Source organism: Mauremys mutica, chromosome 8, assembly GCF_020497125.1.
Source record: "Mauremys mutica isolate MM-2020 ecotype Southern chromosome 8, ASM2049712v1, whole genome shotgun sequence".
Taxonomy (NCBI): domain Eukaryota; kingdom Metazoa; phylum Chordata; order Testudines; family Geoemydidae; genus Mauremys; species Mauremys mutica.
In genome coordinates, this window is record NC_059079.1 from 35,218,094 (window position 1) to 35,290,182 (window position 72,089).

Sequence of the window (72,089 nt, forward strand, 5' to 3'; positions counted from 1 at the left end):
TGCTACCCTACAGATGCTTCATCCATGCCCCAGGTAGCTCATGGGATTGGAGAGAGTCTTCTCTTTTGTATGCTGCTCCCTGTTGAGATCTGCAGGGGATCCCCTCCCTTTCTAGGGCTTGGATGTTGAAAAGAACATTTCATACTGTGGCCTGACACAGGTACACTAGAATTTTTTTCAGAACCATTCTCTCATTTCCTGAGCTGTGGGGGTTCTAGATTACCTTGACACTGCCGAGAATAAGATTTGGGAATAAATTCTGTGGTAACTAATGTTCAAAGCATGGTAATGTAATAAATGAATGAGACATCAAAGTCATATACCTTCAAGAAAAAAATATTTATAAAAATACAATGGGATCAGTTTATGATAAGAAATGTGGCAATAAATACAGTTCAAGGAAGAAAAAGCATTTCTACATGGATATATTATGGCACAAACAAAAATAAATGCACCAGCAAAACCATGGGACTTCTGTGGGCTCAAGGACTTTGTACAAGCTCCCTTTTTAGTAAGACAACTATTTCTAGGAGTTTGGTCAGTTTAGATAATGGAATGACTACACAATCACAAATGCACATTTATCCTGTCTGACTTTAAACATAAGCAAACCACACTGCAGAAATAATTTACTAATATACTGCAGCTTAACATTAGCATTTAACGTAAGCATGGAAGTCTTCAGTATTCCATGCAGAAATTAGGTAAGTACTAAATAAGTAAAATGAGGGGTGGATGTTGTGTGTAAATACCTATTTAAGTAGAGGATTGCGAAGATGCATAGATCTTTATTAGAATTGGCTGTACATGAGTACTCCCCTTTCACCGTATTCCTTTTTACTTCATATGCAGTTATTGGTTGTGCTGTAGACTACAACTGTTACAGCACTAAAGGCAGCTAGAAGAGGGAAAGGGCAGAGAAAGGAAAAAGGAATGTATGTAAGGCAATCTTTCTTTAGGAACATTAAGCATAGTGTGTAGGAAGGCGGGTAACAATTCCACAAGGCTAGTTTTGTTTTTACTGAATAAAATAATGGACTAATATACTGAGCTTTTGATACAGATCTAGTAATCAATGCCCTGGTCACTGTACTGACCATGGTAATCTCTTTGATAGTCATCTTGGTACTCGCCATGATAGTCATCTGGATATTCTGCCTGATAATCACTATCGCTGATTTCTGACCCATTAGTTCCTGTTCCTTGGCTTCCATTATGAATTACAGGTTCTGTTGGAGCAGCACAATATTTGGGGTCATACACTTGTCGTCCAAGCCCATACACGCTCATTCCCTTCTGGGAAGCCACTTTGTTGGTACCCATTTGTAGTGAAATAGTAGAGTTGTCCACTGGTTGTAATGTGAGCTTCTGGTCATAAATATCTCTTCTGGTGCCTGGTGCCAGCATCCCAGCCTAGTGAAACAGGATAATAATAAAGTAAATTTATGTTAAGGTTACCCTAAAATTCAGTTAAGAATCTTGACAATGAATTTCAGAGTTCTGTATGTACAGCATCCACTTGTACAAGCTGAACAGTAAAAGTGACTTAAAATACAATATTACAGGACCAACAGTTAACTTTTTCACTGGTGTGTTTAGTAGGTGTTATGCTATAGCTCTACAACCCCTGGGGGAAGGCCCTAGTGAGAAGCCCAGTATGCCCCCCTTCTGAATGTTGCAAAGGGGATGGTGGACATTCAACCAGGATATTGCCCAGGGAGCTCTCTTTCATTTTGGTGTGTCAAATGGTACTTCCCCTTACTTTTCTGACAATACAGCCAGAGAAAGGGGCTTGCTGTAGGCACTGTTTTTTGTTCCTTCTAGTTCTTCTCAGCAGGAAGCAGATCATGTGCCCACAAGAGACTCAACTCTTGAATCATTGCAAGGAAGTACTACTGGTACTGTGCTCTCCCAAGGTCTCAACTGAAGACTCCCTTAGCAAGATGCAGATCCACCCCTTCAGCCTGTTACCTATCTGCTTGCTCACTGGAGTGTTGCAGTGTCATGACAATAGCTAATTTTGAAATACTGTATCACATGTAACCTTGCTTACCTGACTGGCCCCTTTGTTAGTACCCATCTGTAGGCTAATTGTTGTCTGGTCAAATGGCTTATCAGTTTGCATTTTTGGATCATAGAGATGCCTTCTGGTCCCATAAGCAGTCATACCTGCCTGGCTGGCACACTTGTTGGTTCCCATCTTTATAAAAAAAAGACAAAAAAGGGTGAGAGGGGAGTGACATAGCAACTCAAGGAGACCTAGTGCAGGACAGAGATACAAACAACAATTGCATTGGTTGGACCTTAATATAGAGAAAGCAGTTACAGCTTAGCCACTGACCTTAATGTTCACTTCTAAACAGATACTGGAGTTTCTCTTGAGCAAAGAATGACTAAACCAATGCCCTACTTGAATGGCTATGCAAGGGGGTATGCGTGTCCAATAGTGTGTTGATTAGAGAGAGAAACCGAATTTCATTTTGTGCACCAATGCATATTTTAGCCATATGGTCTACGATGGAAAGGCTAATTCATATCACATTACAGTAGAACCTCAGAGTTATGAACACCGGAGTTATGAACTGACCAGCCAGCTACACACTTCATTTGGAACCGGAAGTATGCAATCAGGCAGTGTCAGAGAAAAAAGCAAATACAGTACTGTGTTAAATGTAAACTATTAAAAATTGAAAGTTTAAAAAAACTGGACAAGGCAAGGAAACTGCTTGTTTCATTTAAATTAAGATAGTTAAAAGCAGCATTTTTCTTCTGCATAGTAAAGTTTCAAAGCAGTATTAAGTGAGTTGTAAACTTTTGACAGAACAACCATAATGTTTTTTTCAGAGTTATGAACAACCTCCAATCCCAAGGTGTTCGTAACTGAGGTTCTATTATACTTGCAGTTGTGTGGTACAACACATTAACATTTGATGCTATTGTCTTATTCTGATTGATTAGCACAGAAAACAGAGAGAACAGACCCCTCAAAATTCAAAGTAGCACTGCATCCAGCAAGCTTCCAACTTGCTTCTAAACCACTATTTCTTGGGATAGAGAAATGTTGTTTTACAAGAAACATTAAGCCCACTTCTCCATCCCTACCTCTATTATATTTAGGCCTGGCAGAATTCTATTTTTTATAGTTTTGACAGGTCAATGTTTATTTTTAAGCATTGATATCAGTTTTAAATATTCAGTTGTTTAAAATTATAGGTTGCACATTTTTCCCTCAATTTTTACTTTATTTAAATGTTCACAGTTGCAACATATGGGGAGATGAAAGGGGTCAGTGAATAATTATTTAATGATAGCAGATGCTGAGATTCAAAAAGTTTAAAGCTACCTAAACAACACCCCTGTTCCAGCTCTTCTAATGCTGGCAATACAACATGTTTTATAAACAGGAAGTTGGGACTCAGTCTGAAGCAGCATTTTTCTTTCTTTGCTCACTAGTACATTTTCATGAGTAGGAATGGAAATATCTTTCATCTACTTGTGTGTGTACAGTGAAATTAAGATTTATCAATAAATACCTAATTCTGCCAAGCCTAATTTAGAAATTACAGTAGAGGAAGAAACTCCTTTCACTGACTGTCACTCAATTTTAGAAATCCTATCAATTGTTTACAAGGACAGAAAACAAACTGCACACTAACAGCAGAAAGAGAACTTGTTCTAGGTGAGAAACCAGCAGCCCATTTTAGGGCTTGTCTACATAAACAGCATGCAGCAAGCTGCAGTATAAATCTACCTCAAAGGAGCCTGTTGCTGGGTACTACAAAGTGCACTAGAGAATTTTGTAGTTTGCAATGGCAATGTCCACATGGACAGTTTGTACATAGCAGGCTAGTGTTTGTTAGATTTACATTTGCCATGCACTAAATGTTCATATAGACAAGCCCTTAAGCACGTCAATCAATTGCTTTTCCAAACAGAAAATTATCGGTTACATTTGAGGATGGTTTCTCAATTTGGTTTACCATACACAAAACTTTAATCTCATGCTTACCTGCAGGCCAATTACACTTTGGCCAGCTTTTAGTTTTCCTGCATCAAAACTCCTTGCTTGCTTTTCTGCATATTTGACACCAAGATCAATTGTGGTATGGAATCCTTTGGTTTTTGCCTAAGTAAAAACAAGTCATTTAAAAAGTGACCACACACTTTTCAAATCATACTTCTTGTCCCCATCCACGGACAGCAGGCTAAGCTTTTCAAAAGTGACTAATAATTGAGTGCCTCAACTTTTGGGTCCCAAACTTAAGATGCCTTATGTGGGCCTGATTTTCAGAAAGTGCTGCATATCTGTACTCTGAAAATCAGTCCCTTTAAGGTGTCACTATGGGAACTAAAAAACCACCACCCAAAATCATTAGTCACTTCTTAAAAATATTGGTCAGCAAGTTTTATATTTGCTTGAAAAGAGAAAGTATTACTTGACTAAAGTCTTACATTTAGTATGTACATCTTTTACTGCTAGAAACATTTTCTAATATTAAACTACAGTCATCCTGTACAATTAGGAAAGTGTTCTTTGGCAGGATTTTTTCTATGGTTATGTAGCCAACCACACTAGTAATTATTCATATAGCCTTCTGAAATTTAAAAGGAGTAATACTTGTGATTCATTGGTTGTCTTCACCCTGAAAAATCCATGGGTTGGGGGGGGGGGGGGATTCTGAGGTTAACCTCCACATTTCTCAGACTTCATCTCCTCTAGTGAATGGGGTTTGGGTTGCTGTGTGTGTTCTGAGTACAAGGCCTTCCTACTTCACATACCTAGGACATCCCCAGTCGACAGAGAAAACGTAATCCTACTTACAGCTAACCCTCTTGGCTTCTGCTCCCTGCAAGCATAGCTTTAGTATATTTCAGGCTACCATTAGCAAAGTCACTCTGTGGCTGCTCAACAGCTGTTGTGGAGAAGATTTAGCATGAGTTACTACTGTGTCAAACTCATTCCCGGGTTGTCACATGTAAGCAGGGTACTATGCTGTTAAAGACAGCACTTTCATAACCCCAACTGCTCGTACCCCCTACCTTGACAAGGGAGACACCAAGGCACCCAAAGTGTGGCTTCTGAAGGACCCCTGGGGGAAGAGAGGAGCATACCAGAAGCACCTGCCTGCCAAGTTTTCCACACTTATGAGTGGAAGAGATGATTCTGGCCAGTGCATGGATTTCTACCAGTTCAGTGTGGTACAGTATATTCTGTGTAGATAAATACTTACCAGACCTGCTAGTGCCACGAGTGAAGTCTGAACTTGGGTCATGTTCCCATTCTCATAAAGATCATTTGCTTCAAAAATATCATGTGGCTTCATACCATAGACTTGGATGGCTTTGATAAAATTCCCAATGTTCTCCAACTGAAAAATAAAACATGTCAAGGCAAATGTTTCATTGTAGAAAATATTTATAGCTTCAAAATTACAGTAGGAACTTTGACAAGCTCCCTGCCTTGAAGAGTTTAGCCAAGATGCAATACAGATGGGACACAACATAAAGCAAAGTAAATGAGTGGAAAAGCTTATCAGAACACTCATTCGTTCTGCATTTGGACTTTTTGTTTTGCACATAGAACTGCTATACCCGATCAGACTGATGGTCTATCTAGTCTGGCCGCTGTCTCCAACAGTGGCTAGTGGCTGACATCCCTAGCAGATGTCTTTAACAAGGCACTACACAGCATCTGTCCGCTTTCTCCAGAGATGTTCTAGTTTAAGTCAGTGGTTCTCAACCAGGGATATGCATACCTCTGGGAGTACGCGGAGGTCTTCCAGCAGCTACATCAACTCATCTAGATATTTGCCTAGTTTTACAACAGGCTACGTACAAAGTACTAGCAAAGTCAGTACAAACTAAAATTTCATACTATGATTTATTAATACTGTTCTATATACACTATACACTGAATTGTAAGTAGAATATTTATATTCCAGTTGATTTATTTTATAATTATATGGTAAAAGTGAGAAAGCAAGCAATTTTTTTCAGCAACAGGTGTGCTGTGACACTTGTATTTCTAGGTCTGATTTTTTATGCAAGGTGAAGCTTCGGGGTATGCAAGACAATTCAGACTCGTGAAAGGGGTATAGTAGTCTGGAAAGGTTGAGAGCCTCCGGTTTAAATATGTCCCTGCCCCCTTCAAAAAAAGGTCAAATTTCTGTGCTAGTCTAGTTTCATTGAGTTATGTTATAAAAAATACTTTTTTGAAGGAAGAACTACAATGTGTAGAAATTATGGAATAAGGGATTTGTTTCAGAAGGTACTTAGTGTCCAGCCTAACTTAAACTGGTCCATTAATAACCTGTCAAATGTGAAATACCTGTTTTTACTGTGCACCTTACTGTTGACTCACTGGGACATGTTCAACCCAACTTCAAGTATTATTTATTAGTAGTTTTTGCGTAGTGCCTATAGGTCCCAGTCAGGATGGGGGGGGGGGGGTTGCATAGAGCATAAGTAAGGACTAAATTGGCCTTTTCTTTCAGAGGCACGACAGAAGAACTGTTCTTAAGGCTGTTTAGTTTAGACTAGTCCTAGACCATTTACAAGGGACTACCAAGCCTAACATGTCTTGTGTACTAGACAGACTAATCCTTATGTACAAAAACAAATTTGTAGCCTAATTTAAATTTTAATCTTGATATCAGAGATACAATTACTGCTTGTGCATTTTGCCATTTTAATCTTTTTCTGAGTTATATACCAACATTTCATCCAACACTGCTAAAAAACAAAGCATAATGAAAGGATTTCAGTAGTATTTATTCCTATTTTGCAGAACGACATTTCATGCAGTAATCTTGAACAGTATGGCACACAGGGCTGTTAACTTCATATGGCATAGACTGTGGCATCTAGCAGCTTTGGCTGGTGGAAAGTTCCTGTTAAAGTTTAACTAAGACAGACATTTTAAAAGCCTTTCCTCCTAAGGAAGTATCTTGCAATATGTCCCATTTGTCTACTACCTGAAATTTCTGCTAGTAATTAAAGCTGCTATTAAACATTTGTACTGAAATAGCATTTAGAGGACAATCCAGTCTACCCATTTGCTTAAGACTTCATACACATAGTTAATCAACCATTGGAAAGTTTTAAGTAAAGAGGCAGTAATATCCCATTCACATCAGTTCTGGAAACAAAAGTAGTAGGATTTTTTTTTTTTTTTTTACCTGATGCCAATTTAGTTCTGATTGATTGATTTTCTTCACTGATCCTGGCTGCAGTTTGTTTATAAGTCTGGAGAAAAATTAATGAAATGTGTAAATAGTGAATTTCATTTTCACACTATTTGTACAGGCATTATGTAGAAGTCTTTATTGTCATGCTACTGTAGATGTAGTGACTTGATGCAAAACAGGTCTGGTCATGGTTAAATGATTTAGATTTATGTAAAGGGCCTATCTTACGCTCAAGGACATCTGACAAGTGTCTCAATTCATACACAAATCCATTAAAATGTGCCAGTTTCATACTGTAGTATCATATCTTTGATACATTTTGTTGAAATGCTGGTGATCTGGGTTCAATTCTTAAGTCTTTCTTGAGCCCAGGGAAGAGAGAGCAGACATGGAAGCAGTCTCTTCCTTGGTAGCAACTGTATTCTGATTATTGAGAACTGTGATATATTCAAAAGGAAGTCCTCAGCTAGTGCTCTCTAGAACCTGGAAAGAGCAAAACTACCTAAGATAAAAAAATTTGTTTCTTACTCGCATAGGATTATGCCATCCTTTAAGCCCAACTGAAAATTTACACCAACGCTCATCCCCGTAACCTCTTCTATCCAGTTGCGTAGATCTTCTTCTGCCTGTGGATCATATTTCAGGGCAATCTGTAATACAAATTAGTTACTTAAAGAGATATGTCATTGTGCTCTCTCCTGAAATATTTTAGTCCAAAGGTAAAGCTAATTTGTATCTCAGGATATTCTCTAACATTTCACAGACATACCAGTGTTCTGATAATTTCCCAATGCAGTAGAAATTGGTTAGTCAAGCTCTACAATAGCAGCAAGTGAAATAGCAACATATAAATAAACACTCATCTTATGAGAACAAGGGTTTTTGGATCCTGCACCATGACTGTGATATTAATAAGAGCTGGAACTAAGGGCACGGACGGGTGCTGTAGCACTCCTTGACTTGAAGTGGTTTCCATTATATATAGGATTTACAGTTTAGTTCAATGGCTCATAGCACCCCCCCACTATAAAAGTTGTTCCAGCACCCTTGGAGATATTGCTCAGATAATGAATTAGACACCTCTGGCCATTATACAGAGTGTCTTATAGGTAACCAAGAAAGGATTAAGTTGGGTTTATGCCCTTTCCTGATTCTCTATGATTTGTGAAGACTGTAGAATTGCTGCCTCCTCCCCCACCACATCTAAAAAGTTCTCTTGCTTGTCTTTTACCTTAAATATCAGGAATAACAAGCCTGGCTTGCTTGAGGATTCTCTAGATGCCTAAGAAGGTATGAATTGTAAGACCTCATAATTCAAGTATGCTGACCCATACTTCAAAGAATAACACAGACTTCCTCTTTCTGAAGGTAAGGAGGTCTTAACAAAAACAAAGTTTTAAATGGTCCAACTAAATATCCTCCTGACCCTTTCAAATACTCAGATTTTATTCTGACATGTGAGGTCGTCATTTTATTTGTTCTCTAGTAACCAGGGGCCTTCAGTACAGGCAGAACCCAAATTTCTATTACTAAAAACAATGTTAAAACTAACACATAAAAAGGCAAAAATCCAATTGTTTTCCTTTGCAGGTCACACTGAAGATCAGTTAAACATTCCTTCTATCTACACCAACAATTCCTTCAGTACTACTAAGGCTAGGTCTACACTGGGGAGGGGGGAAGTCAACCAAACATATGCAACTTCAGCTACGCGAATAGCGTAGCGTAGCTGAAGTCGGCGTATCTTAGGTTGAGTCAACCGCTGCCGCTCCCCCATGCCGCGGTGGAGTTCTGGAGTCAGCGGCAGCGCGATCGGGGAATCAATTGTAGACACAATAAATTGATCCCCAATAAATCCATCACTACCCGCCGATCCGGTGGGTAGTGTAGACGTACCCTAAGGTTCTGCTTAACCCTCCTACTGGGGATACTGCTTATACAGGCAAAAGAGTTCTTTTGTCAGTATAGTTTATACCAATTCCCCAAACAAAGCAAAGCAATCTATACTGTCAAGAGAACTTTCCCCCCCCCCCACAATAAATACTTTTACACTACAGCATCACAGTTATATCATTTAGGGGATTTTTATATATATATTTCTAACCAACATAGCTATGCCAACTAAACTGTAAGTATAGATCAGGCTTAAGTGTGACAGCTTCCATGAACAAACATAATAAATTACCATGACAAACCCAACAGTCAAGTGTAGAAAATAAACCCATAATATTTCTGTTTAATGGAAAGACAATTCAGCTAAAGAATACAACCAAAACACTACTTAACAAGGAAGACATGCCTAGCAGGTAACATATGTTTATAGTTAAGACTTGTCACATTCACTCCTAGACTGCAGCCCCCAAAAAACCTGTGGTCAGAGATCAGAGTAGCAGCCGTGTTAGTCTGTATCCGCAAAAAGAACAGGAGTACTTGTGGCACCTTAAAGACTAACACATTTATTTTAGCATGAGCTTTCGTGAGCTGCATCCGAAGAAGTGAGCTGCAGCTCATGAAAGCTCATGCTAAAATAAATGTGTTAGTCTTTAAGGTGCCACAAGTACTCCTGTTCTTTTTGTGATCAGAGAGACCAGTGACCATTTTGAGAAGGCATGGCACTGATCAGATTGATAGACTACCAGGACTAGAAATGAATGACTATTTGTTTCTAGCCTTAGTAATCCACAAACATGAACTGGCTAAAACCAAACCAAGTAATCACATCATTTTGATTAGGTCTTGCTGTCTAAGGGGAATGGAAAATGACTATAACCTTAGCTTTGCTTCAGGAATTTGTCTGAGTTTTGTTTATATTTCTGAAAGTATTTTTAAAATTTTATTGCAATAGTGCCTGGGAGCCTCAGTGCATGCAGAATTCATGTCCTGCACCAATTTCTTTGCTTCCCCACAGAAACATAACTTCTGACAGGGAAGCAAGGGAAGTCACAAAGCAGTCACATGCCCCTCCTCAGCAGCACAGACATGTTTCTGGCACCCAGAGCAGCTGGTGGAGAAATAAATCACGGAGGGGAGGCTAGGGATGCCCCAGCTGGTGACTCCTGACCTGCACCAGGCTCAGCTGCTAGTCCCAGCTTGGAGGAGGAAAATAGGACTTCCTCTTCCCCTGCAAGGTGCAGCCAGGGCCAGGTTTGGGTCAGACCCACCCTAGAAACCTCTGTACCTGCCCCCCCCACTTCTTGCCCCCACTGCTCCTTAGCTATGGGGCAGTGGTCACTGTATGCTGGGAGCTGCTCCCCTGTCTGCCCAACTACCATGCATCTAGACCCCTCCCCCATGCCCAAATCCCTCATTGACTTTCACCCCCTCCAGAACTCCCAGATCCCTCGCTGCACCCAGACCACCCCCACCAAGCTGCCTGCACCCAGATTGCCCCACACAGAACTCTCTCACTCTACACCTGGATCCCCTCACAGTAAGCCCCTTTACACTTGGATCCTGCATGCGCCTCACCTGAATCAAGGCATGCATGCAAGTTTCTGTCCCTCTTGCTTGCTATCTTGGTGCACCTGGCACGGAGGGGCAAGGCCCTGGGGTGTTTCTGGGGCAGGCCCAGCCCTTGCACTGGGTTGGGTGCAGCCCCATCACTGAGTCCATATCCTGAGGAAGGGGATACAGGGTGATCTCCTACCTCCATGCAGCCAGTGACCTGTGCTCCCCACTGCCATGCTGGAGCCTCCACATTTTTTTGACATAAAATATGCAGAATTTTAAAATATTGTGTGCACAATTTCAATTTTTTGGCACAGAATTTCCTCGCAAGTCCTCTTCACTTTTCTCTCATCTCTATTTAGTATAAAAACTGTCAGATTTTACTCATCTTGTTTTCAGCACAAAATGAAAAGTATATCAGTACAATGAGCAACCCTGCAGAATAACTGCTGCTCTTGCAAAAATCTTTGTGTTCCACCTTCTCTCTCTTTTTAGAGAAACCAAGAGGAGAGAAATTGACTGGAGCTTTTTTTTTTTTTTTTTTTAAACTGGGCAGCATCAAGTCTGGCTACTTTGTTAGTTTACCGTACTCACTGGATATTAGACAGAGATAGAGATAAGTCATAAGATGGTTAAGGATTTAAGAGTGTAAGGTTATCCCAAGCAAAACGGTCAGAGCCCAACACAAACCATTGGTGGTAATGGTTGCAACTGGCAAATGGACCCACGTTGAGTTATTCTCCAGTGAGTCATGCATTAGATGTGGTGACTGCACAGAAAAGTTTAGGAGACCACTGCAAAATTTGAGCCAACAGGTACACAAATTAGACAGATGAGGAGTGGAGTTTTTTCAAAAATTTATTGATCTGAGATCAGGGCCTGCTCTAACTTTTTTGCCGCCCCAAGCAAAAAAGAAGAGCACTGCCCCGCCGTACCCCCTCCCCACGAGTGCTGCGCCGCCGAACCCCACACCCCCTCCAAGCACCACATTGCCCCAAGCCCTCGCCCCTCCTCTGAGTGCCGCGCCAGCCCCTGTCCCCCCGAGCGCCACGCTGCCGGAAAAACAACAACCCTCCAGCGCTGCCTCAACGAACCAAAAAAAATTAAATAAATAAAACCCGAGCGCCGTCCTGCCCCAAGGTGCCGCCCCAAGCACGTGCTTGGTCAGCTGGTGCCTGGAGCCGGCCCTGGCTGAGATCCTAGGTGGATGCACTGGGTAACTTCTGGGTGGTTAACAACAAATGGAGAAATCAGAGAAATGCAAGTGTCTGCTAAATGCAGGGGAAGTCTGTTGCAACATGAGCAGAGTGATTTATGACCAGATTACTTAGGGGATAACTCCACAAAATCAGAGTGAGGCCACATCTGTCTGGATCAGACACAGAAGAACAAAGAGAGGCACTTAAGACTAGATGACATTGAAATGAGCTGTTTGATGGCACAGAGGGGTGGCACTGCTGGACCACATACAGAACGATGTCATCAAGAGTGAGAGAGACCAAGGTCTGCAATACCAGAGAAGCTATAAGAGAGGAGGCTGAGATGGTATGGGTACGTAAAAAGCATTTGAGACGAGTCTGCAGGTGGAGAAGCTGACAGCCAGGAAAACAGTAGGTAGACCGTTTAAGGGAGGATGGAGTAGCTGTGGAGTGAGTACTGGACTGGCAAGCCTGGAAAAAACTGATCCAGCAACCCAGATTCAGCTAAACTTATCTGTTTACAGGTAACATAGCCCCCACCATTCTTTCCTGTTCACCATGATCATATAGCTCTGCAGAAGATCAGCCTGGCTTTTGGGGGTGGGTGGGGAGGGGTACATGCTGTTTTCACCCCCCCACACCCCAGTTGGGAAGGGGACAAGTTTGCCCAGGCCAGGGAAAGAAGCTGCCTAGCTGTCTCTGGAACCTGGCCCAGATTGTGAACTGCTGGAGCTGGAGCTGCATTTTGTTCAGAGTTACAAACATTTCAGAGTTATAGACAACCTCCATTCCCGAGGTATCCATAACTCTCAAGGTTGGATCTATAGTAGAACTTCAATGTATTATGTATTGTCAGATTGTAGACAGGTATTTTGGAAAAGTGCAAACAAATGTTAAAAATAAATATTGGTCTGGGGACTTAGCCTCCAGAACACACTGCAGTCTAAAATATTCATCCCAATAGAGGATGCAGGATGATCAGAAAGGCCAGCATACATTCTGGATTCCCCTTCAATCCACTGTAGCAAGGGGGTGTGGCCTCCCTCTGAGATTGATGGGGAGGAAACCCCACCCACCCTGGGTGGGCAGAGCCAGGACAGCCATGCTCACCCCACCAGAAGCAGAGAGGTGGGACAGGAAGTATAAAAGGTGGGCCTTGCAGCAAAATGGGGCTGGAGCCTCTGGAGGAGACAGATGCCTCCCACCAGCTGCTGGGCCTGGAGTCCAAAGAGGATCCCTTGCCAAAGCTGCCAGCCAAACCAGGCGGTGAGGAGCTGCGAGGACTGTTGCTGGCTATCTACCCCGGGGAGAGGGAGGACACCAATGTACCAAATGAAGGTAGGAAGTAGCCCACGGACACTAGACTATAGTCTGGTTGGATTGTTGCCTCAATCCAGACCGTGTTTCAGGCAGATCCTCACTGACCCTGTGGCAGAACACTCTGCCACTGTTACAGCCCTTGGCTGGGACCTGGTGGAGTAGGGTGGGCCTGGGTCCCCCTACCCCCTACTGCCACCCTGGGGTGGCAGCCTCCCGACCTTAGGTCAAAAGGCCTGTGTTTGTCTTGCAGAGCTAGGGAATCAAACTGTTTGGGGCTCTGCCCTGCCTACAGTCAGGGCCCCAGACTACCTGCCGCTTGGCCACACTTAGAGGGCCAGGGCCTTAGACACTGCTAATCCTGCACCAACCTTTGTCTAAAGAGGGACCCGAGAGCGAGGGGGCATGGCCTCCCTCTGAGATTGACAGGGAGGGACGGCCATGCACTCCTATACCTACTTAGATTTGGACTGACTCATGGCACTTTGGTAAATACCTGCTTTTTTTTTTTTAATACTCCAAAAACTTCTAAAAAAAAAATTAAGTCTAGCTGATTTTTCAACCACTTATTGGCAAACACATTCCTCACTGTATATTAAGTACATTCCAAGTTTGATGTTTTAAAATGAAGTGGTGAGTTGAGCACAAAAGATCATGAAATATCTCTCCCTTTACCCCCATGTTCGCATAACTCAGAAATATCCAGATGGAATTTTACTAAACCCTACTGAAAAAATATTTACTTTGGGTTGAATGCATAGATGAAAAGTACAGGCCCAATCTGCAAATTTTTTTTTTTTAAAACAGGTCTTAAAATATTTTAAGAGGATAAAATGATCCAGCCTTCTCAACTGTAACTGCTGTGCTTAAAGATGCAAATGAATAATGGATCGTACACGTTGTGGAAAGTCTTATTTTATCAGCACTAAAATCTGTTTCATTGTCAGCTTCAGTGATTACACAATAATGCAAGGTTATCGTGATTTTTTTTACTGGTCTGGGATTAGATGACTCACTCATGGCACATAACAGAAACTTCTTTGGACTAGTGAAATATTTGATTGTCAAGAGTCCAAGAAAAGAACTGGTGGCAGTTTCTTCAAGAATTTGTAACTTATAGAATCCAACAATACGTTGGCACAGCAAGGAACTGACTCCCTATCCTGGAGAGTTTACAATCTAACTTCAAACATGTGACAAGCGTTAAGCAAAAGAGAAATTAGGGTGAGGAGATATAGGGGTCAAAGATATAAAAGTGTATAATACTGGATAATATTTCTTGGTCTTAATGACAGACTCAAAAAAGTTACATAACATACTAAACTAGAGAATATTTCAAATTTTCCATAAGTAATCTGCCAGACGTGTTCAAATTTTCTTTTGATGGCTATCAGAGGGAAAATTGGAAGCTTTAATATACTGAAGTACTAAAACAGATTCCTTTTTCCATTATTACTACCTTATGTGCCAAGTGACAATTTGAATAGCAAGATCTGATTCTTTAAGTGCTGTAGTTGCATCAGAAGGTTTTTTGTTTTTTTTTTTAAACCTTTACAATTACATCTGTGGCAAAAGAAAAGACGGTTACTCACCGTTGTAACTGTTGTTCTTCGAGATGTGTTGCTCCTATGCATTCCAGTTAGGTGTGCGCGCCGCGCGTGCACGGCTATTCGGAACATTTTTACCCTAGCAACTCCGGCGGGCCGGCTGGGCGCCCCCTGGAGTGGCGCCGCTATAGCGCTGGATATATACCCCAGCCGGCCCGTCCGCTCCTCAGTTCCTTCTTGCCGGCTACTCCAACAGTGGGGAAGGAGGGCGGGTCTGGAACGGATAGGAGCAACACATCTCGAAGAACAACAGTTACTACGGTGAGTAACCGTCTTTTCTTCTTCGAGTGATTGCTCCTATGCATTCCAGTTAGGTGATTCCCAAGCCTTACCTAGGCAGTGGGGTCGGAGTGAGACGTGGCAGAGTGTAAGACTGCTGAGCCGAAGGCTGCATCGTCTCTAGATTGTTGCACCAATGCGTAGTGGGAAGCGAAGGTGTGGACAGAAGACCAGGTGGCCGCTCTACAGATGTCCTGGATAGGGACATGGGCCAGGAAGGCGGCAGACGAGGCTTGCGCTCTTGTAGAGTGAGCGGTGAGGCGGCGTTCTGGCACGCGAGCAAGCTCGTAGCATGTCCGGATACATGCAGTCACCCAGGAGGAAATCCTTTGGGAGGAGATCGGCTCGCCCTTCATGCGATCAGCAACCGCTACGAACAGCTGGGGCAAACGCCGGAAGGGCTTCGTCCGCTCAATATAAAAAGCGAGGGCCCTGCGGACGTCCAGGGTGTGAAGCTGTTGCTCACGAGGTGAGGCGTGCAGCTTTGGGAAGAAGACCGGAAGGAAAATGTCCTGGTTGAGGTGGAAGGCCGACACCACCTTAGGGAGGAAGGCCGGGTGTGGTCGAAGCTGCACCTTGTCTCCATGGAAGACAGTATACGGTGGACCAACCGTTAGGGCACGGAGCTCGGAAACTCGTCTTGCTGACGTTATAGCGACAAGAAAGGCCGTTTTCCACGAGAGATAGAGCAGGGAGCACATGGCCAGGGGCTCGAAGGGTGCTCCCATAAGCTTGGCCAGAACTAGGTTCAAATCCCAGGACGGGGTAGGACATCGTATCGGTGGGTACAAGCGGTCCAGGCCCTTAAGGAAGCGGGAAACCATCTGGTTGGAAAAGATGGACCGACCTCCTATGGATGGACGAAAGGCGGACACGGCTGCCAGGTGTACCTTCAAGGAGGAGACCGTGAGTCCTTGTTCCTTAAGGGACCAGAGGTAGTCCAGGATCATAGGGATAGGGACCAGGAAGGGATCAAGGCCTCTGTGATCGCACCAGAGCGCGAAACGCTTCCATTTCGCGAGGTAGGTTGAGCGAGTGGAAGGCTTCCTGCTTTCCATCAGGACTTGCTGCACCGCCGCCGAACAGTCCCGCTCCGCGTGGGTCAACCACGCAGGTACCAAGCTGTAAGATGGAGGGACTGTAGGTCCGGGTGGCGGAGTCTGCCGAAGTCCTGCGTGATGAGGTCCGGCCATAACGGAAGGGGAATGGGATCCCGAACGGAGAGCTCGAGCAGCAGAGTGTACCAGTGCTGTCATGGCCAGGCCGGAGCAACGAGAATGAGGCGGGCCCTGTCCCTCCGAAGCTTGAGTAGCACCCGGTGTATGAGTGGGAACGGAGGGAAGGCGTAGAGGAGGTGATCCGTCCAGGAGCAGAGGAATGCGTCCGACAGGGAGCCTCGGGAGCGACCCTGGTACGAACAAAACCGGTGGCACTTACTGTTCTCCTTGGAGGCAAACAGGTCTATCCACCTTCGGAAAATTGTGAGCGCCACATCCGGACGAAGGGACCACTCGTGGGCAAGGAACGACCTGCTGAGATGGTCGGCCAGTGTGTTCTGCACTCCTGGAAGAAAGGACGCTGCCAGGTGAATCGAGTGGGTTACACAGAAGTCCCACAGGAGCATCGCTTCCGTGCAAAACAGGGAGGAGCGGGCTCCGCCTTGCTTGTTGACATAGAACATTGCCGTCGTGTTGTCTGTGAACACCGCCACACAGCGCCCTTGCAGATGGGCGCGGAAGGTGTGACACGCCAAGCGGATCACTCGCAGCTCCCTGACGTTGATATGGAGGGAGAGCTCTCGGGGCGACCAGAGACCTTGGGTGTGTAGGTCGCCAAGGTGAGCCCCCCATCCCAACGCCGAGGCATCCGTGGTCAGGGTGATGGATGGGCGAGGCGGGCGGAACGGGACTCCTGCACACACGACCTCTGGGTCCAGCCACCAGCTGAGCGAACCGAGGATTGGCTTCGTGACCGTGACTACCATGTCCAGAGAGTCTCGGTGCGGACGGTACACCGACGCCAGCCAAGTTTGAAATGGGCGAAGGCGCAGCCTCGCGTACGTGGTCACGAACGTGCAGGACGCCATGTGGCCCAGGAGGCGTAGGCGGGACAGAACCGTTGTCGTGGGAAAGGCCTGCAGGTCCCGGATGATGGAGACCATCGTCTGGTGCCGAGGTCGAGGGAGGCAGGCCCTGGCCAAACTGGAATCCAGGACCGCTCCGATGAACTCCACCCTTTGTGATGGAGTTAAAGAGGACTTCTCAGCATTTATGAGAAGGCCCAGGTATCGAAACAGGGCTAGAATCTTGGCCATTTGACCTGCCACTAGCTGTCGGGATGGCCCTCGAACCAGTCAGTCGTCGAGATACGGGTAGACGTGCATGCGACGACGGCGGAGGGCGGCGGCAACCACTGCCATGCACTTGGTGAAGACCCTCGGCGCGGTGGAAAGGCCGAAGGGTAGTACCGTAAACTGGTAGTGCGCTTTGTTGACTACGAACCGCAGGTAGCGCCGATGGGGAGGGTAAATTGCGATATGGAAGTACGCGTCCTTCATATCGAGGGCGGCAAATCAGTCTCCCGGATCCAGGGAGGGAATGATGGTCCCCAGGGTGACCATGCGAAACTTGAGCAGGTACCTGTTGAGCTCCCGGAGGTCTAGTATAGGTCGGAGACCTCCTTTCGCCTTGGGGATGAGAAAATATCGGGAATAAAATCCCCTGCCTCACATGACGTTCGGCACCTCCTCTATGGCACCCAAGCTCAACTCTTGTAAGAGGAATTGCTCGTGAGAGGGGGTCCCTGAAGAGGGACGGGGAAGGTGGGTGGGAGGGAGGGGGCGAAACAAACTGAAGGCGGTAACCATACTGGACCGTACGAAGAACCCAGTTGTCCGATGTTATTTGGGACCATGCCGGGAGGAAGTGGGAAAGGCGGTTGCAAAATAACGGGGAAGGATCCGGTAAGAGTCTGATGGGCCGTCCTCGGGCGTCCCATCAAAATGTCTGCTTAGGCCCTTGAGGGGCCTTCGAGGGCGCCTGGGCCTGGTTACGCCTGTTGCCCGACGGTCTACGGCGGTTTAGGCTGCCTCTGCGACTATTATAAGGCCGTGACCTGGAATGAGTAAATGGTCAGTATGGCTGTTGCCGGAACGACCTTCGCTGGGTAGCCGGTGTGTGCATACCCAGGGTGCGGATGGCGATTCGAGGGTCTGAATCCTTGAGTCCGTTTTCTCAGAAAAGAGACCCTGAGCGTCAAAGGGGAGGTCTTGCAGGGTGTACTGCACCTCGGGCGGCAAGGTGGAGGACTGCAACCACGAGATGCGTCTCATGGTCACTCCCGAGGCCAGAGTTCTGGCCCCTGAGTCTGCCGAGTCCAGAGCGGCCTGGATGGAGGACCGGGAGGCTTTCTTGCCCTCTTCAAGGAGGGCCGAGAACTCCTGTCGGGAGGCTGTTGGGACCAGCTCCGAGAACTTGGACAGGGACACCAAAATATCATAGGTATAGCGCCCAAGGAGCGCCAGCTGGTTGGCAATCCGGAGCTGGAGACCACCTGCCGAATAGACCTTCCGGCCCAACAGATCCATGCTAAGCCCCCCTAATTCCCCTTAATCTACCTAATTACTAACTTTACTAACTATTTAAACTGACTATATACACTAACTACACAATGAGAAACAGAGAGAAGCTAGGGATGTGGAGGTCAAAGGAGCACTCCACCGTTCCAACTGTTGTCACGGGCGGGAAGAAGGAACTGAGGAGCAGATGGGCCGGCTGGGGTATATATCCAGCGCTATAGCGGCGCCACTCCAGGGGGCGCCCAGCCGGCCTGCCGGAGTTGCTAGGGTAAAAATGTTCCGAAGAGCCGTGCACGCACGGAGCGCACACCTAACTGGAATGCATAGGAGCAATCACTCGAAGAAGAAAGCATGTTCCAGTGAAGATAGAAAAACTACTTAAACAGCTTCATTTACAGTACTTGTCTTAAATGCTGCTATAAATTATTGTTTGCAGGAACCTTTTCAGATAAGTGACCCTTTTATAGCAAGTTGATAATCAATTTAATTATTTTAATTTAACATTGTACAATTAAGTACTTAGGTCCCTTGAGTATCTGCATTATGATACAGTCCATAATTGAACATGCTATTTCTTAAATACTGCAAACACTTTCTACAACGTTAGATACACACATAGAATTTTGTAATTTTTCATTCTTGCACATTAACACTTTAATTTTCATAACACTGGGTACGAAAGACACAAAGCAACAGTCGGCAGATTCAGAATGAAATCACTGTCCATCTTTGGGCTTGGCTACACTCGAAACTCCAAAGCTCTGCCGCGGGAGCACTCCCGCAGCAGCGCTTTGAAGTGCGAGTGTTGTCGCGGCGCCAGCGCTGGGAGAGAGCTCTCCCAGTGCTGCATGTACTCCACCTCCCCGTGGGGATTAGCTTACAGCGCTGGGAGCCGCACTCCCAGCGCTGGGGCACTGTTTACACTGGCGCTTTACAGCGCTGTAACTTGCTGTGCTCAGAGGGGTGTTTTTTCACACCCCTGAGCGAGAAAGTTGCAGCGCTGTAAAGCGCCAGTGTAGCCAAGTCCTTTGTTTCATACCTGAAATGCTAATTATTTTTTTGAAAGATGAAAAGTTTGTCTTGCCCTTCTCCAACTCACTTTCCATGGAAACTTCCCTACTAGTCAACAAGTTACTCCTGGGGGAATTCTGCACTACCATGTGCATAATTGAGCTGTGCATATTTAAATTTTTGCGCAGAAAAAGGCTTTGGCTGGAAAGTTGCTGAGTTCCACCTTTTGCCCACCTGAGAGTGGTATGGCAATAGAACAGAGCAGCAGCTTCTAGCTATCTAGGGAAGAGAAAGAGCCTGCCTTCTTCACAGTGCCTGTCAGGCCAGGTCAGGAGACCGGCTATGGGGAGACAGACAGCACAGGGCTGCTGGGGGGAGGGGATTAGACAGGGCATAAGGACTAGTGGGGGAGGACAGACTGCAGCAGGGGTTGAATGGGAGTGGAGGCACAGGGCCAGAGGCGGGGAGGGAGATGCAGGGCCATGTGGTGACGAGGGAAGGAGGACAGGGGGGTGGCTAAGTGGGGCACAAAGACACAGGGGAAGGGGTGCTGGACCACATGGGGATGGGGGGAGTAGGTGTGGTGGTGGAGGGACACATGGGGACAGGGGCAGATGTGCCTCACTGAATGGGAGAGGACAGGAATCAGCCAGGTTTCTGCATGGAGGAAGTCCCTAACAATCCCTCCCTGCCTCCCCACCCCCAAAAAAACCTGTTCTATACTTTTCCCACCCATACCTAACAACCCTCCAAGTTCCCAGCAATTACTTCCCTCTCCCTCAGCTCCTCCGTTACCCGACTCCCCCACGCCTTTGCACTGCTTCTGAGGAGTGTGGGAAATATGGTTCTGTATTGTAATTTAAATTAATTACTCAGAGTTCTGTATTAATATGCCCACGAAGGAATCTATTTGTCAAAAAATATTTCCTGAATTTTTTTTGTCGTCTGTATTGTTAGATATACTTGCTGACAGGTATTTTGAAATAAATGACCAAAAATAATTGAAACTGGAATGATTATAATGTTGTTTTGACATATAAAATATACAGCATTTTAAAATAGTGTGTGCAGAATTTTTAATTTTTTTGGCACAGAATTCCCCCAGGAGTAACAAGTGTTTTTTTAAGCCATGCTGAATATGCATCCAAGGGTACAGAAATACATATTATATGCTATTTGAGAAAAGGTATGGTCATGGTGAGAATGCTTCATAATACATAAGGAAGTAGTGTTCAGGTTGCATATGCAGACTTGACTTTGGGCTTTCCTGACTTTTGTGCATACTCATGCAATTTCAGTTTTGCTTTAAAGAAACACCAACTTGCAAAAAGAGCTAGAAGTTTCAAAGGCTTTTTCCCCACTATCCCTGATGCTGTATAGAAGACCCACACAATCAAAAGGAGAAACTGTCTAACAATACAAAGGAAGCAGTGACACTACCTATGTTCAATGCTGTCAAGTTCACAAATGAAACTAAAAAACCTCTCCAATTTCACTATAGTATTCTTATGTAAAACATTTTTACACAATGTTATGTGAAGCTGGTGTCCCTTTATCTTCTTTTTGCATTTGGTTTATTACCAAAAGGAAAAAAAAAAAAGGAGGGAGAGTAGGAGGAGCAAGGGAAATGAACACCAGGACTTTAATGCTCTGCTGGCTGGCAAAAAATTGCAAGTAGTTCCATAATACAAACATCACCTGACCACTTCTATCCTGAAGCAGGCTTCCTGGGTATGAAGGAAATACACCTTTTATTGTGCTTGGCAACAGATATCCTCCATTCTAAATCTTAACACGGAATTTCATACTTGGTTAATGACCATTAGGCCACTTGGCACTAGCTGAATTTATGCTAATAAGTTTAGTGCAATAAAACTACGATAGCCTAAAATTGATTTATTTGGAGAAATACCAATGTATGGTGTCCAATGAAATATGTAAATTACTCTAGAATACGTTAATTATTACATAGCACCTTTCACCAAAGAGTTCTTGATATCACACACATCTAATTTTCAAATGACTAAGCCATCAATCTATAGAAATGGCATGATGAGAATTCAAAATCCTTCAACTCCCAGCCTGATACTCAGGTACTATTCTATTCAGGTAGGTATTTGGTTTTTGTTTTGTTTTTTTTTTAATTATACAAAATCTTGTCATCACCATCATTTGAGCAACCAGGAAATTTTAGTGACAAAGGCAGCAAGCAACGGCATAACTATTCCTTTTTTAAGTACATGGAGTCCTAGAAACATCTGTAAAATTAGCCTGAAATTAGCCAGGATATCCAAGGGACCAGAGCAGATAACTGCAAAATTAACAAAAAGATACCTAACACACTGAGGGCTGACATCTCAATAAATGTAGCTGCAATTCATACTGTGCTGATCTCATGTAGACTTTCAATTCTCTTTTATACTAACCTTTTCAAAAATTACAATGCACATAGTACACATTAAGAACTACATGTATGCCATATTGTAAGGTTTAAGAGTTTAGCACTTTACCTGCTATTCCTCTGAAAAAATACTTTAGCCATTTTTAAAGAACCAGATTTTTAAAAAACCCAAACAGCAGTTTTGCTCAAGCTTTCAAGGAAAATTCACTTTAGGATATACCAGCATGGAAATTTAAGATCCAAAAGGTGAGTTTCAGAGTTGTTAGTGAATGGAAGCAGGATTATAATGGAGATTGTTTTGATGCTCTTTGCTGTGATGCCATAATACTTAACATGTACATAGTATTTTGTCTAAAACCACTTAATATTAACTGCTTAGACCTCAAAACTCCCCTACCAGGTAGGCATTAAGGAACAATTAGATTAAAATAATTTTCTCAAGATTCATACATTAAACCTCCAAGTCAGGATTTGAACTTGTAACCCCCAATTCTCAGTTCTGTACTCTTAACCACTTGACCATGCTATTCTTACAGGAAGAGCAAGTTACAAAGCACAAGCAGTGTCTGCAACTGATTTTAAGTCTAGTGTGCTTTGATTTCTCTTTCAAAAAGGAATTTAATATGTATCAATAAACTGTAATTTTCACCTGAAGAATGTGTTCTGTGAGCCAGATGTTTTATCAGCTAGAATATATGTCAGACTGAATTCAAAACATCCTGATCCATGGATCTAGCAGCTACTATTTGTATTCACAAATCTTATATTAAATATTTAATAAGTATTCTACTTCAAATGTAAACAGTGCTGGAGCTGGCAGTGCTGCCACACTGCTGTCTTGGAGGGGTTTTTCAGTTTCATCTGCCCCAGGTCCCGCCCTAACTCCACCCCTTCCCCCAAGGCCCTGCCCCCGATTCATCCCAGCCCCACCGCCAGGCACATCCCCCCCTCATTCCTCCTGCACGCCACAGAACAGCTGATTGTGGTGGGCAGGAGGCACTGGGGAGGTGAGGCACTGATCGGGGGGCTGCCGATGGGAGCTTAGCCATTTTTACCCCCATGGGTCCTCCAGCCCCAGAGCCTATGCCCAGAATACAAATTGTTCCAGCACCCCTGAAAGGAGTTCTCGTTTCACTTTTTTCTTATAAGGCAACTAACTGCATGCTACGTCAGAACTGGAGACATGACCAGAACTTTTCTTTGGGTAAAAGGATAAAGTCTGAGATTATGCACACACCTCAATATGTACTTTTGGTGAAAAACAAGAATTTATTTAATAAGGACTTCAGTTTCAGGAGTGAATATTCCTGATAGAAAAATTTGGCAGGGTTCACAGCCTTATTTAAAACGACACATAAGTTACAGTTTTTCTGCCAAAAGAGAAGCAGAGGCAGAAGACTGGTGGGAGAAGTTTGGGAACATATTAACCTCATACTGAATTTCATCCAAATCCAGCTAAGATTTTTTTTAATACCAATATTCTACTCACACATTTAGTGTCAAACTATTACGAAACAAATATAAAGGTAAACAAAAATCAACTGTATAGTTTCAGGATTAAGGTTAAGTTTTAAACAAGTTTGTTAGCAGAGCAGCTCTTCACTTTGAGAGAATGCATTTCCACTGTCCATCTTATTTATATCACTGAAGTTGAGTTTGCTGGTTTCTAGTGGATATTTTCCCACAAACATGCAATTTGCCATGAAAGACCCTGTGCTCAGAAAAGGCATTCTTGGCCTCTTCAAGTCAAGAAACAGGCACATGGTGTTTATACCACTTGTTTTGCTATAGTGTGTGCTGGGAGCCTCTTTTCTCATTCTTCCCATAATAGACAATGGAAATCTCCTGCAATATCCTGGACGAATCTTATTCAATTTTGAATTAAGTTAAACCATATTGATTTAAGTTTCAAGTATCTTACACATTTGCATTTTAATATACATCTATGTATTATTGTGGGATTGTATTGAATGTCTCTAGGGAGAAGATATGGCTAATGTAAACCCTGGGAAGTGTTATGAGCTTCAAAGGACTCTTGGAAACAATGTGCTAAAGCAGACAAACACTATTAAGTGGGACTCCTAGGAAATACTTGGGAGAAGAGGAAGTCTACTTCTCACCCCGACTCAACCTTTTGAAGCTGCACCTTGAGCAAGGGACTTTTATCTGCTCATTAACTATAACAAAGACAAGATCAGAGGCCCAGGCTGGATAAAACAGTGGCTCACAGACACATGGGGCTGCACGTGCTGAACAAAAGCTGTTATGAACTTGTGACCAGAGAAAACCCCCTTTGCGGGGTCTGAAGGACTGTTCACCTGCCAGAGTCCTTGTTGGGGTTGGGGTGATCTCTGGTAAGCTTATTAGCATGCATGTGGGTTCTTTCGTTATTTGCAATAGGTTTACTCTGTAATGCTTTCACCTCAAAAATAAGTGTGCTTGCTTAGAAAGAGCTGTGTGGTAATTTAACTGTGGGTAATTACACTGTTTATAATCTCTGAGGAGAGAAGTAAAGCATGCCTGCTTAGACAGTCTGACTTTGCTGAGGAATTCACAGTGTAAGCAGGGATCTGTGCAGCCTGGATATACCCCCGTCAGGAGGGAGAGAGACTTGCCCAAGAGAAGTGATGACGAGGGAGCCGGAAACCTAAGAGTGGGAGCCCTTGTTGGACCAGTTTCTCAGAGGAACCTGGACTAAGAAAAGAGACAAGCTTCAAAAAGTTCCTCCCAGACAAGTCATGAGCAACATTATATGTAACAAAGCTAAGAGCTGGGGATAAGAAAGATAGCCAGCCTCAAACCATGCTCCATTCAAAGTTTTGAAAACTGATGGAAAATATATTCAGAAATCAAACCCAATTATCTTATTTTTACTTATATTTAATCTACCCTTTTTCTGTTACAAAAACTTGCCTCTGTAGCAGAGACCATTCCAGACAATGTTTTCACATGCCACAGAGTATCTGATATATTACCAAGATAGTATTAACTAGAGCAAATTGACATGCTATCAGAAATTAACACACCTGTTGGCCATGCCAACAAGCTCTTCACTTAATCTCTACTGCTTTGCCCTCTACTTATGAGACGGGCTTTTCTGCCTTTAAAACACAACTTTCTGTTTTAAACATCACGATGGAAATCTTCTAGCATAGAAAATCATGTAGATCAAAGCTTTAACAGGAGAGAGAGGCAAGAAACTATTGCATATTTCCCTGTGCAACACTTCTCTTGAGTCAAAACAAAAAAATCTTTAAGTGTAGTCTTTAATTACACTGTCTACATGGCTCAAAGTTTCCAGTGTCTTAGGTTCTTTTTCTCAAACCACAGTGATTTGGTTTTTATCTATTGGGGGTTGGGAAAAGAAATGAGAATACTAAAATGATCAGGTGTCAGTGGTTGTTTTAATAGTTTCCTTTCAGCTACCACTAGTGAACTTCAGACAGACAGCTTCAAGAAATTCCAGTATACATTCTATCCTAAAATTAATACTAATTTCCCCTTTTAGTCTCCTGGGATTTTTTGCCCCACCTTTGATATTACCCACTAAGTAGCAGCAGTTGCTTATAAACTTAAAAGTCTTAGTGAGTTTCCTACTACAGTTTGGTTAAGTATCAGGATGAGAAACCCAGGGAGGGAAGGGAATGAAAAGTCAGAGAACAGCTGTACTCCCCTAACTCTGCACCAACAGCAGCAAAAGACCACATTTGTGTGTCTACTTCTCCTGCATATGTATCACAGCACATTTAAAACAACACAATGTACGAGCGGCAAAGTAAAATAAAGATTCAACTTCTTAAGCAACTGAATGATTCTGAGAGCAACATCAGCACAATCCTCCCCTAGCCTACAAGGGAATTTCAAAATAGAGAGCAGGGAGAAAAAGAAAGGAAGATCTGTCATGTCTTTAATCCACAATGCCCTGTCACAGCAAGACTAGCCCTTTTAAGAGGGGGCAAGGTCAAGTGCACCTGTGTTTCATCAGCTGCCTCCCAACTGGGCTTAAGAGAAGGTACCTGGGCAAAATAAAGGAGACAGAGTTAGTGGGAGTAGTGAGTGCTGTCTGAGAACAGAGAGGAGAGATAAGGAGCACTAGAGTTGCCAGAGGGAAAGAATTGTAGGAGACCTTGATCAGTGCAAGCTGAGCCCGGAAGCAAGGGGTTGACTCTGGAGGGAGGTCCCCAGGAGCAGGGATAGGATTTGCAGCTCAGGAGGACTCTTGAGTAGAACACTGCAGGGAGATCTGACTTGAAGCTACAGGAGAAAATGCTGGGGAGAGAAGCATATCTTGGACCCCTCAGGTAGATTAGCTAAGAGTGGGGCCCTTGGCAGGGAGCAAAAGGAACGGGGACAAGTGTTTAATGCAGGGGTTCTCAAACTGGGGGTCGGGACTGTAGTGAGGCGGCCTGGCTCCCAGCCACCCCACAGAGGGAAGAGCCCCTCCGGATGCCAAAGTGGGCGGAGCCACTGGAGCCTGCACCCACCCCCCAGAGGTCAAGGTGCAGGACAGGAAGTATAAAAGCCCAACCCCAGGGCTCAGAAGCTGCCTGGCCGCCGGAGAGGCCGGACGCTGGTGCCCTAGCTCCCACTGGGGAGATTCCTGCCGCCTGTGACCGCCCTGAGGACTGGCCCTACCTGTTGAGGCCGGACACCGACCAGACACCGGAGAAGCCAGTAAGCCTACTGGTGAGAAGGGACCCAGAGGAGCTGCCCAGCTTGCCGCTCGCGGAGTACCCCGAGGAGCCCATGGTGCTTGATGGCGTGGAAGATGCCGACCAGACGCAGGTACTGCTAGAGGGGGAGGCTGGAAGTAGACTGGGGGCAGCCGACTCTAGTCGGGCTGTGGCCCACCCAGAGCCGATGTCAGTGTGTTGCGGCCAGGAACCCCACTGACACAGCTGCAGGTCGCCTGCTGCTGTCAAGGCCCTGGGCTGGGACACAGTGGAGTGGGCGGGCCTGCATCCCCCCCTGCCACCCCACTCACGGGTGGCAGTCTCCCCCTTGCCCTGACGCTCAGGACCAGGAGCCTGGGCTTTGCTCATGAACTGTTGTTCACTGCCCCGCCCTGAGGGCCTGGGCTTACGACTGAACTTGGTGCTCAGCCCCTGCCTGAGGGTCTGAGCCCTTGACTGTTTCCTGCCCCACCAGGCTAACTCCCCGACTCACCGGACTTGTGTAGTGAGGCGGCCTGGCTCCCAGCCGCCCCAGAGAGGGGCGACCCCAACAACACACGCCTACAGGGACCCCTACGGGGGTCATGAGCTGTCAGCCTCCAAACCCCGCTTTGCCTTCAGCATTGATAATGGTGTTAAACATATAAACAAGTGGTTTTTAATTTGGGGATGGGGGGTGCACTCAGAGGCTTGCTATGTGAAAGGGGGCACCTGTACAACAGTTTGAGAAACACTGGTTTAATGACTCAGGTGGGTGACCTGGGAGTAGTAATTTCTGAACAGGATTGAAGAGCTGCTGTGTTACCTTACTTTACTTTGGAAATTTGGGAGGAACTGCTTTTAGTTTGAGGGATTTGTAGACTGGGGCCTTTATATGAATAAAGAGGGCTTGAATTTTCTGCTGGGACCGTATTCTCATTTGTAGGCAGATGGAGGGAAAACTGAAATAAGTAATATCTGTGCTACTGAGGTTGGCTACAGGGCACTCATGTCAAGGTCACCTTGTAACAACCCCCTTTGACCTCTGATTAAAGCCAACAAGAAAAAAATAGTATTTTACAAAAAAATAGCAACCATAAAGTGAAGCAAGCTATGGTTCAAGAATACTTTTCTTTTACTAAAAAAAAGAAATGTTTCAATATGTTGATAGAAAACATGCAGAATCAGTCTAATGCTAAAACACTCCTGTACCCAGAGGTCTGATCCACACTAGAAAAATCAGGTCAGATTAGCTAAATCGGCTGGGAAAATTCCACACCCCCAAGGTGTGTAATTAAACTGACCTAAGTCCCCATGTTGACAGCACTGAGATAACAGAAGAATTCTTAGGAGGAGGAGGATTACCAATGGACAGAAGAACCCCTCCCACTGGCATAGGAAGCCTCTATGGTGTAGCCTGATTTGGGGTGGGTTAGTAGGGTTGGTGGAATTTATTTAATTTAATTTTATATGGCTAATTAATTTTTAATGAATTAGTAATATTGATAATTAATATGGGTATGGCTCACCAATGTGTATGATTAGAAGATAAAGTTCATCCTGAATAAGGCGTCACAGAGTTTATAAAAGGAACTTCGGGGTATATGACAAGAACTTACACTGAGACAGAAATAGTTATAAAGACCTTTTATTAAAATTAATGAAACAATAAGTAAATGTAAAAACTGTTTGAGATTACAAAGTTACAAAATATTACAGTTCTTTAAGAGATATATTTATGATAATACACTGTTATAAACTCACTTGTGCAGTAGCACTTTGGGTGTTTATCACCTCTGATAGAGGAAGCTAGTTTAAGATTGCAGTTTGGTTTAAACCCTACATAAACTAGGTGCTTTAGAAGGTAAAGCAGAAATTAGATCTCTTTATACTTACAGCTTTTGAAAAGAAATAATACCACGGCCTATTAATAGTTAATAGCCTTTGTAGATGGGTAGCATCGATGCGTAGATGGGGTGGAAGCGATGGAGTAGACAGGAACAGATAGATGGGTGTATCGCCTGCCTAATGGTGATTTGTTTCACCTTTTATAGAGCATTATTCGGAAATCCTTCCTCCTATGACCAAATTTCGTCTTCCCCCTACGGAAATGTTAGGGTACACTTGCCTCATAGGCTAACATGTGTGTGCGTATGAGTGACAGTTATGTACGCATTTGTGGTGTACTTGTTAGATTTGTGGGCAAAAATCCCTTTTTCCACCCTTTACTGTTATTGGTTCAGTTAAAGGTCTCCAGACATCTGCGTAGGTATTTTGTCTTATTATTAATTACTTTTCTAAGTAAGGGTCCCAAAGGTTGCCTTCAGCGTCACACAGGATGTCTGACCTGTATTTCAGCTATTGCAAATCTATAAATTTATAAGCCTATTACATACTTAAATTTATCAAAAAGACATTTTATACAGACCAACAAATTAATCCTCAAGGCTACAATGGGTACGTCCGGACTACCCGCCAGACTGGCGGGTAGCAATCGATTTATCGGGGATTGATATATCGCGTCTCATCTCCGGAACTCCACCAGAGTGAGTGGCAGTAGCGGAGTCGACGGGGAGCCGCAGCCGTCGATCCCGCGCCGTGAGGACAGGATGTAAGTCGAAATAAGAGACGTCGACTTCAGATATGCTATTCCCGTAGCTGAAGTTGCATATCTTACATCGATGCCCCCGTGTAGACCAGGCCTATGTTGAAGTGCTACTGCAGCTCAGTTAACTCACATGATTAACTAAAAAAATTTAACCGCAATGAAAAATAATTAATCACAGTTTTAATCGCACAGTTAAACAATAGAATACCAATTGAAATGTATTAAATATTTTTGGATATTTTTCTACATTTTCAAATATTGATTTTAATTATAACACAGAATACAAAGTGTACACTGCTCACTTTATATTTTTATTACAAATATTTGCACTGTAAAAATGATAAAGTATTTTTCAACTCACCTCACAGAAGTACTGCAGCGCAATCTCTTTATCGTGAAAGTTGAACTTACAAATGTAGAATTATGTATCAAAAAAACGCATTCAAAAATAAAACAATGTAAAACTTTAGAGTCTACAAGTGCACTCAGTCATACTTCTTGTTCAGCCAATCGCTAAGACAAACAACTTTGTTGACATTTATGGGAGATAATGCTGCCCACTTCTCACTTTCTGGTAACACTGAAAATAAGAACCTGCGTTCGCATGGGACTTTTGTAGCCAGCACTGCAAGATATTTAAATGCCAGATGTTCTAAACATTCGTATGCCCCTTCATGTTTCGGCCACCATTCCAGAGGACATGCCTCCATGCTGATGACGCTCATTAAAAAAATAATGTGTTAATTAAATTTGTGACTGAACTCCTTGGGGGAGAATTTTGTCTTCAGCTCTGTTTTACCCACATTCTGCCATATATTTCATGTTATAATAGTCTCGTATGATGACTCAGCACGTTGTTCGTTTTAAGAACACTTTCACTGCAGATGTGGCAAAACACAAAGAAGGTACCAATGAGATTTCTAAAGGTAACTACAGCACTGGACCCAAGGTTTAATAATCTGAAGTGCCTTTCAAAATTTGAGAGGGACGAGGAGTGGAGCATGCTTTCAGAAGTCTTAAAAAAGCACCACTCCAATGCGGAAACTACAGAACACGAACCATCAAAAAATAAAATTAACCTTCTGCTGTTGGCATCTGACTCAGAGGATCAAAATGAACATGCATCACTCTACACTGCTTTGGATTGTTATCGAGCAGAACCTGTCATCAGCATGGACACATGTCCCCTGAAATGGTGGTTGAAGCATGAAGGGACATATGAATCTTTAGCACATCTGGCATGTAAATATCTTGCAATGCCCACTACAACAATGTCATGCGAATGCCTGTTCTGACTTTCAGGTGACGTTGTAAACAAGAAGCAAGCGGCATTATCTCCCGCAAACTTGTTTGTCTGAGTGATTGGCTGAACAAAAAATAGGACTGGGTGAACTTGTAGGCTGTAGTTTTACATTGCTTTATTTTTGAATGCAGTTTCTTTTGTACATAATTCTACATTTGTAAGTTCAACTTTCATGATAAAGAGATTGCACTACAGTATTTGTATTAGGTGAATTGAAAAATACTATTTGTTTTTTACAGTGCAAATATTTGTAATAAAAATATAAAGTGAGCACTGTACACTTTGTATTCTGAGTTTGTAATTGAAATAAATATATTTGAAAATGCAGAAAACATCCAGAATACCATTTAAATATTTTATTATTAACAGTGCAATTAATCACATGATTAATTAGGATTAATTTTTAATTGCTTTACAGCCCTATTAATATAAAATGGTCCAAGACACCAGCCCCCTTGAGTCTGTGTGCTTTACATTAGCAGTACAATTAAAAATTGTGCTCACCTGACTTCTAGAAAACTTATCACCAATGGTAACTCCCCAGTCATTTCCTCTTGTAACCCCTGATTTGGGTTACAAATTCACCATAGCTCATATCCCCATTTTTCTGAATTCCCCCAAATCTCTTCCTATATGCCAACCATGACAACACAACAGGCCCAATGGTGTTTGGCACCAGTAATCCCTTTTCCTCCAGAACCCAGTGATGATAGCTGATTAAAATGACTCAACACACTTTCTTCAAAACAGGTATTTATTCACCTAAAGGGTACATAACATGCGGAGCAAATGAATAAAATTCTCACTGGTAATAGCTTTGTCTGTCAGTTACATTTCCTGTTTGTTTCCGTCTAACATCCTCCTTTGATTTAACTCCATGCAGTCACACAGAATACAAATCAAGCACGCAAACTGAAGTACATATGATAGCCATTTAAAAAAAAAAAAAGGTATCTCCCTCATTCTCTACGAAACTACACAGTAGACCCCAACTCAGGGTTCTTAAAACTTGACTTCCTGTCTTGAAGCCATGCCCCTACAACCTGCTTGAAAGATTGGATGACTGCACATAAACGGCAGATCAAGGCAGCTCCCAGGCAGCTGGTAGACCTCTGCTATAACACTGTCTGTGTCAAGAACACACCCCCTTCTAGAATCCAAAAGATGGGAAGAAAAAATAAACCAGTCCACCAAATAGAGGAATGAGCAATTTAACTGCTGGGGCCACAGCAATTCTCCATAGGTCAGGACTGCAAGGAAGCTAGAAGAGATGGTGTGACAAAGTAAGGAAATGCTGCCTATTAGGACACTTTTCCCTCCCTCCATGCAGGTTTTGGGAGAAAGGAACCCCACCCTCAACTCCATACACAGAAATTCCCTGCAGCCAAGCCTCTTCTCCACTCTTCAGCCAGTTTCCTGGTGGGAGTGTAGTTGCCCATTCAAGCCCAAGATATGTAGTCTCCTTTCTCCAGGGAGTGAGAAGAGCTTATCCATCAGCTGCTTCAGACCCTTATGATCCTTTTTGCTCCACCCTCTGCTCCCCCAGCACCTAACAGACTTGGGAGGCTGTATTCACCAGCCACCTTAAGAGTCTGCTTCTGCCTCTGTATCCCATGGTGAATCCTTGTAGGGTTTAAGAATAGGGGGAAATGGAAAAGAAGTGTTTTCTTAACCCTGGTGTCCCTAAAGACATTGTCCAGTGCCTGATAATATTCTGGATCTGCCCATTACAGTACATCATTAAGTCTTCATCCAGGAAAGCTCTCTCTTAACACAGTCATAAGACGATCTAAAATTAAATTACTTTTAAATAAATACCACCAGCAGGGTCTCTTACCAGTAAGGTAAAATTAATTATGGTTCATCACTTAATAATTTTTGGGACAATAACTCCTTTTATATAATAGATTACGCATCATCTGACAGATTCTGAATAACCAACATCCGCTTCCTAGGACAAAGATTTCCTGAAAACAGCTGAAGTAAGATTAGTTACTTGTATTTTAAACTATTTTCCTTTGCTGATACCCTGTCTTTACTTATACAATAGATTTCACTGAACAGCAGCAACCTATTAACTTTCCTTCAATAGAAACATTTTGCCTGGAATTATCCAGCTGACTAGAATGTTAATTGGTCTAGTTATTGGTAACATGCTTGCTGTTTATTAGCAATTTTATTATGTGCCATGCAGCTTTGTGGGTCCCTGGCTCCTTCACTCCATGTGAAAAGCATGGCCACAGGTAGGTCTGTGGCATTAAAGCCAGGGATGAATGCACCAGGATGTGCCAAGCCCATGCCCCAGGGTAGGCTCTGAGCAGGGCAGCAGCAGGGAGTGGGGCTGCTACCCTGATGCCAGGGCTTTCTACAAGGAGTAGGGGCACTGGAGGCCCATGGGATTGAATGGTATCTCTGGGCTCTCCAGGCTGCATCCTCTGCTAGCACCAGGAGCCAGGACTCCATGCATCTTAACACTTCCATCCCTGGCTGTAATCCCCGGTTTCCTTGGAAAGCAGGTATGCGGGGCTGCAACTAGGGAAGGAAGCACTGGGAGCTGCCGAGCCCAGGCCCTCTGTGCCAGCACATGATAAAACGCAGAGTGCAAGGAGAGAGAGGTACCATGCAGCCCCAATTATTCTTTCACTGGCTGCAACCTGGAAGGAAGCCCTGGGACATGCCATGCAGCAGCCGCAAGCACTAGGACATGGAAGGCATGTCCTAGTGCTTCATACCCTGGACACAAACTGGCAAATCTGCTTTTTACTTATTAGCAACTGCCTATTACTGGCAACTTTTAACCATCCACTAAGGGGGTGTTAATAAGTGGAATCTACTGTAGATTCTACTGTAGAATCTACTGTTAATAAGTGGAATCTACTCTAGATGGATTTATATAAAGCACTAGGAATTCTAAAGTTGATACTGATCTTTTTCAACGTAATAAATGAAAACTCAGTAGTCACCGTCACCTCACCATATCACTGATTTCATATTACAATGATCTGTAGTCTGACACTATCTATTTGTATATAGTCTCTTCAGCGGTTCTCAAACTATGGATCGGGACCTCAAGTGGGTGGGGACCACATTTTAATGAGGTCACCAAGGCTGGCTTAGACTTCCTTGGGCCCAAAACCGAAGCCTGAGCCCCATCACCTGGGGCTGAAGCCAAAGCCCAAGCCCCACCACCTGGGGTCAAAGCTGAAGCCTAAGGGCTTCAGCCCTGGGCAGCTGGGCTTACGTTAAAAGGCCTCCTGCCTGGGGCTGAAGCCCTTGGACTTCGGCTTTGGCCCCCAGCTCAGGCTGGTGGGACTCAGGGTTTGCCCATCCCCACCCAGGGCGGCAGGCTCGGGCAGGCTTAGGCTACAGTCCCCCCTCCTGGGGTCATGTAGTAATTTTTGTTGTTGAAGGGGGTCTTGGTCCAATGAAGTTTGAGAATCCCTGGTCTACATTAAACCATCTACATTAATCCTATGGGGTTGGGCATGCCTAACTCCTCTAAGAAAAACCCAGATGCTGCAGGCAGTGGCACTTTTCAACCCAACTCAGTTCTGAAACAATAGTAGAAAGCACTACACTCATGGTAGTGCCATATTTCAGATGAAGTATAAAATGAAAGCCCTCACCATTTGTCCTTTGAAGGTTTCATGATCCCTTTTATAGGGTTAAATGTGTGCTGGGTAGTTTCTTGGCCAAACTCCGCATTAGTTAGTTACATTTTGCCTTCCAAATTTCCCCATCTTTCAAGAAAACAGCTCTTTACTTCATCCTAACCTGATGTCACTGGCTGCTCTGCTGTTAAAGTGCATTCTATTTCAGAAGGGTTGCATTTCAGTGTTCGTTTTTATACTTCATCTAATGTGCTTTGGGTACCTTTTTTTATTTAAAAGGGTACTATTGAGAAACAGCATACAAGTCTTTTTTCTAACTTTAAGAACATAAGGATGGCCATACTGGGTCAGACCAATGGTCTGTCTAGCCCAGTACCCTGTCTTCCGACAATGGCCAAAGCCAGGTGCTTCAGAGGGACTGAACAGAACAGGTAATCATCAAGTGACCCATCCCCTGGTTGTTCACTCCCAGCTTCTGGCAATCAGAGTCTAGGGCATGGGGTTGTGTCCCTGACCATCTTGGCTAATAGTAATTGATGGACCTATCATGAACTTATTTAATTCTTTTGAACCCCATTATAGTTTTGGCCTTCACAACATCCCCTGGCAATGAGTTCCACAGGTTGACTGTGCATTATGTGAAGTACTTTTTTCCTTTGGTTTGTTTTAAACCTGCTTCCTATTAATTTCATTGCATAACCCCGGGGTTCTTGTGGTACATGAAGGAGTACATAACACTTCCTTATTCATGTTCTCCACATCATTCACGATTTTATAGACCTCTTTCATATCCCTTCTTAGTTATCTCTTTTCCAAACTGAAAAATCCCAGTCTTTTTAAACTCGCCTCATACAGAAGCTGTTCCACACCCTTAATCATTTTGGATGCCCTACTCTGTACCTTTTCCAATTCTAATATGTTTTTTGAGATGGGGTGACCGAAACTGCATGCAGTAGTCATGGTTTGGGTGTACCATGGATTTATATAGTAGCATTATGATCTTTTATCTTCTTTTAATATCTACTTTCTTGAAGACAATCACCACTATTCACTAACTGTATTTAGACTAGACCACTGCTGCAATAAAAAGTTTCCTAAAACAAAATCTCCACAACAGAAGAAAAAGCCATTTAGTCAGGTATGCTCAGACTACATCTTCTGTGTGGAATTAAAATCTGTATACGATACTTGAAGTTTAATTTACTCATTCTTCAACATAATGCTCTTTTGGAAACTCTTTACTGCCAAGTTCCTTCAGCATAACTAAAACCTTTATGTTTTGGTATCTATTATGAAATGTTAAATCCAGTCATGTCTGCTAGAGATAAAATGAGCTTTTGTGGAAACAACTAAAGATTATTGGGTTTTAGTATCTGCTATACAGGAAGTTTCTGCATTGATTTCAGAAATTGCAACAAACTGGAGTCCAGCTTTAAATATTTATAGTATTTAAAAAAATCTATTTTTGTTGCAGAGCAACTTCATCAGATTATTTGGTCAGTGAACATATTGTCACACAACACAAACTTAAAACATACTGTTAAAAAAAATCAAAACTCCAAATGTGAATTTATAGTCTCAAACAGTTACACAAGAGGTCGGGTTGAGGCAGAACAGTGTGCAGTGTTCAGAATGAACTACTTGTAAAGTATTTTTTAGCAAAAAGGTTTTAAAGGGAAGAAAGTGATTTTTCACATGATCTCACTTAGAAAAAATCTGTTTCAAATTGCCCTACGTGTCCTGGCCTCCAGCCTGTTTTATTGGAAGCCTTTCCTGTACAGTTCCATAGGGGATAGGAATCTCTCTAAAAAATTGTCCTTAAAAGGATATGTTAGATGCACTCTGTATATGGCATTACATAGCTACAGAAGCTACCAGTTCTGAATATAGAAAAGCTTCTATCTATCCTTTGTATTCAAAGGCAGGTTACTGCAAAAAATTAAGAGATGTCTTTTGACTTAAGATGCTCACAGATAAAGGTGAGAAAAAAAATCAAATTCACTGAAACTTCACTGGCATGAAACAATGAATGATTTAGTCATCCCCTTATGGTATTGATATGGCATCAAGAAGGTAGCAAAATTTTCTCTAAAATTTCAAAATAAAGTCACACTGACATTGCATTCAAAACAACTTCAGCTGTACATTTTAGCAAGCAACCATTACTGAACTGCAAGTTAAACCTGTTTAATTCAGAGACCCCCAATCCCACTTCCTCAGCTTGGTTCAACCAGGACTCAAGCAAATTGTCTTTCCCGCATTCTTAATTCAAACAGTCTTATGATGCATACAATAAGCGTAAGTCATGCAGTTAACTTTTCCGTACATGTTACTAGATTCTTGGATGATGACCTCAGCAAGCTTCATATTCTTCCATTACTGACAGTTTCAGTAAAGACTTTGGGGGACTGGTCAAATGAATAGTTAAGTTATTGCAATAAATATTAAATTTCTTTTATTGGACAAGTAATTATTTTGTTAAAACTTAAGTACATATTGGTCATCTAAAGGAGTAAGGAGATCAGTATTTCAAATCAGAGTCCATAGAAGTTCAAAATGGTCAGTTCTTCAAGAGACTTTTTTTTTTTTTTTAATTAAGGAAACCTCATGACACCAAAACTAGTTTATTCAATGATTGGCTGAAGCTTTCTGGGAAAAGTCAAACTGTTTAGAAACTTAATTCTGATTGTCTGTCCTATATTGGCAACCTTAAGAACTTTACAGTCACCATTTTACTGTGTCCAACTCAAGTGTCCCTCAACAATTTCAGGAATTGTTTGATAATTCTATTAATTAATGTAGGGTGTGATACTAATAAGGTTCTTTGTACTCTTCAAATCTGTGAAGTTCCTATTTATTTCATTTCAAATGAGATTAGTCTTTGGCTCAGCACAAACATTGCCACATTGCTCTGGCCAAACAGTCGGGTGTCACAACATGAGTGTAATCACAAATATGGGTCGTCGACTCTGAACGCCAACCAGCTTTTGCTACAACTGGCTTAGTACTTTATAGTAGGTCTGGTTCATATATTAACATTTTAGTATTAAACATTTATAGGAGTACCCAAAGGCATTCAGAATTGGGGTCCCATTGTATTTAGACAGTGGCCAGCAAAAAGTGGCCATTGGATAAGTTCTCTGGAACATCTAAAAAAGACAAGGATAGACAATGGGTTGGAGTCAGAGATATCCATGCAAAGGAACATGGTGGAGATTGGCATGATTTCATTAGTTACATGTTTTGTCAAGGTGGGGTTCTTTCTAATGGAGGTAAAGTGAAGGATGAAGTGAAATGGCATGGCAGGAGCAGGGGAGTTAGTAGTAGTTGATTAACAAAAAAGGAAGGCAGCGGAGAGAGTGGTCATTTCTCATCACCTGCCAAGTTGTAGTCAGCAGGAAGATTTCTGTAAGCATAGTGGGCAGAAGTGAGTTTTAAGGAAGTATTTGAAGGGGAGTAAGGTAGTGCCTGAATCATTTTTTCCCCCCAGGAATTTCCTATACATGAGGGGCAGCATGAGAGAAAGCACAAAGGTGTACAAAGGAAAAGCTGACTGCTCCACTCAGTTTCTAGTTTTTACTGCCCATCAAAGGTTGACGTCACAATTAAAAACTCTTCTTTGCTGTGCTGCCTATGCAAAACTTGACAATGGATAGGCCACTGATATCACTTCCCATCATTCTGACCAATACAATAACTCCTCACTTAAAGTCGTCCTGGTTAAAGTTGTTACATTGCTGATCAATTAGAGAACATGCTCGTTTAAAGTTGTGCAATGCTCCTTTATAATGTTGTTTGGCAGCCACCTGCTTTGTCCACTGCTTGCAGAAAGAGCAGCCTGTTGGAGCTAGCTGGTGGGGGCTTGGAACCAGGGTGGACCGGCAGCACCCATATCAGCTCCCCGCTCCCCTAAGTTCCCTGTGTGGCAGCCGCCCAGCAGGCTATCAATTGCCGGGCAGCTCAGCTGTCCTCCCCACACTGCTGTGCTGCTCCTGCCCTCTGCCTTGGAGCTGCTCCTGGGAACCTCCTGCTTGCTGTGCGGGGGGGGGGGAAGGTGTCACAGCGCACTATTACTGAAAAATTGCTTACATTCTCACTTAACATATAATTAGAAAATAAATCAACTGGAATATAAATATTCTACTTACATTTCAGTGTACAGTATATAGAGCAGTATAAACAAGTCATCTGTATGAAATTTTAGTTTGTACTGACTTAGCTAGTGCTTTTTATGTAGCCTGTGGCAAAACTAGGCAAATACGTAGATGAGTTGATGTATCCCCTGGAAGACCTCTGGATACTCCCATGGGTATCCATATCCCTGATTGAGACCTACTGTTCTAAATCATCCCCAATTTCCAATAAAACTTTTACTACCCCTGCTCTAAGCTGACAGAAATGAGCTCTCTCGTTTACTTGGCTACAACTGCTTGAGGGGGCTGGAGTAATTAAGTCAATGGGAGAAGCTCTCCCACCAACATAGCACTGTCCATACCAGCACTTAGGTCAGTGTAGCTTACATCACTCAGAGGGGTGGCTTATTCACACCCCTGAGCAATGTAACTTATACCAACCTAAGCTGTAGTGTGTACACAGCCTAAGTATAGAAAGAGTGAAAGTGACTAGCTAGAATATTCTATGCAAGCTATGTTACTCTGACAATTCACTTGTTTAGCTACATGGACCTGTGGAAATTCACCTTAACGTCAAGTCGGAAAATATATACAAACTTTTAACGTTAGTGATGTAAATGTATATAATTAGTGCACATACTTTGGACAGTGTCAGCTAACTGCATTAACAGAATGCAAACTTAGCTATGGTTTCACTATACCACAACGATATCTATATTTTGTAACTTGTTTCTTGCTGAATCATTCTCTCCAAGAATATGCTTATAATTATGCATCACTTCTTCCTGCGCTGGGTTCACTGCACTCAAATATTGCATATTGCTACGCTTCCACTAAAGTGAATAAAAATGCTCTGGTCAATATTCCATAATCCCTATGTATCAGTTAATGCAGAGAATGCTTAGGAGTAACTGCTAATAGGGACAATAGAGACACTTACAATTAATAGAGATGAATATTAGGGACAAAATAGAGACACTTACGATTAATAGATACGAATATTAGATTTAGAGAAAATACTTTACAACCACAGAATTATTTCCACCGCAGTGCCCTATTACCAAAAAGTCTGGAGTTTAAGTATTTCAATTCCTTTCACACACGGATCCAGAGAGTTTCATAGTTCCTTGGGAAACAAACTACAGAATTGAGACAAGGAGTAATTTTTTTAGTATTAAACGTCAGTTTGATTGTGAGTAACTAGTAAATGTTTATCCATTTTAAAGAGCTGTCAGATGAAAATAATGAGACTTGATTCCAGTTATCTGATCATAAGAACATCACATCACTACGTACTCTGAAATATCTTTGGGTTTTATAAAGGAATATTGCACTTAATTTGTAATCTCTTTTACAAAGAGTTCTACTATGATGGCAGATTTAATTTATTCTCCATACAAAGGAAACAAAAAGACTTGGACTATAATTCAAACTGAAAATGTTTGAATTTTAACATTGTAATTAAGATCATTTGCATGTTTTATAGGTGTTAACATATGCATTTACCTCACACAATGGAGGGACAAACTAGACTGCAGAAATCCTACATTTTTAGATCACCTCTGCAGAAGATCTCCTATACCTTTGCACACAACTCACCCAGAGAGACAACAATATGAGCACAGTGAGGGCATGTCTACACTTACCTCCGGAGTGATCGATCCAACGGGGGTTGATTTATCGCGTCTAGGGAGGACGCAATAAATCAACCACTGAGCGCTCTCCTGTCGACTCCGGTACTCCACCTGAGCAAGAAGCGTAGCCGGAGTCAACAGGGGAGCGTCAGTCAACTTACCGCAGTGAAGACACTAAGTAGATCTAAATACGTTGACTTCAGCTATGTTATTCAAGTAGCTGAAGTTGCATAACTTAGATCGATCCCCCCCCACTAGTGAAGACTAGGCCTCAAACCTACATGCTATTCATTTTCATTACACTCCTCTAGGTGATGCTACTAGAGATGTACTGTGTGCAGCAGCACATGTGCAATCCTCTGTTGCTATAAGAAAATTAGGCAAGGCAACTGAAACAACATGGAAGCAGAAGTATATAGTGTGGGAGGAGAAGGAAAAGATATACAGAAGCACATAGTTTATTTTTTAAATAAGTAGAGCAACGATATTTGAGTTTCAGTGAAGGTGAAGAGGGGAGGAGGGAGAGGAAAGAGGGCCAACCAGTACAGCTGGAGGCACCCAAGACTCTAACCCACTCCTAAATCACTAACCCTAAAGCTTTAAAAAGAAACTCCTAAGTAGGTAACAAAAATAAAAATTGCAAGTTTAAATATTCAGAAAAAGGTCACTTGTGGGCAAAGAACTGAATTCAAGGTTGGGTTTTCCCTACAATAACTGAAGATATCACAACCTAAAAAATTCTCTGTCAGCTGTTGCAGGAGAAACAAAGTCAAACTTCTTGGCATTATTCAGCCCAAATTTTTACTTAAACTCCTTCAAGTTTTCTCCTCGGGAGAGAGGCAGAGACAATGTTCCACTCCTGCACACTTTCAAAATGGGGAAGATGTTTTATTTCCAAGCTTCTTCTAGCTACCAATCTCCAACTTAAAATTAAAACAATTCACACACACACACTCCTGCATCCTTGCACTTGCCCTTTCAAGGTCACAGCTGCAGACAGGATAACTGAAGCTTAGTACCGTTCACATGGGTCAGAAAGAATATTTTTGTGTCAATTTCCTGCTGGAGCTGATGGTTTTTGCCAAGCACAGTATGGAAAGTGGCAGCAAGACAGGAGTGGGCAAACTACGGACCGGGGACCATATTGGGCCCTTCAGACATTTTAATCTGGCCCTCAAGCTCCTACCGGCTAGCAGGGGTGGAGGCTTGTCCTGCTCCAGCACTCCAGCCAGGGAGTGGAGTCGGGGGCTTGCCCCGCTCTGCACGTGCCATGGCTCTGCATGACTCCTGGGAGCAGTGGCATGTCCCCCTTCCGGCTCCTACAAGTAGGGGCAGCCAGGGGGCTCTGTGTGGTGCCCCCGCAGCTCCCATTGGCTGGGAACCAGGGCCAATGGGAGCTGCAGGGGTGGCACCTGCGGACGGGGCAGTGTACAGAGCTGCCCAGCTGCGCCTCTGCATAGGAGCTGGAGGAGGAACATGCCACTGCTTCCGGGAACTGCATGAGGTAACCACCACCCGGAGCCTGCCCCCAGAGCCTGTACCCCAACCCCCTTCTGTGCCCCAACCTTCTGCCCCAGCCCCGATCCCCCTCCTAACCCCTTGGTCCCAGCCTGGAGAACCCTCCTGCACCCCCAACCCCTCATCCCAAGTCCCATCCCAGAGCCCACAGCCCCAGCCGGAGCCCTCACCTCCTCCCCTGGCCCCCGCACCCCAACTCCCTGTCCCAGCCCAAAGCTCCCTCCAACAGCCTGAACTCCTCATTTCTAGCCACACCTCAGAGCCCTCCCCACCCCACCCACACACACACGGACTCCTCACCCCCTCCTGCACCCCGATCTCGAATTTTGTAAGCATTCATGGCCCGCCATACAACTTCTATACCCAGATGCAGCCCTCAGGCCAAAAAGTTGGCCCACCCCTGCAGAAAGATATAGGGAACACAATACCATGCCAAATTTAGAGACACACTCCCCCCAATAAGTTCAACACACTCCCTTTGTGTCTATTCTTCCTTTCTCAGTTGTGGGGGAAAATTAGACAATCTAAAAGTATAAAAAACCCATAACTCCCAGCAAAAAGGAGAAGCAGATATAGCATCTGGATAATGGCATTTGCTGGGGTCTATCAACAAATCCTAAAAACTTAGATTAGTAAATGCCCATACACCCAGAGATCTCATGCCTTTTGGATACCGAGGATGGGGAAGAGGCTTGCTTTTTTGTTGAGGCGGGGGGTGGGGGAGAGGGGAGGAGAGATTTGAAAGAGATGGGTACATGGCCCTGGTCCAGCAAGAAAATAATTCCTCCCTTTCCCCTACGCTATCTGGCACCTTATGTTTTCCACAAGGTGGAAGCACAGACTCCTGCCAACTGCAAGCCATTTCATTTGTAATAGTACACTGAGGGGTAAGTAAAATGTCAGGCAAAGTCTGTATCTTGACTGAGGATAGTTTTATTTGGCCCCCACTTCATTACTGATACCACAGAAATACTCTGTCCAGTCTTTTGAAGGAAACACAAAATATGGAATCAATCTTTGTTCTGAGACCTTACCTACACAAAGTTGTAAACAGATTTAAATTGATACAAAGTGATTTAACTCCCTTATGTGCACTCATTTTGCTTAGAGTACTTTCTATCAGTTTAACTTAAGTCAGTAAGTAATCAACTTAAGCTAACTTGATAGAAGATACTTGTAAACTGAAACAAAAGCATCCACACAAGAGGGTTGCATGGATTTAACTAACTCCGTACAATTTTCTTGTGTAGACAAGACCTCTGAATACCTCTGCTACCACCAATTATAAAGACATCTGTTTGAATGGGGGGGAGGAATGTTTTCCATAAGAGAGGCAAAGCACCCTATTAATAATGACTAAGAGGTTAGGAACAAAAGGGAAAAGACAAGTTCTCTCAGAGTAAACATGGAGTTAGAGCTTAGTAATGCAGAAAGTAGATGGAGCTTCTGAAGGTCCAAGTTACACTTCACAAAAAAAAAATCAAATAATGCTTTAGGAGCACCAAGATGGTATTAAAAAAAATATTTTACAAACAAAACAGTAACAAATATCTTTTTAAACTGTTACAATGCCAAATGAGATACTAAAACCAAATCAAGAGACTTCTCTACCCAGCTCAGAAAACCATCAAAACAAGACTAGTATCAAAATTTAAGGAAAAAGAATGTTTGCCATGTGCATGAATATTTTTAGAAAGCATGACTGGAAAGGTGAGACAATACTGGATCACTAAAGTAAAAAAGATGGATCAAACAACTGATGAACAAAGCTCATTCTCCAAAACACAAGAAGTTTTAGGAAAGGACCACCTGGACCTTAGTAGGAGCCATTTCTTCCTGATCTTCTGGAACTTTACATGAAGGGAAGACCTACAATAGAACCTCAGAGTTATGAACCCCTCAGAAATGGAAGTTATTCATAACTGTGAAATGTTTGTAACTCTGACCAAAATGTTATGGTTGTTCTTTCAAAAGTTTACAAATGAACATTGACTTAACACAGCTTTGAAACTTTACTATGCAGAAGAAAAATGCGGCTCTTTACTTTTTAGTAGTTTATGTTTAACACAGTATGGTTCTGTATTTGCTTTTGGGGGGAGAGGGGGAAGGTCTCTGCCACTGCTGCTGTCTGATTGCATACTTCTGGTTCCAAAGGAGGTGTATGCTTGACTGGTCAGCTCGTAACTCTTATGTTCATAACTCTGAGGTTCTACTGTACTTCACACACGTAAGATTCCTCTTAGGAAAGAAGCTGTAAGTCTGGCTGCACTATAATATCTCCTGTTTGCTCTCTGCATTAAGGACAAAATTCTGAAAACAGATGCCCAGTGCTACAAAAAGGAGAAATTAACTCCATTCTAAAATCCTTTATGTTGGTGTTGAGTTAATAGACGTTACTGGGTGAAGCCACAAGCCAGAACAGAAATCAATCGTAAGTTGCATATGGAGGGAATCTTTTTGGAAAGACAATCCTATTGAAGAAAGCAGAGAAACCAGTTCGTTACTCAGATAACAAGGACTCAGCAAGGTGAAACATTTAAGTCTCTATGGAAATGGGTTCCACAGTTTTATTTACTATTTTAGTATTATGGACTGCAGTCTGACATTCATGGGGAAGTTCCTCAGTTTAAGGAAGTTGATGACAATAAGTGGAAGAAAGAACACAAAACTTCTTTACTACTCCATGTACATAACTCAACTTGTAAAATGATTTCTCTTGTAACAGCCAAGAACCTTAATCAGACAGAAAGGCATTAATTCTTCTAATTAACATGCTCAAATGTTTTATACATTTTACCGTAACCTTACTAGACAAACACAACTCTAAAAATCTAAAAGAAACTCCTTGAAATAAGCATCTGTTTAGCCAGATTCCCCAAGGTTTGTAACTAAACATAATTATGTTGGAAAGTCAATAGCTGTCAAGGAAGAAAATTATATTTTGGATGTTTTGTAAAATCCTCTATGTATTTTTGGGCTAATCTTATGTGTAAAATAAACATGCATCTAATGATTCCACTAGACTATAAATCACTATGAAACAGCATATTAGAATTTAAGTCAAGTCTGATGCTGGATTTGGTACTTTACAAACAAGTGAAACAACCAGTTATGAAGTAAGCAACATGGTTGTTGTGTTAGTAGTGTACTTTGTGTTGAAAAGATTTTTGCCTGTGCCAAAACAACTGCTCAGCTCTGAATACTATCATTTAAGATTTGATTTAAATGGAATACTAATAAAAGCATCTTTCACAGAGCAGAATAATGGAAAAGAGAGAACAACCAAATCAAAAACAACAGAAGACGACCAGTGAAACGCTGCTCAGAGGTCTAAGAATTTATAAAAGCAGCCATGCTAGTAATGTTAGAACTGTTTTAATATCAAAACATAGGTACTTTGGGAGGTAGTTTCACATACATTTTGTAAACAGATTAAAATCACTATCAAAAGGAGAAGCAATTGCTGAATTAATATTATCTGTACCATGTGTCTCTGCCATGATTGTACTACTACAGGAACATATTTTATTGTGGCTTAGGTGCCACTGGAGCATGCCTTTTTGCAGTAGGCAATGAGATGAATGTGATGGTGGCAATCCTGAAATGCTTTATTTCCCCAGGAGACTAATGGAAACTAAAACCCCAGCAGCAGTAGCTGCTGTGGCCTCACCCTCCCCAGTCCTCCTTTGTGCGTCTCTTCTACCCACCCCCTTTTGGCTGGAGCAGCAGAGGAGACAATGAGCATTCTGTGCACAGCGCCCCCACCACTGGCTGGTCTCTCCTCAGTACCCCATGATGTAATATGATTGGAATGTATTGGAGCTTTGGGCTGGAATTATTGGGAGGAGAGGGGATTTCTCATCCGTTTCCCAGACCAAAGGGTTCACTAATTAACATGGAGACAAATACCACCCAGCTGCTCCTCCACCACCTTTCATACAGTCTGTTTGTATGCAAATCTAATAGAGAAAGCTACAAAGGTGAATCAGAAATTCCATCCCCTCAGCAAGTTGCAGACTAGAAAGATAGGGGAGGGAGAGTATATGCAAGAGTAGAAAGGCCCTGTTGGGGGATGGGGCGGAGAGGTAGATAGTAGTAAATGAAGGGATAAGCATGGATGTGGTGGGGGGCACTAGCAGTGATGCAGACAGGTAGAAGGAATAAGTCGCAATGTTGGGGGAGAAAGAAGGCTCTGGCATATTACACATTGATACAAACAGACACAAACTAGGTAAGTCTGCTGCTCCTAGGAAACTCTAGGAGGAAACATTAACTTTGAAAACACCGTATTCCTCAGTGTGACAACGACTTTTACTAACTAGACGAATATGCCCTGAGTGGTCAGGCAGAGTCAGGCATTTTGTCAAGCCCTTAATTTTTGCCAGGGTTGAGCCCCGGCACCTCTGGGCTCAGCAGTTCATGGCGCCGACTACCTCTGGGCTTGTCGCATCAGTTGTGAAAATAAACAAAATTGCTTACGCCCTGGTACCTAACTGCTGGAGCCCCAGGGCTCCCTCATGACACATTACGCACCGCTCGGCGGGCAGAGGGCTCAGCAGGGGGCTGCCCGAGGCGCACCTCAGACACGCCACAAACATCAGCAAGGAGCCGGACTCCAGCCACGTAGCCCGGAGCATCCCTCGCTCTCCCCATCCCCGGGGCCGGGCGGGTCACGGCCTCGCGGAGCGCAGACCAGAGGGGCACCCGCAGCAGCCTGCTCCTGCCGGCCCGGGGCGGGCGCACCCCTCTGGCTGCCTGGCCGGTAAGGGAGCCTCGTCCTCCTTTGTCTGGCGCGCCCCACCCGGCTCCGCGGGGGGAGCCCCGCTCCAGGCGGCAGGCGAGGGCCGGGGACGGCTGCCCCGCGCCCTGCCCCGGCGGAGGGAGCGATGGGCGGCGGTCTCGTCCCCCCCAGGCGGGCCGAGCGGGCCGGGCCGGGGAGACAATGAGGGATCCTGCCCCGCGCGGGAAGAGCCCGGCGGGGAGCGGGGAGCGGGGAACCCGCCCCCGCCCGCTGGGGGGCGCCCGGCCCCACCGCCCGCGCGCGGGCCCGGCCCCTACCTTGTTCTTGACCTCGGCGGAGAGCCCGTACGAGGGGCCCTTGTTGAAGTGAGTCATGGCGGCTGCGGAGGGTCCGTGTTCCCGGCGGGTGGCGGCCGCTCCCTGCGCTCTGCTCGCCGCTCCTGGCTGGGGCTGCTGCGGGGGGGAAAGTCCGGCCCGGCCGCGGCGGAAAGTTCTAGTCCCTCCCCCGGCCGCGGCCCCGCCGCCCCCCGCGCGCAGCCCCCTCCCTCGCCGCCGCCATTGGAGCAGCGCGCGGGCCAATCCGGAGTCCGGACCGGGGGCTTGGTAGGGGCGCGGGCGGGGGCCCGCGGGAGACGCCGGCAGGCGGAGGTGGGTCGGGGACTGGGTGCAAGTGGGGAGGTGCAGCGTGGGCACCTGCTGGAGCGAGGGCAGCGCTGGGAGCAGGGGGAGGGGGCAGCGCTGGGACTGGTAACGGGATCGGTCTGCTCGGCAGCTTTGCCAAGGCTGGGGGGAAACGTCAACAGGAAAGAATCCGCAGCCGCTCAAACCTTGCAGCAGCAGCAGCAGCATTATGGAAAAATCATTTCAGTGCCCTGGAACCTTGCTGTGGAATCTGAACCGGCCACTAATTTTTAACACATGCTACATCTATCTACACACAGAGAGAGACTTATTAATCAAATCGGAAATCATAGTCTGCTGTCTGAGATCACTTGCTTTGATGAGACCCCAGAAAGACTTCAAGGGATACAAAGCTACGGGGGGGGGGGGGGGGTAATAGGAGCCTTAATTCTGTTATCTTCTGCCAGTCTCCTTGTACCTCTCACCACCATGACAAATCTTGGCTAGTTCAAAAGACTTACCAAATGTCTCATTATCCTAAGCACCCAGTTCACATCTGGAATTATGATGATTGCTATATGTCACTACCTGTATTTTGCCAGTTCTATTCTGCTAAGCCATTGCAATGTTTCACAGCTACATATGCAACTAACATTGTTGCCTGCCCACCAACTGTATGCAAAAAGAATAGAAATAATGACTAAGGACCTAAGCGGTCACAGTTCAACATCTCTATATTCATGGATTTGTGAAGAAGTGTGAAATACTACAGTCATGGGATTCATGAGTATTTCACACCCTGTCCTCTCAGGAGCAACCTGACCAAGTTCCCATCTCTGACAAGTCACCTGACTCCCCAAGTTGCCAGCCTTACTACAACCTCTCCAGCAAACAACTTCATTCCCAGCTTTCCAGTTGCTGAACCACTATAGCCCTTCTAAGTAGAAATTCCTGGCTCCCGCCCCCAGTTGCTAATAGGTCGAAAAGCCCCAATACAACGAGAGGAAAAATGTCAAAAAAACCCACAAAAGAATTAGGAAGAGTTGAAAAGGAAGAGAGTGATATTTTGCAGTTTGGGTGACATCATGCCCAAGGAGGTAAGCCCGTACTCCTGACTACAAAAACCTGGGCTTCTAACTATTAAATTAAAAGATTAATTCCACTGGCTCAACCATTGGAGGAGACTGTAGTAGGTGTGATATGCCATCCAAAATAATGGTACCAGATTAAAAGGACATAAACCATTACACAGTCACTACTAGTCACTCACAAAACCAAAATATTTTTACACTCTGTAACTATGGCATCTTGAAACTTCAGTAAGTGAATTCACAATCAAGTAAAACTTCAGAAGCAGGTAAGACAGAGGAGAAGAGGAAGAACAACTGCAATGAGATTAAGGGTATGTCTACACTACAAGAGTAGTTCGATTCAACTTAAGTCGAATTTGTGGAATCGACCTTACAAAGTCGAATTTGTGTATCCACACTAAGGACACTAATTCGACTTTGTGAGTCCACACTAACGGGGCAAGCGTCGACATTGGAAGCGGTGCACTGTGGGCAGCTATCCCACCGTTCCCGCAGTCCCTGCTGCCCATTGGAATTCTGGGTAAAGCCCCCAATGCCTGCTGGGGGAAAAAATGTGTCGAGGGTGGTCTTGGGTAACTGTCATCATTCAACCGTCACTCCTGCCCTCCCTCCCTGAAAGCGCCGGCGGGAAATCTGTTCGCGCACTTTTCTGGTCAGTGACAGCGCGGACGCCACAGCACTGCGAGCATGGAGCCCGCTGCGATCATCGCTGCACTTATGGCCGTTGTCAACTCCTCGCACCTTATCGTCCACCTTTTTCACAGTCAACTGCTGAGAAATCGGGCGAGGAGGCTCCGGCAGCACGGTGAGGACATGAAGTCTCAGAGTGGCACAGACCTCTCAGAAAGCCGCGGAGATCATGGTGGCAATGGGTCATGTTCCTGCTGTGGAACGGCGATTCTGGGCCCGGGAAACAAGCACAGACTGGTGGGACCGCATAGTGCTGCAGGTCTGGGATGAATCACAGTGGCTGCAAAACTTCAGGATGCGTAAGGGCACTTTCCTTGAACTGTGTGACTTGCTGTCCCCCGCCCTGAAGCGCAAGGACACCAGGATGCGAGCAGCCCTGACTGTGCAGAAGCAAGTGGCCATAGCCCTCTGGAAACTTGCAACGCCTGACTCGCTCGGATCTCAGCGAAACCAATATCCCCATTGTTATTGCAGCTTGCTGTGTGCTCCACAATCTCTGTGAGAGCAAGGGGGAGACCTTTATGGCAGGATGGGAGGTTGAGGCAAATCGCCTGGCTGCTGATTACGCTTAGCCAGACACCCGTGCGATTAGAAGAGCCCAGCGGGAAGCGCTGTGCATCCGGGAGGCTTTGAAACCTAGGTTCCTCAGCGAGCAGCGTGACCTGTGACTGTTCAGTTTCTTTACAGAGAAGCTGAACCTGCCCCTGTTTCTTTGCCCAGTTACTGTTGACTATCCTCTGCAGTTACATACCCCGTTCACCCCGTTTCCCCCCTTCCAACACACGTGTAAAAATAAAATACATGTTCCATTGTTACTTAACAAAGATTTCTTTATTAATGACTTTGCGTTAAAGGGTTGAAACTGGGACGCAGACTGTGCTGGGTAGGGTGTGCAGTGATGTAAAGACCGCCTCTAAACTCGAGGAATGACAGGCTCCTGCTCCTAGAGCGGTCTGCAGTGCCGGACTGGTTGTTTCAACGGAGCCTGCCATCCCTCCTTTTTGGGACTCTGTGTGCGGGGGCTATGTGACCTTGTTGCGGAGGAGGACGGATACAGATTCCCCTGCTGCGTGGCTCTGTGGTCCAGGACAAGGACCGCTGCATAAGATCTGTAACCGCCCTCCCCCGCTACAAAGTCACGTACCCCCCCACCCACACAGAACCTGGAAACCACCTCCCATACCGACCAGGGTGCCTACTGACTGCACTGTGTGTGTGACCTGCTGCTGATCCTGCCCCCGTGTCTGTACCCTGGTAAAGGTGACTGTCCTATGCAATTACCAACCCCCTTCCCCACCCTCCCTTCAAACACAGTCTTCTGTACAAAAACATGACGGAAACAGTAATTAACAGCAAAGTATTTTTAATAATCAACTAGACAGGGGATGAAACTGGGATTGGGGCTTGGGTGAGTCAGGAAGGGAAGGACTTCTCAAAATTTAGGGAATGAGAGCTTTTGGGTAATTGAGCACTCTGCTGGGGTGCGGTGACAGTTTTCACGGCCCCTGGCGCCCCTCCTTCTTGTTATTTTGGGTGAGGGGGGTATGGGACTTTGTGGCGGGGGAGGGCGGTTGCAGATACACTGCAGGGGGGCTTTGTCCTCCTGCCTGCGGTCCTGCAGAACATCCACAAGGCGCCGGAGCGTGTCCGTTTGCTCCCTCATTAGTACAAGCAGCGTTTGAGTCGCCTGCTTGTCTTCCTCACGCCACCTCTCCTCCCGTTCGCTATGTGAGCACTGGTACTGAGAGAGGTTCTCCCTCCACTGGCTCTGCTGGGCCGCCTCGGCTCGGGAGCAGCCCATAAGTTCAGCGAACATCTCGTCCCGTGTCTTTTTCTTTCGCCGCCTAATCTGCGCCAGCCTCTGTGAGGGGGATGCTGGGGCAGGTCTGGAGACAGTCGAAGCTGTGTGATGGGAAAAAGGGAGTGAATTCCTTGCAAAGATACATTTTTGCGAACTATGAACATAGTCTAGTCGGTCTCTGTGAACAAGACCATGCACAGCACCTATCTCATGAGCACTGACTCAGGACAAGTTCTAATTTTCGGCTTTCGCTTTCATTGCCTGGGGTCTTGCACTGGAGATCAGACAAGCGGGGCAGGACAGCAGAATCCGTGCAGCAGGCAGGCATGGTAAGCCATAGACTTTAGGCTGCTTAAAATTGAATGTATGGCACTGTCCTCTTGCTGCAGGCAATCCGGAAAGCATAAACTCTGCCCCTGTTCCATCTCCTCGCGGCTGTTCCCTGGGAAAGATCCCTGTATGCTGCCCCTCTGCAGCCTCCACCACGTGGCTCTAAACGGAGGCTTATTGTCATGCAAAGGAACAGTCAAGCATTCCCAATACTAACAGTACACAAATTACTCTAATTAAATGCAGGAGTCTCCGAGCGAGATCACCCTGAGCAGGATCCATAGCGAGATAGAGAGCGCATGCTGCGTGAAAGCCAGCACAAACCAGGGGCCTATGCTGCCATGCTCATGGAGGCAATGCTCCCAGAATACCTCATGAAAGCCTGGCGCGGAAAAGTGTGCTACCATGGAGCACCCAATAAGGCAGCTCTCCCCAGGAACCTCATGCGGAGGGTTTTCGATTACCTCCAGGAGAGCTTCGTGGAGATCTCCCAGGAGGATTTCTGTTCTATCCCCATATATATAGACCTCCTTTTCACATAGTTCAGATTCCTGTTACATTAATAATAAAAGTTTACATGTTTAAAGCACTTACCGACTGATCCTTCCCCTGATTCAGGGTCCGGGGTAACTGCTGGGGAGGGTTGGTAGGGGATCTCCGTGAGGGTGATGAAGAGATCCTGGCTGTCAGGGAAATCAGCGTTGTAAGCGCTGTCGACTGCCTCCTCCTCCTCATCTCCTTCCTCATCTTCCCTGTCCGCGAACATCTCCGAGGAACTGGCCGTCGACACTATCTCATCGTCGGAGTCCACGGACACTGGTGGGGCAGTTGTGGCAGACCCACCGAGAATGGCATGCAGTGCCTCGTAGAAGCGGCATGTCTGGGGCTGGGCTCCGGAGCGTCCGTTTGCCGCTTTGATTTTTTGGTAGCCTTGTCTCAGGTCCTTGATTTTCACGCGGCACTGCGTTGCATCCCGGCTGTATCCTCTGTCTGCCATGGCTTTGGAGACCTTATCGTAGGTCTTTGCATTCCGTTTTTTGGAGCGCAGCTCCGAAAGCACAGACTCATCGCCCCACACAGCGATCAGATCCAAGACTTCCCGGTCAGTCCTCTTTCTACTCTGAGATTGCATGGACTCCTCTGCTGGAGAGCTCTGCATCGTTGCCATTGCTGCTGAGCTCGCCACGATGTCCAACCAGGAAATGAGATTAAAACTGGCCAGATAGGAAAAGGAATTCAAATTTTCCCTGGGCATTTCCTGTGTGGCTGGTCAGAACATCCAAGCTCGGACTGCTGTCCAGAGCATCAACAGAGTGGTGCACTGTGGGATAGCTCCCGGAGCTACTAAGGTCGATTTCCGTCCACACATAGGCTAATTCGACATAGCCATGTCGAATTTAGTGCTACTCCCCTCGTCGGGGAGGAGTACAGAATTCGACCTCTAGGTCGAACTAATTAGCTTCCTGGTGTGGATGGGTGCACAGTTAAGTCGAATTAACGCTGCTAAATTCGACATAAACTCCTAGTGTAGACCAGGCCTAAGAAAGAATAAGAATTTGGGGCGTTTCAGAGGTGCTTATGCCCCTGCACAGACTGCTGTGCTTATGGTATTGCACGATTCAGCACACATAACATTCACTGATGTCACTCCTTATTCAGCTTAATGCAATGAGGTAAGCATTCAGCTGTTCACCCTACAATGTTAGCATTAATCAGTCACATGGCTAAATTCAGCCCACTGTGCAGAATATTTACCCCAAGAATAGACTTTGATTTCTTCTTCTTCTTAGGTATCATCTCCATTACTGGAGATGTGCAACCAGGGGAGCTCACTCTGTACAATCCTCTGCTAATCTCTTTGTGGATGAGTAGTCCTTTTGATCTACCCAGGATACCATACTGGCTATTCAAAATCTTTTTCTGCCTTGTAATTTTCTGCCATCTTCTTCACAGCTCTTAAAATCTATAGTATAAATATCAAATTAAACACATTTCAGATTTAATAAGTTAGAAACTGTCAGTCAAAAGGTGAATACTTGATGGTACGCCTTGGTGCATAAAGGTTTGCAGGATTGGGCCCAGAAGCAGTAGCCCGGGCTGAGACTTTTTTCTGTTTGATTTCTGGCAAGACAGACTGGTTTGTTTTGGATCTTGTGTTGTAAATATAGCACTATAAATAGAAATAAAGGGCCGATCCAAGTCCTGTTGACATTAATGGGAGTCTTTCAATAAAGTTTCAGCTGTAGCTGGATCAGGCCATAAGAGTCTTGGGAGACACAATGGGTAGTGAAAAAGATTTTTTTGTTGTGATGTCATGAACTAGCTTAACCTAAACCCCTGCACAACTCTATAAAGCCTCTATGAAAAACAGCCGGAGTTGTTCATAATTAAAGGAAAGCAGAACTCATCTGTGCTATTCATCAGGAAAATTACCCCTTCGGCCATCTTAGAGAGACTGTACTGTAGATGAGAAGGGAGAGAACTGAAGCATGGGGTGAGGGAAATTATGACTTAGGTCAAGGATAAGATAGGTCAGTTAATTTTTTGGACACTGATTTTGGGATGACTGGTTTTCAGGCACCTCAAGGAACAAATTACCAAAGGTTTGATTCAACACCCATTTAAGTCAGTGGAAATGTGTCCATTAACTTCAACGAAAGTTGAATTAGGACCTTCTGTAACAATGCTCCCAACCATTCTTTCTAACCTCAAAAATGGTTGCGGGAATCCATGACATTTAAAATGACATTTAAAACTTTTCTTATGAGTTGCTATGCAAATTTCATATTTAATGCATAAAAAGACAAACATTTTCATGTTGGACAATCAAATTGTAAATTCAAATTGTCCTTAATTTTGTGATCAGTAGTGTACTTATGGCTCATGCAAAAATATGGAAAACACTGTATTAAGATGCACATGCATCCGACGAAGTGGGTATTCACCCACGAAAGCTCATGCTCCAATACTTCTGTTAGTCTATAAGGTGCCACAGGACTCTTTGCTGTTTTTACTGTATTAAGAAATATTTGATCTAGATTCACCAAAATGCTCTGCTTGCTTTGCACCATTCTGGCAACACAAACCTCATAAACCTATAAATCCATCTAGAATGGTAAAAACCAGCTGGTGCACACTGGGGAATCTGGCGTATTATATATAAATCTCTTATATTTTCATCATTTGTCTACATTCTTTATTACTACGGATATTTGTATGGGGAAAGGATTTGTACAAAGTAAAAGTTATTCTCCACATCAACTCACAATCCTCTTTGTTACATCATAATTATTTCATCAGCAACTATTTGTAAAGTCATAAACAGATTCCTAACAGCAATTGGGAAGTAGCAGGTGGGCTAGTCTCTGAATGTCTGCTTTTGAAGTCCTGTGAATGACTTGTCTGAGGGTGCAGAACCAGGAGATTGGGGTAGTCTAGTGCCAGGAAACCTGGGGTGAGGAGGGGCTATGTATCTTCCTGCCCCACCCATAACCACCACAATGTTTTCTGCCCTCACAATATCTTGTGGAGGCAAGAGCAGAACCTGGCTATTTTTCTGCCCCTGTGTGCATGCGTTGGAGTGCGGAGGCTAAAGCAGATCCCAGAGGAAGGTCTGGAGTGCCTGCTGCAGTGCATAAGGGTGGACCAGCTTCTGGGGAACAGGAAGAGCTCTCCTCTCCCCCTTTTCTTTCACTCGGCCATCTGCAATGACTGAATGAGCCAGGGAGGTGTGCAGGGACTGTGCAGGGATGATACAGTGTATGCCCCCAGCTGGTTGGGAGAGGTGGATGCTCATATGACTCCTTGACCCAGCTCCATCCCACCTTGCAGCCACTGCAGGTCCTAGCGGAGACACCTGGCCCAGGAGAGGGGCAGGAGCATGTGTGCCTACTGGTGGGGTGAGGGACAGGGTACTGGCCCCTGAGTGAGGGACAGGGGGCTGTTGGCATACAGGATGCTAGTTCCTGATGGAAGGGTGAAGCACTGGGCATCAGCTGCTGAGGAACTGCCATAAGGTCAGTATTAAGACTTCTGGGATGTCCTTTCCCAGCCTGGAGCTTGCTCCTCCTCACCTCCAAGTTTCAGTAGTTCCCCTCCCTCTACCTCCCCATTCACAGCAAGCTTCTCCTCCCCCTCTGCCTTGTGCTGAACTATTACAGACTACTGGAGGCCACTTGCCAGAAGGGAGCCTGAATACCGCTTTTGATTAGTTAGCTTGTTTTTCTTTCCTTTGCCATTTTTGGGAACTATGACTACCCTGGAAGGGGTAGATTCCTGTGGGCCTTCCCTGGAGGGCAGAGTCTCCCAGGCCCTAAACCTGTGCTGATGACTACCTGGGTATGGAAGATTGGAGGCTGGGTGACTCATACTCCCCAAGGTTGGCGACGGGGAGGGAGGGGGAAGAGTTCTGGGAGGAAGACAGACTTGTAATACCCTCTTTAGAGTAGGAGCCTGGCTGAGAATGGAGTCTGGTCATATGGCTGCAGATGGACCAAGTCCCCTGATTGAAAAGTGGACTGGACCCCCAATGATTGCCTCAAGACACTTTCTGGTAGCCCACTGAGGACATTAGGCCAGACTTCTTCTCATCAGAGGCAGAGGGAAGGTAAGCCCGTGGTAAGTTTGAGCTTCTTCATTTGTTTTTCCATTCTTCATTTTCTTTTCTCTTGAACCTCAGAAGAGATAAGCTCCAGCAGAATCCAGCCAGAGGGCTGAGTTTCCATCCCAGATCTGTATGATGAGGGGTTTTATACAAGATGCTGTCACACCCCAAGGATGTGTGATAGAGGGAGCAAAACCATGACAAACTCCATTGAGCTCAGTAGCCTTTCTCCAGGGATGAACCAACCCCTAGCTGTAGAAAATGTTGCACAAGATATTAGTGCTCTTATTTTAGGCCCCAATCCTGCAAAGACTTATACACGTGCTTAATTTTAAGCACATGAATAAACCTATTGAACTCAATGCAGGATTGGGGCTGTGGTTCTGTCCCCAACAAATTTTGAGATTAGTTGCCAGTCAATAAGAATAAATAAATGTTAGTATGCAGCAATATAATAAGCATAAAACTATTTAGGATAAAATCTTTACAAAATAATCAGACATGAAGCTTTATAGTACCAGAACCCATGCTTTCACGTGGTTACTTAATTTATCTGAACTCATTTTGAAAATGTCTTTAATATTTCTCCAGACAAGTCTGTATAATTTCTAGTGATGTGTTATCTAAAGATCTGTTAAAACTTTCCATGCACATAATTTAGTATAACCTGATAATTAGTTTCACAGTTCCTTGGTGCCTACAGTGCTCAGCAATAAATGCCCTCCATGCCATAATTAAAGATGCCCTACTGTGTGTATGATGCTATATCTCTCTGAACTACTTTAACAGATTTCTCTCATCTTCTCATCCCATAAGAGTTTCTCTTGCCTTGTAGAACAATTATTAATGCTATAAAGTGTTTGTATCACACTCATCTTTCTAGCAGATTGTAGAAGATAGATTTTCTTGGTAGTCATGAATACCTCATAAAATAGACATCATGATATTTACTAGCATTTCAAAATTATCAGCAAGAAAACCTAAGCAAAAAAGACACCGTACACTGAAATACGCAGGGCCAAATTCAGACTCAAATTCAGCCTGACTTTGTAACTACCTTCAATGGCATTGCACTCACACTATGTGAGTGAATTCCTGCACATGGGGCCTATTTGTGCTCTATTGAAGACAATGGCAAAGTTCACATAGACTTTGGTGTAGGATTAGGCCCATGATAGGACAATAGAATAATAAAATACAAATTAAGGTCCCTATTTAGGAAGGATGTATGGTCTTCACTGTTTTTTCTGAATTGGGCATAAGGCCTTGATCCAACAAAGATTTACCTATGTGCACACGAGTAAATCAATTGATTTATTGGAATTATTCATGTATGTAAGTCTTGCAGGAATGAGGCCTAAGTGAAAATAAAACTACATTTACCCCAAACTTGAAAGACTTACCTACATCAGCATTCACAGTTCAGTGCTTTGTTTGTTTTCTCCCTGCCATTGATTCCAGTAGATAAGATGTTTGTCCTGATTTCTCTTACTTCCTGCATGGTTGATGGAAAATGGTAGCTTTCATGGATAAATAAGTCATCATTCTTTTTAACTGTTTTTAATGTAAAAAGACAATTTATGGCACAAGTCTAGTTTATTCTTAAATTATGAGACAACAGTTGCCTTCCTTTGAAAGATGATACTGTAGCTACATATCCACTAGCAGCAATGTAACCAGAGCTGGCACAGTGGGTGCCAGAGTGGTTTCAGTCAATCAAAAAGGAAAAAACAAAATAACAAATGCAGAAACACACATGCACAGACAATCTGACTCAAAAGTAGGGAACCGTTCAGACTGATTGTGTTAAGAGTACATGAAAACTGACAGAGTGAGTCCCTTTCTTCTTAGTTATTTTTAATAAGACAAAACCAATAAACAGGGGAAAAATAGTAATAGCTTAGATTTTATCATTTGTAACATAATCAAAATCTGTCTAAAATGTTTCTTTAAAAAAAAACCAACAACCTCTGCTCCCTCAAAATGTAATAATCATAGTGAACAGGTTCATGAGTTTGCCCCAGAAGGATAGTTCTCCGAAGGTCGGTGTGCAATGGGAACCATCACATTATAAACTTAGGAACAACAAACTAAAAGGAAGAGAAGCTACTTAAAAGTCCAAAGGAGTTAGTTTTGCTCTCTTCAGAAAAAGAGAAACATTTAAGGACCTAGACGTGCTGCATAGCATACTTCATGGTTCGCTTGCCCCATCATACTTCTTTTTTGGTTAATCTAACTCCTCTTCTAGAAAATTAAAGGGTGAGAAGAAGCTGTAAATAATTACTTTGAATCCCTTTAAAAGAGAGAGGGAAAATATTTTTTCCAAGAGACCACAGACACTCAGCATATTCAATATAGTTCTGAAAAGACAATAATGCCATCCATTGATGAGGTTTTGTCATTAGGAAGGGCTAAAAATCCATATTCTTTTGGATTCAGTCTAATTATTTTTATTTGGCTCAAGCCAATGAAATAAATTCAGTGAAGGAGATATAGGTGTAATATGAATGGATGCTCTTATCTGTGTGCCATAAGTAACATCCAATAGGTATAAAATACAGTTGTTGGGACGTGAAATCTTCCAGCTTTGTTTTCATGGAGGACACAAAAAGAGGAATGTCAGACATGAGCGGAATAGAACCTAGTTTTCAGACCTAAAATCTCCAACCTCAGAAATCAGATTAAAAGGTCAGATCAGTTCATCTGTGCTGAATAAAATGGAATCTAGCCTGCTCAAGTGTCAAAAAGAAAAGGCTGTAACAAGACAGACACATCACAGAGGTTAAAAAAAAAGTCTTGATTTAAGCAATAATTGTTGATACACTTATTTTCTGGGGGGGATTAACTGCCAGGAAGTATGTGATGGAGGTCGTTACAGCTGTTAAAAAGTGTGACAATGTAAAAATCTACATAACTAGCAGATCTGCACATTCTTCTAAATAAGTCGTTTCTGTTAACTGGAAAAGAGCAGTACAGTAATCCACTGGAAAGCAGGACTTCATTCTTAAAATTCCATTCGGGTTGTAATTCCAAAGTGATTGTAGGAGCTTTTAAGTAGATGTTCTGTACAAATGCACATATCCTTAATTAGACATAGGGCCTGAGCCTGCTCTCATGGAAATTAATAGAATTGTTGCCATTGATTGCAATAGGAGCAGGCTCATGGTGTCGTCACTTGACCCTAATTAACCTCACACTGAGAAGGCAAAAATTATAATTAATTATTTTTTAAAATGTATTTACCGCTGTGATTACATGACTGTGACAAACAATCCTGGATTTGAACTGGAATGAGTATATCATAAAATAGAAATATATGGTCTGGAACAAATGTAGCCAGGATGACGTTAGCATTTGCTTTGTCTCTTTTCACAGGCTGTTCGTAAAGTACACCAGGGGTAGGCAACCTATGGCATGGGTGCCGAAGGCGGCACGCGAGCTGATTTTCAGTGGCACTCACACTGCCCGGGTCTTGGCCACCAGTCCGGGGAGCTCTGCATTTTAATTTAATTTTAAAAGAAGCTTCTTAAACATTTTAAAAACCTTATTTACTTTACATACAACAATAGTTTAGTGATATATTATAGACTTATAGAAAGAGACCTTCTAAAAACGCTAAAATGCATTACTGGCACGCGAAACCTTAAATTAGAGTGAATAAATGAAGATTCGGCACACCACTTCTGAAAGGTTGTCGACCCCTGGTTTACACATTTGGAATTTCTAAAGCCATAGGATACTCTTATCTTTCATTTTGATATCAAAGCCACTTAACTAACTTTCAAAGATTCAATTTCATTGCTAAGACTAAAATTAGAGTTAATTATTTAGGCTATGTAGCCTATACAAATTGCAGTTATTTTAAATTGTTTAATTGTTGTATGTTTCTAATATTGACTAGACTGTATCTAAAAGCAATAATAAAGTACATGTGCTTTTTTTCTGATGAGAATGTAATGGTCTGGAAGGTGCCTCATAGTGCCTGTTTATCCACAGATCAGTTGTTTCCCCACTCAGCCCTGTTCTGAAGAGTCTACTCTAAGGGTGGAGGCAGTTTAGGTTCCATGGCTTCTACAGTCATTGGCATCTTACATTTGCTGAGTCTGCAAAAAAGGTTCATTTGTTGCCTAATGTAGTGGTAGTTCTGTTGTATCACTAGCTCTTCAGTAGGAAATGGACTGAGGCTACTACATGGTCCATCACAGTCAAGACTGAAAAGAAATTGGACACCAGTCAGCTGAAACATCTCCAAATGATGGAAGACATTAAAAGGTACAAATTAAAATCAAAGGAAGAGATCCATGTTCTAACTAAACAGGTCCCGCACACTCAATGGTCCGTCCCACAGTGCTCCCTACAGTGATATGGTCATCTGCTCCAAATGCCTACCAACTACCCTGTGAGAATCATCTTTGATTTTGACCCACTTAACGCAGGCTGGAAAAGAGCATCTCCCTCTCCTGCCACCTCAGAAGAGCTAAAACACAATTGGATGGCATCAAAATCTATATGTCCCTCACAGGCATTCTACCTCATAAAGTGCCAGATTTGATTTGTCTCAGGACAGACATCACAGAGGTACATAACAGGTTTGATGGTTTCTCTGTTGTCCAATTGACAGCATAACATAAGCTACCAAAGGCCGTCAGATAGTAATAACTTCTAGTCAGCACCAAACTGAGCTTGATTTGAACAGGTGATTTAGGCCCAGTTCAGGAAAGCATCCCTGTTCAGGAAAGCAATTAAGCACATGCTTAGGTCCCACTGAAGTCACTGAAACTTAAGCCCAGGCTTAAAGTTAAGCATGTGTATCACTCTGTGACTGCCTCCTTTAAGATGGAGTGGGGTCCAGAGCATCTGTGGCTGGTCAGCTGTCTCCCAGTTGGGCTTAAGAGAAGGCACCTGGGCCATATAAAGGGGCTGCCTGTGAACAGAGCGTGAGAGAGTCAAGTAAGGCAGTTGAGATACTTGAGAACAGCTGTGAGAAAAGAGTAGCTGCAGGAGTCCTGAAGGACAACAGTAACTGTGAGCTGCTTGTGATGAGTTCTGAGGGAAACTGATGGGAGAATAGGCTAGAGCTGGGGAATGGCTTGTGGGAGCTTGCAGGAAGGCTTGTGTAGATGCCTTTAAAAATGAGGGGAAGAACCAGCATGGTCAGTGTAAGCATAGCCCAGAAAATGGGGGTTGATTCTGTAGGGTGCGTCCCCAGGCCAGGGGTAGGACTTACAGGCAAGAAGGCTGGGGGTGCGATGCTGCAGAGAGTCCTCTTGTGGGAGATCTGACATGGGGCTTCAGGAGACAGCTCATGGGAGAGAAGTGACTCCTGGAACTCTCTGATAGATGGATTGGAGAGTGTGGCCCTGGGACAGAATAGTTAATAACTCTTGGGTGGGTGGCCTGAGAATGGTAACCTTTGAATGAGATTGAAGAGCTGCTGCTGCATTGTAACTTTGTTTTACTTTAGTGTTTTGGAAAGAACTGTTTTTACCATGAGGGATTTGTGGACTGTGACCATCTATGCAAATAAAAGGGTTTGAATTTACTGCTGAGACATGCAATATTCCTTTGTACAGGCTGATGAAGAGGAAACTGAGGCAGGTCATGTTTGTGTCGCTGAGATTGGCTGCAGAAGAATGCCTATGTCAGGGTTTCCTTGAAACAATGTGCATAAGTGCTATTCTGAATCAGGGCCTTAGAAGGAAGATTCTCATATCCCATCACAAATCCCTCAAGCAATACAATTCCCAACTCCACCCCCCCCATTAATAGGTAATTCAATATCCGAGATTTAAGTTTAACAAGTGATGTTTTGTAATTGGATGCAAACCATTCAGATGGGATCAAAGTTATGTCATATAGATAATTATCTCATCTTTAAATTGGATATCAAGTGTAGAATAATTCTATAAAGAAATCATAATTCCTTATAGCTGCCACTTAAAATCAGCAAATCAGTTCTGTGATGGTCTAAATTACAGGAGGTTGAAAGATGTTGAGAATAGAGGGATGTTCTCTGATCACATTTAAGCCTTCTCTGCACCTGTTTACTGAAAGCACATTACTTTTGGTTAAGAAACTTAAAATGGGTGTCTAGTTACTCTGCATTGTAAATTGCGTAAAGAAAGGTGTAATGCTAGTGAAAAGGGAGCTACATGTGAAAAATACTATTAGGATTAGGAAAGAAACCACATTTTTTTTCTTTTTCCTTGGCTTGCCAATAAAAATAGCCTGCCTTGTATTGATTTAAAAGGGACTTACCTCACTTAAAGATGGCATTCAAAAAACTCTGCTGGAAACTTTCTAGTAAATACTCGTTTAATGTTTTGAATTCTTATTCCTTTTTTTTTCTCCTGTGTTGGTCTTGAGGAGATGAAGGTATTTCAACAATACAGGAGTGAATGCACAAGAGATGAAATTAACACAGTGGTCTTATGTGAGATTGAACTGGTGCATAGGACAAAAAGCTGAATTTCACCCCTGGAGAGTGAATGGATGAGATGTAGTAGCATTTGCCTCTGACTCAGTCAGGTTTGCTACAGTCCTGCTGGAAATCCTATACAGTACAAATTCAGGTATTCAGATCTCAAGAGAGATTGAGTCTGTTTGGATAAATACATTTTCAGATAATCAACAGAATTTTCAATTTATGTAACAGACATTGGAGGGCATGATCCAAATTTGGATCACGGAGACTTAGGAATAATTGATCTGATACTTTAGGTTACAGTGTAGTACAGAATCCTGAGTGATTTAACTACTGTATCTCAGTTTGCTTATCTTGCAACTATTGTGCTTGTGTTCAGTCCCGAGTTACCAGAAAAGTACAACTGGCAACATTGTGATTGCATTGTTTTTCACTCTTTATTCATTTAGGGGTAGATTTCAAAAAAAGATAGGTGCCTAAAGATACAGATAGGCACATTGAGTGGGATCCACAAATGGGACGTAGGTGTTGCAGTGCTGAGCATCTTGGCACTTAAAAAATCCAGGAACACACGGCAATCCACAAAGCCAAGTTAGGTGCCTAGACTCCCTATACAATGAATGAGGAGAGGTAGGCATCTAAGATGGTGATTCACAAAAGTTGGCAAGCTAGACATGTAGCCACCTAACCTAGCCAATGGGAGATGCTGATAAGAGGAATAGGCTCCTAAATCCAGTTTGCAGGGAGTTGCCTAGCTCTGCTTAGTGATCCACAAACAGGAACTAGCCACCTAGAGTCAGATGGCTTAGGTGCCTAAAGTGTTTCTTGTGGGAATGAATTGGATGCCTGCCTTGCTCCACACAAAATGGCTGGAGGAGGCGGTGGTGTTGCTCCTCATCTTACAACTTTTTGCCCAGTGGTTACAGGACTCATCTGGGCATAGGTGACCCAGGGTGAATTGCCTCCCTCTCCCACCCTGCTCTGTCAGAGGGGAAGAGAGGATTTAATTAGGGATCTACTGCCTCTGAGTTTTCCAGTCACTGAGCTATGGGATATTCTGATCCAGGACTCCTTCAATCTCTTCTGTTGAAGCTGTTGCATGCTGGATAAATAAAGAGTGGTTGTAGCAGGAGGACTAGACTTGGGGCCTCTGACCTCCCAAGTGGGTGCTTTCACCATTAGACTACAGAGTCAGTCTCTCTCTGGATTGTGGGACTGGCTGAGAGTGAGGCTGTCTTTGTGTTTCTATTTGTGTTTGTCTTGTTTTGTTAACTGGTGTTTCTCTCCTGTTTTTCTTTGCCGGGGGGTGCGGGGGAATGTGTGGAGCTTCTTCATGGTGTCCACTTCAGGTGGGTTTAGCGTTTTGCAAGCATGGGGTTCAGTGTGTGCCTGCTGTCTCTCGAGCTGTGGAGGATGTGTTGCTGAATGTAAGCAAAGTTATTGGCTGTGCTAATATAAAATCTGACTCTCAAATAAGCAAATCTATAGTGATTATTTTTCCTGGCCCAGGAGCAGTTTGTGAATTGTTTGGTACAGAAGGGGCTCTGGGGCAAGGAGTTTTCTGTTCCAGTTTTACCCTTGTTTACTTCTGCTACTGAAAGGGGTCTTTTCCAATGCCCCCCTTCACAATGAGACACACGTCTGCTCTCTCATGTTATGAGAAGGCAGTTTCTGCTGTTCAGGGATGATTCATTAAGCGGCAAGAACCCAAATGTGAGGCATGTTATGTCATTCTGGTGCCAGGTTGACATGATTTTCAATAACCCTGAACAGGCCTTGAAACTGGAGTTAAAGGACCACATGGATGGGGTGGATCATACAGTGTTTGCTAGCTCTGAAAACCTTAAATATTTTTTGTGTGGTGATCCTGGTCACTTGAGGGGTTTCTGCCCATGTACTACTGGCTCTGGGGTATCTGGTAAGAATGTGGGATCCCAGGGTAGGAGGCTGGGACATCAAGGGGACCAGCAGGAGACAGAGCCTACATCTGCACTGCCAAACTCTATCCTTGCCCCTTGCCTTATGTTGTCTGCCATTATCCAGGGAGCAGCACTCCCAGAGGATGCCTCTGTTGTGACCCCGTCACTTGTGCCTGGACAGAAGCAAGTACTGGAGGCTGAGGAGCACTTCTTTGTAGAGCAAGCAGAAGCAGGTTCTAGAGAACACACAGATGAGATGGATTTATGGAGAAAAATTAGTGGGTGCTCAGCTCCCACCATTCACAGCTGTTTGGTAGCACCCTCAATCAGCTAATCAAGGGCACTGCCAAACAGCTGTTTGGTGGCTTGGGAGGGGTTTGGGACAGGGTGGAGACCAGCCAGTGGAAAGTTGGCGGAGGCCTCAGTGAGGGGGCAGACTGGGAAGCGGAGCAAGGGTGGGGCCTTGGGGGAAGGGGTGGAGTGGGAGTGGGGCCTCAGAGTGAGGGTGGAGCACCTCTTTGGGAAAGTAAAAGTTGGTGCCTATAGGCTTCCCTGTGGCTTTTTTCCAAAGTATTTCCACTTTCCATTGTTTCTCTCTGCTCTTTGGCTCTCTCCTTCTAGTCTCTATGATGCTGATCAACTTCTAAATATAATGGATGCCAGGATGGTCATAAAAGGGCACAACTCTTTGAATTTCTCAGTCAAAAATGGGCTGCAGTTATCCTTTTGCAAAAGACTCACTCAGTCCATGATAATCAGGGGAACTGGCTGAGGGAAGGGGAAGCTTTTTTGAGACATGGCTCCAGTGTCACTGCAGGGGTAGCTGTTCTCTTTTTCCAGGGTGTAGGGGCACAGATCCTTTCTGAAGGAAACTGTACAGGGCTGGCTCCTCCAGGTGGAGACACATGTTGGGACTGTTTTCCTTCCCCCCCGCCCCCAATCTTTTTACTGTGTGTGCCTCCCACCCTGGGGTGAGACCATGTCTCCTTTTTGTAGACACTTGCCTATGTCATGCTTAGCTGTGACCCTGATATTACTGTTCTGGTAGGGGATTTCAGTTACACTGTAAATTATGTTTTAGATGGGAACCATGAGGAGCCACACTCTCAGTCAGCCAGGGAACTGTATTGTCTCCTGCAGACCTTTGGGATAGTAGATGTTTGGAGGTTCTCTCATCCCACTGTTAGGCAGGACTCTTGGCTAAAGGTTACTCACAACCATAACTCCAGGTCTAGACTGGGTTGCTTTTATACCATGAAGGCCAGTGTGAATATGTTTGTTCAGTTCTCCACGTCTCCCACTCGCTTGTCTTATCATCAGTGTCTCTCCCTCTTCCTGCCTGTGTTTCCCACTGGCACTTAATACCAAATTGTTTCAGGACCTGAATTTCATGTAGATGTTTGCTGTGTTTTGGGAGTGTTGGCATCAGCAAAAACTGCTGTATAAGTCCTTGAGACAGTGGTGAGATGTCAGAAATGTCCAGATCAAACTGTTCTGCCAGAAGTACAGGCTGCCATGCAGTCCTTGCATCAAGCCCTGAGTACCCTGGAATGAGACATCTTGGGCCTTCTTGGCAATCTTGATGTGGGAAACTTGGTGCAGATTCACAAAGCCTTAACTGAGAAGTACTGGCTCCTGAGGTGCTTGTTGGAAGAGAAGGTACAAGGAGCCCTGGTTTGGGCCTGTTTTACTCAGCTGCATTAAACTGATGCTCCTAAAAGGTTCTTTTTTGGGTTGGAGAAGACTATGGATCATTGACAGATTTTTTTTTCCACCTCCAGCTGCTGGATGGTCATCTGACAGCTGACCCTGCTGAGATCCAGAAAGCAGCTGTTTCCTTGTACAGTATTCTGTATTTGCCTGAAACCTGTGATGTGCTGGTAATGGAGGAGCTGCAGGTTACCCATCTGACTGATGAGGAAAAGTGGTGTGTGACCACCCGCTGTCATTGCAGGAGTTCTCTGTTGCAGTTCAGCAGCTCTCTGCAAGCAAGACCTCAACTACTGATATGCTGCCATCTGAATTCTATAAGCATCTCTGGCATCTTATCAGACATGACTTCTTTCTAGTGGTGCTGGAGTGTATCAAGGAGAATGAACTGCCTCAGTAACTGCAGGGCAGGTATCATCCTGCTGCACAAAAAAGGGGACCTCTGTGGGTATGTCTTCACTACGAAATTAAGTCAATTTAATAGAAATTGATTTTTTTTATAAATCGATTTGATACAGTCGATTATGTGTATCCCCCACTAAGCGCATTAAGTCAGCAGTGTGCATCCACAGTACCGAGGCTAGCTTTGACATTTGGAGCGTTGCACTGTGGGTAGCTATCCCACAGTTCCCGCAGTCTCCACTGCCCATTGGAATTCTGGGTTGAGCTCCCAATGCCTGATGGGTCAAAAAAATTGTCACAGGTGGCTCTGGGTACATGTCATCAGGCCCCCCTCCCTCCCTCCGTGAAAGCAACGGCAAAACATCATTTCTCGCCTTTTTTCCTGGGTTATCAGTGCAGACGACATACCATGGCAAGCATGGAGCCTGCTCAGCTCACTGTCACCATATGTCTCCTGGGTGCTGCTGGCAGACGCGGTACTGCAGTGCTACACAGCAGCAGCTCCTTGCCTTTGCAAGTTAGCAAAGACAGTTAGCAGCCGTATTGTACTGTCTGCTGCTGTCTCCTGGTTCCTCCTGGCCAGCCTCAGTGAAGTCGGTTGGGGGCGCCTGGGCAGACATGGGAGTGACTCCAGGTCATTCCCTTCTCTAAATTTCATCTAATGGAGATTCAGTCCTGCCTGGAATATCAGGCAAGCCTACCAAAGAACCAGAGAGGCAAACGGCTGCTCCAGGTCAGAGCCCCAGACATGCCACTTCTATGATGAGCTACATGCCATTCTAGGGGGTGCCCCTATAACTACTCCACCCCTGTGCTTCCCTCCTCCCCCACCCCTCCCGGGCTACGTTGGCAGTTATCCCCCAATTTGTGTGATGAATTAGTAAAGAATGCATGAATTTGAAACATGACTTTATTGCCTCTGCAAGCGGAGATCAAACGGGGGAGGGAAGGGCGGTTGGCTTACAGGGAAATAGAGTGAACCACCATTCTGCACTTGCTCAGCCTATAGTTGAACTGCTCTTTACAACTGTCCAGGCTTCATGAGCCATGGGAGCAAGGGGTAGGTGTGACCACGGGGTGCTGCTGACTGGGAAAGCAGCCTGAGGCAGAAGCCTCCAGCTGGCATGATATGCCAGGCAGGACTGAATCTCCATTAGATGAAGCTTAAAGAAGAGAATGACCTGGAGTCATTCCCATTTTTGTCCAGGTGCCCCAGACCGATCTCACCGAGGCCGGTCAGGAGCACCCATGTCTGCCCAGGTGCCCCTGACCAACCTAACCAAGGTCGGCCAGGAGCACCCACGGGACGATGATGACGGTTAGCAGTTGTATTTTACCATCTGCTGTCCGCGGGCAGGGCAAGGCAAGGCAAGGCAAGGCGATGGGGGAGGGATAGCTCAGTAGTTTGAGCATTGGCCTGCTAAACCCAGGGTTGTGAGTTCAATCATTGTGGGGGCCATTTAGGGGATCTGGGGCAAAAATCTGTCTGGGGACTGGTCCTGCTTTGAGCAGGGGGTTGGACTAGATGACCTCCTGAGGTCCCTTCCAACCCTGATATTCTATGATGCTGCTGTGTAGCACTGCAGTACTGTGTCTGCCAGCAGCACCCAGGAGACATATGGTGACAGTGAGCTGAGCAGGCTCCATGCTTGCCATGGTATGTCATCTGCACTGGTAACCTGGGAAGAAACAATTTTTTGCCGTTGCTTTCACAGAGGAAGGAATGGAGGTAGGGGGGCCTGACGACATGTACCCAGAACCACCCACAACAATGTTTTTGCTTCATGAGGCATTGGGAGCGCAACCCAGAATTCCAATGGGCAGCAAAGACTGCAGGAACAGTACAGTAAGCCAACCCTGTAAGCCATGTCGTCAGTCGCCCCTCCCTCAGTGAGAGCAATGGCTGAGAATTATTTTGTGCCTTTTTTCCACACAGACGCCATACCACGGCAAGCATGGAGTCCGCTCAGATTGCCACGGCAGTTATGAGCATGTAAACACCATGCTCATTATCTTGCAGTGTATGCAGCATCAGAACCTGCAAAAGCAGGCGAGGAGGCGACGACAACGCGGTGATGAGAGTGGTGAGGATATGGACACAGACTTCTCTCAAAGCACGGTCCCCAGCAATTTGGTCATCCTGGTGGCAATGGAGCAGGCTGATGCCATGGAATGCCAATTCTGGGCCCAGGAAAAAAGCACAGACTGGTGGGACCACATAGTGTTGCAGGTCTGGGATGATTCACAGTGGCTGCGAAACTTTCGCATGCATAAGGGCACTTTCATGGAACTTTGTGACTTACTTTCCCCTGCCCTGAAACGCCAGAATACCAAGATGAAAGCAGCCCTCACAGTTCACAAACAAGTGGCGATAGCCCTCTGGAAGCTTGCAACGCCAGAAGCTACTGGTCAGTTGGGAATCAATTTGGAGTGAGCAAATCTACTGTGGGGGCTGCTGTGATCCAAGTAGCCAATGTGATCACTGAGCTGCTGCTATCAAGGGTAGTGACTCTGGGATATGTGCAGGTCATAGTGGATGGCTTTGCTGCAATGGGATTCCCTAACTGTGGTGGGGTGACAGAAGGAACACATATCCCTATCTTGGGACCGGACCACCAAGGCAGCCAGTACATAAACCAAAAGAGGTACTTTTCAATGGTGCTGCAAGCACTGGTGGATCACAAGGTGTCACGGAGTGTGGGGGAGTCTGGCCCTGCACCCATCTTCCTGGAACTCACAGTGACTCTCAGCCAGCCAGTAAAATGGAAGGTTTAATGGACAACAGGAACACAGATACAGCAGGACTCGTGTTCAGAGCCAGGACCCCTCAATCTGGCCTTTCTGGGGGTTCAGGGTGTCTGGATTCCAACATAGGATCCCCTGAAGTTCCCCCCACCCAGCCACTAGCTGCCTGTCCCAACCCTCTCCACTCATCGCTCTCCTTTGTCTCCCTTCCCGGGCAAAGGTTTTGACCTCCCCTCCCCCGTGCCTAGCTCAGGTTACAGCTGCATACCTGAGTTTCACCTAAAATCCTCCCTGCAACTCTCCCCACCCCCACACAGACAATCCCTACTGCATCACATCTCTCCCCCCTTTGAGACTGAACTGAGCGGGGTCACTCTGTCCAGTGACCCGGGGAAGTTCAGGGCCCCCTCTCCGGGACAGCGCGTCCGCTATCAGGTTGGCACTTCCCTTCACGTGGACCTCGTCCATGTCATAATCCTGCAGGAGCAGGCTCCACCTCAGGAGCTTGGCATTGGCTCCTTTCATCTGGTGCAGCCAGGTCAGGGGAGAGTGGTCGGTGTACACGGTGAAGTGGCGCCCAAAGAGATAGGGCTCCAGTTTCTTAAGGGCCTACACCATGGCCAGGCATTCCTTCTCGATGGCCGCGTAGTTCCGCTCCTGGGGGAGCAACTTCTTGCTCAGGTACATGATGGGGTGTCTCTCCCCCTTCTCATCCTCCTGCATCAACACCGCCCCCAGCCCCGTGTCCGAGGCGTCGGTGAACACCATAAAGGGTTTATCAAAGTCTGGGTTTGCCAGAACTGGGCCACTGACCAGAGCCTCCTTCAGCTCCTGGAGAGCCTCCTGGCACTGCTCAGTCCAGACCACCTTGTCTGGCTTCCCCTTCTTGCACAGCTCAGTGATGGGGCCGGCTATGGCGCTAAAGTGGGGCACGAACCTTCGATAGTACCCCGCCATCCCAATAAAGGCCTGGACCTGCTTTTTGGTTTGGGGAGCAGGCCAGTCTCTGATCACCTCCACCTTGGCTGGTTCCGGCTTTAGGCAGCCGCTCCCCACCCGATGGCCCAGGTAAGATACTTCAGCCATCCCCACCTTGCACTTCTCAGCCTTTATGGTTAACCCAGCCTCCCGGAGTCGGTCCAGCACTTGTCTAACCTGGGACACATGGTCCTCCCAGGTCTGGCTGAAGACGCAGATGTCGTCAATATTCGCCACGGCAAAACTCTCCATCCCCCTCAGTAGCTGATCCACCAGGTGCTGGAAGGTGGCCGGCGCTCCCTTGAGGCTGAAGGGCAGGGTCAGAAACTCGTAGAGCCCCAGAGGGGAAATGAAGGCCGATTTCAACCTGGCATCTGCGCCCAGCGGCACTTGCCAGTAGCCCTTTGTAAGATCCATGGTGGTGAGGTACCGAGTGCCTCCCAGCTTGTCCAGGAGCTCGTCAGGCCTGGGCATGGGGTAGGCATCAGATACGGTGATGGCATTGAGATTTCGATAGTCCACACAGAACCGGATGGACCCGTCCTTCTTGGGGACCAGCACCACTGGGGAGGCCCAAGGACTGGAAGATGGCTGGATCACCCCCAAGGCCAACATGTCCCTGACCTCTCTTTCTAGGTCCTGGGCAGTTTTCCCGGTGACCCGAAAAGGGGAGCATCTTATAGGAGGGTGTGACCCAGTCTCCACTCGGTGGACAGTCAAATTAGTGCGCCCAGGCTGGTTGGAAAACAGCTGTCGGTACAGATGCAGCACCCCTCTGATCTCAGCATGCTGGGCCGGGGTCAGCTGATCAGAGAGGGGAATCGCCTCCAGGGGGAAACCAGCTTTTGTCCCTGGGAATAGATCTACTAAAGGGTCATCCCCCGGCTCCTCCCAATGTCCACACACGGCCAACACCATATTCCCCCGGTCATAATATGGCTTCATCATATTCACATGGTACACCCGGTGGTGGTGCGCCCAGCTCGACAGCTCCACCACATAATTTACCTCATTTAGCTGCTTGACAACCTTGAAGGGCCCCTCCCAGGCAGCCTGGAGTTTGTTCTTTCTCACGGGGATGAGAACCATCACCTGGTCCCCGGTGGCGAAGGTGCAGGCCCGTGCCGTACGGTCATACCAGACCTTCTGCTTCCTCTGGGCTCGGGCCAGATTCTCCCTGGCCAGGCCCATGAGTTCGGCAAGTCTTTCCCGGAAGGCCAGGACATACTCCACCACCGACTCTCCATCGGGAGCGGCCTTCCCCTCCCATTCGTCTCTCATCAGGTCCAGGGGCCCCCTTACCTGCCTTCCATATAACAGTTCGAAAGGCGAGAACCCAGTTGATTCCTGGGGTACCTCCCGGTACGCAAACAGCAGGTGAGGTAAATGCTTGTCCCAGTCCTGTGGGTGCTGGTGCATAAATGTTTTTAGCATCATCTTTAGCGTCCCGTTGAACCTCTCCACCAGCCCGTTGGTCTGGGGGCGATACGCTGAGGCCCAGCTGGGTCGGACCCCACATTTCTCCCACAGGGACTGGAGCAGTTTTGACATAAAGTTAGACCCCTGGTCCGTTAAGACTTCCTTGGGGAACCCCACCCGGCTGAAAATGGTCAGCAGCGCATCCGCCACGGTGTCTGCTTCGGTAGAGGACAAGGCCACCGCCTCGGGGTAGCGAGTGGCGAAATCTACCACCACCAGGATGTGTTTCTTCCCTGACCGGGTCGCCTTGCTAAGAGGTCCCACCATGTCTATGGCCACCTTCTGGAAAGGTTCTTCTATGATGGGCAAAGGCCTCAGAGCCGCTTTCCCCTTGTCCCGGGCCTTCCCCACCCGCTGGCAGGGGTCACAAGATTGGCAGTACTGCTCTATTTTTTTTATAACTTGTATAACTTTAATTTGTGATGTTACTGTTAGCAAACTTTGTGATCTGGATATTGGGCTTATTTCAGTGGACTAGGATAAGGCCTTTGATAGCATTAACCACAGTTATCTTTTAAAAACATTGTCAATTTTTGGGATTGGGCCTGTGTTCTCTTCATATATTTATTTATTGTACCATAAGGTTTTTTAGCATCCTAAAGATTAATGGGGGGTCTTAGCTGCTGCTTCCCAGTCCACAGAGGCATTCATGAGGGGTGTCCTTTTTCTGGGATGTTGTATGGTCTGATCTTGGAGCCTGTCTTGCACCCCCGAAGAAGCAGCCTGACTGGCCTTTCTGTGGCAGGGGTGCTGACTGATTTGTCTTTTGGCCTATGCTGATATCTCAGTTTTATCATGTCTGACAGTAATGTGTCGGCATGTTGTGCTTGCTTACAAGTGTCTGAACAGGCATCTTCTGCCTGCATTAACTGGGCTAAGATTAGGCAAGTCAATCTTACTGAGCTCTTGGCAGTGTAGCAGCACCCTTTTGTTGCCCCAACAAGTGCAATGGAGCACCTCTGGGATTGGGGTGTGTGTCTCTTTCAGATCTGAACAACATATGTTCAGGAGAGGGCTGAGGAGAAGGTGCAAGGTCATCTGCAGAAGTGACACTGGCTCCTTCCTGGATTCT

General features: G+C 44.9%; 1 protein-coding gene across 1 annotated transcript; it reads right to left on the bottom strand.

The window, feature by feature from the left end:
• Window positions 1-320: 320 nt before the first annotated feature.
• On the bottom strand, window positions 321-46,730 carry CNN3 (calponin 3). The gene is made up of 7 exons (XM_045026046.1): window positions 46,543-46,730; window positions 7,716-7,837; window positions 7,179-7,245; window positions 5,232-5,369; window positions 4,010-4,126; window positions 2,054-2,200; window positions 321-1,413 (listed from the first exon to the last, which is right to left on the bottom strand). Exons 1-7 carry the CDS (start codon window positions 46,597-46,599, stop codon window positions 1,066-1,068), a joined length of 996 nt encoding a protein of 331 aa, XP_044881981.1. The 5' UTR covers window positions 46,600-46,730; the 3' UTR covers window positions 321-1,065.
• Between the last annotated feature and the right edge of the window lie 25,359 nt (window positions 46,731-72,089).

Excerpts from the sequence above, each read along its gene's own strand:
- CNN3 (XM_045026046.1), bottom strand. The coding sequence starts at position 46,599 with ATGACTCACTTCAACAAGGGCCCCTCGTACGGGCTCTCCGCCGAGGTC. Across the intron at positions 4,127-5,231 it reads TCGTGGCACTAGCAGGTCTG|GCAAAAACCAAAGGATTCCA; the intron begins GTAAGTATTTAT and ends GTTTTTACTTAG. Across the intron at positions 2,201-4,009 it reads AAAGTGTAATTGGCCTGCAG|ATGGGAACCAACAAGTGTGC; the intron begins GTAAGCATGAGA and ends TTTTTTATAAAG.